Genomic DNA, 72,089 nt, shown 5'->3' on the forward strand with positions numbered 1-72,089 from the left:
CATATTTGGACAGCGCAGCAGGAAGCCACGTCCTACCCCTCTCCCTCTCTCCCCCTCATATTCATTCGGCAAAGAAAGATGGAGACTACTTCAGAAACCCCAGCACAATAGGAACTACCAGACAGTGACATTAGTGTACGCTGAAATAAAGTCTTTCACTTCAGAAAAACTGACTTTCTTGTCCTGTCAGCCGTTATCCTGTGCTCGGAGCGCACACTCAATACACGCGTAAATGCGGAGGCGCCCGCGCTGTGTATTGCCTCACTGATCAAGGGCAAAAGAAACTACGAGCATGCAACGCCGTTACGTTGAAAATTACACGAAATAAAAGTAAAGCAGGTATGATTTTCATTATATTCAACAGGAGCAGTTTCCATGTTTCATTAACAGTACTTGTTAGTATTGTGTATTCACCATGGTAACTGTTGTTTCTATGTTAACCCCCAAATGCCTAATAATAAGCCCAAATAAGTGCACCTATTCATCAAAAAGAAAAGTGTAACAAGTGTACAAAAAAGTTTACAAAAAAGTAGGTAACAATGCTTGTATGCAAACGAATGACTAGATGATTTTGATATATCTGTCAAATTACAAACACTGCTAGGAGTAGACAAGAGGGAGATTGTGACATTGACACTTTGATGCATAATGTCCACTACAGTGTCAGAGTCAGGATGGTAGGCTACTTTAGCAAATAAGCCACTTCACTAGACATTAGTGAGTCATCTAATACACTGTGACTCACTGAAAAGTACATAAACATAGTTTTACATATGATACATTGTTATTATGAAGTTTGCCCTCAACGATAAACAGACAAGAAAATGATACAGCTATATTTTCATAGAATTGTATATTAAATAACTATGACAACATATCATTATTATATATTTTTTTATAGAATAGATAAGGATAGATAAATAAAACAAACAGTCAAGTAATAATAAACATAAAGAAAAACATCTCGTTACATGTCTAAAGAAGAAAATATTGAATGTCTAAATAACCACAACGTGAAACAAGGCAAAAACACCACATGATAGTAAACGTTTATCTCAATAACCGCTGTTAAGCTGATAAAAAAATTACACTACATCTCCGTTAATGTAATTCTACATTTAAATAAAAGGTAAACCTATGCGGGAGAAAATAGCAACAAATGTTTTAGCTCGTTACTGATGTTAATGTACGTCCCAGTCAAAATTATTGTCTTTACCATTCAGAGACATCTTGATGTAGACGACAAGACGTCCATCCAACAACTCAACATCTTCACTTTCTAGCTCTGGTTCGGAGTCCGGCTCAAACATGTACGGTTGAATCCCATAGGTCGCGGCAGGGTCTGGTTCATTGACAACTTGCGCCATGATGTCAGTTTGTAATGATATGCTAAAGAGTTACCTGCGCTGTCAACCCCCCTCCTTCCTGCAACCAATCAACGCGCCCCTCATTTGCATTATTATAATGACCGTCCACGACAGCCAAAACATCGCATCAGATCTCGCGAGACATTAATGCCTTTAGAAATAAGGGTCTGAGGAGCTCTGTGTTTATTTTTTTTCCACTTTTTTTTTTTAGAAGTGCCTGAAAGACTATAATAGAGCATTGGGTATCCAAGGTAACACGAGGTCATGACTCCTTTAAGTGTTATAAACTCAGAATTTCAATTTATTTAAATTATTCGCTACGTCTCTGTTTAAAAATGATTGGTCGCGCTTGAAATTCTGCCTTGACAACAGCGCCAATATATATTATACAATATAACACAAGGCGGGAATTTTTTGTCGAATTTGCTGAAAACGCAGCACTGACAGCAGGGCAGGCCAGTCACTTGCAGAACCACCTGAAAGAAGAAATTATAAAGTTTAAAGTTAAATAGGTAAGTAAAGATTTAAACGCAACGCATATGTATACACACATTTTTTAATTTCCTCATATGTTTTATTGTAATGTTATTTGCATGGTGAAAACACTTTACTATTTTACTCTGGCAGCGGGCCAGCGGCACAAGCAGACAGGCGGTAAAGCAGGCGGGAAAAGAGTCGTCGTGAAAGACTCTGAGTACGCTGGTAGGTTGAATAATAGTAAAATATATATTTAAATTGTGCTTAGTTGTCTTCGAGTATTTTCGAGTTATAAACACGTTTGTGTTACTAACTTTCTGTAAGAACATCTGAATTTCTCGTTTTCCTCCCGCAGCGACAGTAGCAGACAGGCAGTTATAAAGCAGACGAGGAGGGGGAAGAGTCGTAAGGCCACAGGAGTACGCTGGTAAGTTAATTTATTACGCGCCTGTAAATTTTGCTTTATTGTCTGTTAAATGTTTTATCTTTTATACAGATGGACAAGGTATAAATAAGTTTAAGTTAAAATCAAGTTTCTGTGAGAACATAGGAGCAGTCACCCAACTTCCAAACCTAGCCAATGTTTTACAGACTAGCGCTGTTAGTTTACAATAGGCCTAAGCGTGATATCACTGCTCAAACTTCGAGAAGAATCTATTTCCAGGCACACTGAAATGTCTCCATGTGTAATTTGTGAAATTACATTTCTTTTTTTATTTGGTGTAAAATTGGGCTTCCGCGTGAATACTGACTTAGGCCTAACTTAATCATTTTAAAGGAGAACTCCGGTCAATTTTAACATTGAGCTCATTTTTTTGTAAATTTGGAGTGCTGTCAGTACAGAGAACAATGGCAAAAATCGGTGTTGCCTACACCGTGTTATCCTCTTTTTAAAATTTGCACCCTGTTGACTTCAATGGGGCAAGTTTTAAACCTGCTTTTAGCCTCTTAACATCCTTGATGTGTCATTACAAGTGCACAGCCAATGTGAGTGATTCCTTCCGAGTGAACACAGTGAATCTGACTGCAGTAGATGTGAAAAGTATGTATAAAAATTAAGTTAATTCGGCCAGCGCTCATACCTGTATTTACATCCTGTTTTCGGTTGAAGTCCACAGTAGTCGATTGTGAACTCAGTCAGTCAGATTCACCGTGTTCACTCTGAAGAAATCACTCACATGACCAGGGCAAAGGATAGACAAAAACAAGGCAAGGATAGACAACTACTTGATTTGTATTAATGTAATGTTTCTTGTACCGTTTATATCATTTGCATATGATTATTCATCCACGTGATAACGTTTAAGTTATCACGTGGATGAATAATCATATGCAAATGATATGTAGATGAGGATCTGCATAGTAAAACTAGGCGTTGTAAGCTCCATATATGGTAATTTCGGGTGGAGACGCATGTACGCACAATCTTCCGCTGACTGGGATTTATAAAGTGGATTCTGCGCAGGTTCTGGCGTACGCACGGTTTTATAAGTCTGAATATTTTTTTGCATACGCCATTTTTGGCTTTCGGCCGCACGTACACTTTTATTAAGGTTCCTACGCACATTTTTATAAATGAGGCCCCTGGGCCACAAGCAGGCCATAGCAATGCCACATGTCAGCCAAGAGCAAAGAAATAAACCAGAACTGGACCTTATCTGAGCCACAAAGTCTGTGTATATTAAATATGAAGTCATCTCAGCCTTTATAAGCCTGTTAACAAGCAGAATCACTGAAGGAAAGAAGAGAACAGAAAAAGAGATGAGCAGAAACACAAGAACTACAACTGACTTCAGCCACAGTCTAAGATGAAATCAACTGAAGAGAAAAGAAGACATTCAATCTTTGAAGATCTCAGCAGAGGAGGATTAAACTAGTGGTCGACTGATATATCGCCAAGGCCGATATATCGGCCGATATTTGGCATTTTTGAAATATCGGCATCGGCCGATAAATTTTTCTGATTGGCTGATGTGTTGAAAGCGGGACTTTTATTTTGACGGTCGGCGCTGAGAACACCAGCACCAGAAGAGAACGGCAATGGCTGCTCCTCAGATCAAACAGCGCTCACTCACATTCTCTTTGCTTCTTTAATTTACGATCTCTGTCAGTCATATCTAATACTTTGTAGACAGAACTGGTAAACAAAGCAAGTAAATGGTAACTTATGCAAAGTAAGTAAAGTAAAGCGTTTGCTTTTATATTATTTTTAACAGAAAAGGCAAACAATCAGGCTAAAATACTTTCTCATTTGCCGTCAACATTCAGCAAATGCGCATCTACGTCATTTAAACAAATCTCTGAATATCTAATAAACATTTAATTTCACAAACCTTGCAGATTTAATTGAATCCAGCTGTGATATCTTGTGAAGTGTGCATTACTGTCTGCGAGTGACGGTCGGTCCGTGCGAAGTGAGTGAATGCAAACAGAAGATCACCTTCACGAGACGCGATCGAAAAACTTTAAATCCTTCATTTTAAAATATGCTGATATATAACCAGTTGCTAACTGTGTCATATTCATATCGTTTTTACTGTGTTGTATGTAAAATTGGCATTACCTTGTCTTTATTTGAAAGTGCACGAAATTACCGGATTACTGAGTGCCCCGTTACAAGTGTTTAATTTCTTTTTATTCACATATTCATATTTCTAAACAATTACTTTGTGAAAAATACTGTAATAGGATTGCAAATTTAAGAAGTTGCCATCTAAACTATAAAAGCATGTTTATTTAAAAAAAAAAATTATAATTTATAATTTATTAAATATTGATTAAAATAAATATATATAAAAATATCGGCTTTATATCGGCCGTCGGCCACCCTGCTCTCCAAGATATCGGCATCGGCCATCAAAAAACCAATATCGGTCGACCACTAGAATAAACAACTCCACAAACAGCATTACCAGCTTCACTTATTACTAACCAGACTGACTTTATTTCTGTCAGATGTCTACAGAAGATTTTATTGAGAATTAACAGAGGTTTAACTCTAATGCGTTTCATTTGAAATCACCATAAGAGTGATTAGTGTTTCATTAGTTGGGCTCTTAACTCTTTTTTATATCTTTTGTCTTTTTTTGGCCGCTGTGACAGTGTATTTGTCAAACACATTTACAGCAGCAAAGAAAGCTAAAGTGAAATGAGATCAGGTGATGATGGTTACCTGTTGATGGTTTTATAATCATCATGAAACAACCTGTTTCACTGAGGTAATTTGAATCTAACAATTGACCTTTCGTCGGCCCCTCCCCCAAAACGGCCATTGTCCAATCACACATCATAGCAACCGTTACTATGTGAGCAGGTCTGACAAACAATTGACTCTAAGCTACATGGTGAAGCGGTGCGCACACGGCGTTTGTAAATCGGATAGTAGATACCCCGAGAGATTGTCTGGAGGAGTTGTGTTTTTTCCATTTCCAAAGCCGAAAACGCAACGTGAGCGGTGCCTACAATGGATCAAACAGTGTGGACGGCCCCACTCCCAGTTAAATGTGTCGAACATTACAAAGCATAAATACGTCTGCTCAAAGGTAAGACTAACAGCTAACTTAACTAGTTACCGTATTGTCTAACGTTAGATCTACTAACTAGAGGCAAGAACACAAATTGGGCAAAAGTTATGATTACCATGGATATCATTGCCAGAATGTTAACTTATACTCTCTAAGCTAAGTTTAACGAGCCCTTTAGCTTTAGCCAACATTAGTTAACATGTTAACTAACGCTAAGTTAGCTACATTAGCTGCTGTTGTGTTGGGTCTTTGAGCTCCCCAACTTTATTTTTCATCAGTTTACAACAAAGTCGAACATAGCGACATTCCCATTTTGCAACATCAAAGTGTATTCTCTCTAGGTGGTAGTCTTCTTCACATTTAACAAAGAAATCACACCAGGACATACCTGAGAGACCAAGCTGCCCTATTATTTGATAATGATGGGCATGACACTCTTTTAATTTATAGCTGCCATCAACCTGCTTGCAAAGGTAGGGACACTCTGTGAAGCTATTCTTGGAAGGACACTTAATCTCTAAAAGCCCGTAGTTTGAGCTTTCACTCCCTCTCTCTATCACCTAACGGTCAGGTGACGTACCAAGGTGTGGGGCATTGGGATTTACGACAAAACCACATGTATACACTAGATGACCTGTGAGCTTGGTGTAATGTATCGCTGCTATAGGCTCTTGTTCTATGCGTCTTTTCATGGCCTTAGTTTGAACTGATCCTGTGCTCTTTAAACTTTTAGCTAGTTTTTCATGATCAGCTCTCCTAGAGCAGATTCTTTTAAAAGAAGTTGATGTGATTCGGCCAGACCTTGCGTTAAACCATAAGTTGTTTGTGCTCTGTTCTCTGGTCTCCTGTTCCAGAGCTATAGAATCAGGCAAAGAAATGCTCAGTTCTGTGTAACGATGCATGGCACTTTCATTCAGCCCTGTGCAGAAGCCGGTAGGTTGGGATGGCAGGGGAAAGTTGGGCAGGTCATCTGGTTGTCTAACTGTAGCTGCTCCAGGGTCAACACAAGGCTCTCCAATTTGACTAACCAGTGGCAGCTGTAAAAGGTGAGAACAATAAATTATAATCATTAATGTGCAAACATATTTTTCTTTACAGAGAGTCCTGAGCACCCCCCACTTCCTGGATGCCAGCTGGAAAGGGAGCCTGAGGAGGAGCAGTCCTGTCAGAGCACTGAAAAGGAGAAGGAATTGGAAGCAGAAAACAACAACATTAAATTGCAATTGTCTTTACAAGAAACTGAATTAAAAAGCCTTAAAGCACAAATTGGCACATTTAAAAAGAAAACTCTAACACCTGAACTTCTTCAAAACAGTGAAATCCACAAGATGTTGGAATACAGTACAGGGTTTACATATGAACGATTCAATCAACTGTGCACAATATTTGACATTCCAAATGATCCACACACCACTAAAACAAATGTACCCCTAAACTACAAGCACAATGATTGGCAAATAACAGAGATGCCCCCCCGTACTCAGTTGCTGTTTGTTTTAATGAAACTCCGCAACAACGAAGACTTAAAAAGCCTTGCCTTCAGATTTAATATAAACATGCAAGCAGCAAGTAATATTTTCAATTCTTGGATTCATTATATGTTTGATGTATTAGGTGAATTACCAATTTGGCCTCACAGAGACGTCATAACACAAAACATGCCAGAAACTTACAAAGTAGACTACCCGAAGACATATGCAATATTAGACTGCACAGAGCTAAAAATGGAAAGGCCAACATCACTGGTGTTGCAAAGCCAGAGCTATTCAAACTACAAAAGTACAAACACACTAAAATCACTAGTTGCCTGTGACCCCCGTGGTGCTGTGATTTTTTCATCTGCCCTGTTTACAGGAGCAATGTCAGACAAGGAGCTAGTCAGGCAGTGTGGTATCCTCTCGCTACTAGAGAAACTTATAGACAGTGGCTATTTGCAAAGAGGGGATGGCATTATGGCTGATAAGGGCTTTTTAATCGAGGAAGAGGCAAGGCAAGGCAAGGCAAGTTTATTTATATAGCACATTTCATACACAATGGCAATTCAAAGTGCTTTACATAGAAGAAATTAAAATAATAAAAAGAAAAAAGAATAATTAAAACAGTTTAGAAAAATAAAAAATAAAATACAGTACAGATAGTCGGACAAACATTGGCACAGTGCTCATTCAGTAAATGCACAGCTAAACAGATGTGTTTTGAGTCTGGATTTGAATGTGACTACAGTAGGAGCACATCTGATCTCCTCTGGAAGCTGGTTCCAGCTGCGGCTGGCATAATAGCTAAAAGCAGACTCACCATGCTTAGAGTGAACCCTTGGTATTTCTAGTTTATATGATCCTAGTGATCTGAGTGATCTGTTGGGTTTATATTCAGTGAGCATATCTGCAATGTATCGAGGTCCAAGGCCATTGAATGATTTATATACCAGTAATAATACTTTAAAATCAAACCTAAATTTAACTGGGAGCCAGTGTAAAGACCTGAGGACTGGTGTGATATGTTCATATTTTCTGGTTCTGCTCAGAATCCTGGCGGCAGCGTTCTGTATGAGCTGCAACTGTCTTATGGTCTTTTTGGGAAGGCCAGTGAGGAGTCTGTTACAATAATCCACCCTGCTGGTGATGAAAGCATGCACAAGTTTCTCTAAGTCTTGTCTGGAAACAAAGCATCTACACAGCAAAAACTCCAGTGTTAAATTAACACTCCTGGGAGTGTATATGAGTCCACACTCAAGAGTGTAAAGTGTTAAAATATGAGTGTTAAATTAACACTCAAGAGTGTTAAAGTTAATGAGATAATTAAGTGATAAATTTAGTGATGATTGAACATTATTGAAGACACCTGATGTTAACAAGCAGAATCACTGAAGGAGAAAATCACAAATTGTAAGTTACCATTAAGGTGATGGGTGTTTGCTTTAGTTGGGCTCTAGACCATTATATGTTTACTTTAAATTTTGTTTGGCTGTTATATCTGAATTATAATTGCCAGATGAACAAAGAAAAAACGTGATCTGATGGTGTTGGTTATATTATGACAATCATCATTTGAACTTGATCACTGAACTCATTAAGATTCTTATTTCTGACTTAGATTTATGTTGTTGGTTACAGAATAACTGTGATTCTGCATAAATATCCAGCATTTTTGATATAATACAAAGGATTTCTTAACAGTTGTTTTGAAAAAAAAAGTCTTTCTTTTAGGCACACACAGACGTCAAGATTCAGTCTATGCATCTCAACAATGGTGATGAGCAGAATATTCAATTAGGAAAAGTACATTTTTAGACAATAGACAATTCAGATCATAATTTATTCATACCGCAATGCATGATGGGAGCCATTAATGAGTTGTGATTGGTGCCAGCCACTGCAACATGCTTTATTATTGTCACCATTGTTGAGATTCACAGGCTGATTATTGATGTCTGTGTTTCTAAATAAATTCATTTGAAAGTCTTTTGATCAGAACAACGGTTATGAATTATTTTTGGATTATATGAAAAATACTGATAATCATGTGCTGTAGAATCACAGAGTTGCTGTAATTAACAAGTTAAGCCATCTCAATAAGTTTTGTTTTACGGATCACAACATGATTATGTCAAAAAATAACCAACACCATCAGATCACATTGTCTCTTTGTTCATCTTACTGTTATAAATCAATAACAGCAGACAAGCAAAATTTAAAGTAAACATATAATGGTCTAGAGCCCAACTAAAGCAAACACTGATCGCCAAAACGGTGGCTTACAATTTGTGATTTTCTCCTTCAGTGATTCTGCTAGTTAACATCAGGTGTCTTCAATAATGTTCAATCATCACTAAATTAATCACTTAATTATCTCATTAACTTTAACACTCTTGAGTGTTAATTTAACACTCATATTTTAACACTTTACACTTTTGAGTGTGGACTCATATACACTCCCAGGAGTGTTAATTTAACACTGGAGTTTTTGCTGTGTAATTCTTGCAATATTTTTCAGATGATAGTATGCTGATTTAGTTATTGCTTTGACATGACTACTGAAACTAAGGTCTGACTCTAGTGTCACACCAAGATTCCTGACTTGATTTTTAGTTGTTTGACCTTTAGAGTGAAGGTATGCGTTCACCTTGAGAACTTCATCTTTGTTTCCAAACGCAATGACTTCAGTTTTGTCTTTGTTTAATTGAAGAAAGTTTTGACACATCCAACTATTGACTTCATCAGTGCATTGGCACAGGGAGTCAATGGGGCTGTAATCGTTAGGCGATAGGGCTAAGTAGATCTGTGTGTCGTCTACATAGCTGTGGTAAGCAATTTGGTTCTTTATCATTATTTGGCTCATTGGGAGCATATACAGGTTGAACAGGAGTGGTGCAAGAATTGAGCCTTGAGGGACTCCGCATGTCATGGATGTCCACTCAGACTTATGGTCTCCTATACTCACAAAATAACCTCTCCCATCTAAGTATGACCTGAACCATTTTAGGACTATCCCAGAAAGCCCCACCCAGTTTTCCAGCCTGTCAAGAAGTATGTTATGATCGACAGTGTCAAATGCAGCACTGAGGTCGAGTATTACCAGCACTGATAATTTGCCTGAATCAGTATTTAAGCGAATATCGTTTATTATCTTTATGAGTGCTGTCTCTGTGCTGTGGTGCGGTCGGAAACCAGATTGAAAATTGTCAAAGTGTCCATTCGAGCATAGGAATTTGTTCAGCTGATTGAAGACAACTTTTTCAATGATCTTGCCTATGAAAGGAAGATTTGAGATCGGTCTATAGTTGCTTAATATGGTCTTATCCAGATTGTTCTTTTTCAGGAGGGGCTTGACAACTACAGTTTTCAGGGAGTTTGGAAAACTCCCAGAGAGAATTGAGGCATTTACCACTTCTAGGAGATCTGCTTCTAAACTGTTTAACACACTTTTGAAAAAATATGTGGGAAGTGTGTCAAGAGCGCAGGTTGATGTTTTAAGGTGCTGTACGGTTTCTTCCAAAATTTTGCCATCAATTTCTTTGAAGTCAGACATAGTAACTACTTTCTCAGGTGGTTTGATGGTCTGTCTAACCCCAGGGCAACTCAAGGATGTGCTGATCACCTTTCTGATATTATTGATTTTCTCAGAGAAGAAAGAAGCAAACTCACTGCACTTGTTGTCTGAGAGCATTTCACTGGGAATCTTTCTTGGGGGGTTTGTCAGTCTCTCTACAGTAGCAAAAAGAGTGCGCGTGTTGTTTAAATTACTGTTTATAATATTTGAGAAGAAAGTCTGTCTAGCTTTGCCTAGTTCCATATTGAAAGCATGAAGGCTGTCTTTGTAGATGTTATAATGGACTACAAGTTTTGTCTTCCGCCACATGCGCTCTGGTTTTCTGCATTGTCTTTTCATAATTTGCACTGCTGTTGAGTTTCTCCAAGGTGCCTTTTTGTCTGCCACTCTTCTTCCTGACTTTAACAGGAGCAATATCATCAATTACACTTTTAACTTTTGAGTTAAAAGAATCAAGGAGAAAATCAACAGAGTCTGCAGATATGCTTGGTGTTAAAGATATAGCCTTCATAAATAGTACACTAGTGTTCTCATTTAAGCATCTCTTCTTGACAGACACAGATCTAGCTTCAGTGGCAGGAGAGTGGCAGGAGAGATCAATATATCAAAGAAAATACAGAAATGATCAGACAGCGCTACATCCTTAATAACAATCGATGAAATGTTTAGACCCTTACTGATGAGTAAATCTAGAGTGTGTCCACGATTGTGTGTGAGTCCATGTACATGCTGAGTCAGATCAAAAGTTTTTAAAACACTTTTGATTTCTTTAGCCATGTTGTTTTCTGCACTATCGATGTGGATGTTAAAATCTCCAGCAATGGCAAAACAGTCAAACTCTGATGTAATTGCTGATAACAGTTCTGTAAAGTCCTCAGCAAAGGCTGGAGAGTATTTTGGAGGCCTGTAAATAATGATAAGTAAAATCCGTGGAGCACCTTTTAACACAATACCCAGATATTCGAAAGACAAGTAATTCCCAAATGATATTTGCTTACATTGATAGATATCTTTAAAAAGAGCATCTAGACCCCCACCTCTCTTAACAGCTCTGCAGACACTCATAAAAGTAAAGTTAGGAGGGGCTGTCAAAATTACATCAAGAAATAGGTCAAAAATGAAAGTCAAATTGACGTCAAAGTGTTGATGTCAATTTGATGTCAAGATTTGACCTCTGCTGATGTCATTTTGCCAAACAAAAAGGTGAAATGCATGACCATACACTTATTACCAGCTTCACTTAAAACTAACCAGATTTACTTTATTTAATTTCCGGTTTAAATAAATATAATATTTAAATAGTTTAAAATATATTAAACATATTTTGATGACACCATGATGGTGGTTAGCGTTTGCTTTAGTTGTGCCCTTGACCCTTGACTCTTTAAAATAAAGTTTCTCTGGCTGCTGTAATTGTGTGTTTATAAAGCGCAACTGTTGTAGCTAAAAAAGCCATGAAAAAATGAAATCAGGAGATGTTGGCGGTTTATTGAAAATTATGATATTATCATCATGTAATTGCTTGAATCTCTGATCTTATTCAGTGTCTGATGTTTGATTATATAGGACTTGTGATTTTAATGTTGTATTATAATAGAAGCCATTTAATTTTACAGCATAATAATAATTTTTTTAATTAATAAAGGATTTTAAAAACATTTAATGCATTAAACTCAACATTATTACTTAGCTATCAAGAATCAGTGTATGACTCTCAACAATGGTGACAATCAGTGAAATGCTTCATGCTGCAGTGCATGCTGGGAACCACCAATCAAAACTCACCCATATCTCCCAGCATGCATTGCGGCTTTAATAAATTATGCACCTGGAGTTGATCTGATTATCTGGATATTTTGCTTGATTGTCACCATTGTTGAGATTCATATGCTGTTTCTTGATGTCTGTGTGCGTCTCAGTAATGCCATAGATGAAACGTTTTTGTGCACTAAATAGTTATTAAAAACCAAGTATATTATTTGATAACATTGCAAGACATGCTGTAGAATCAAATAAATTTTATCATGAATAAAATCACTTTTATACCACAAGTCCTATATAGTCAAAGCATTAGACACTGAATAAGCTCAGGGATTCAGGCAGTTACATGATGACATCATTAATAATCAGCCAACATCTCCTGATCTCAGTTTCTGATGGCTTTTTTTAGCTACAATAATTGTGCTTTATAAACACAGTTAAAGCAGCCAGAGAAATTTTTATATTAAAGAGTCAAGGGTCAAGAGCACAACTAAAGCAAACGCTAACCACCATCATGGTGACTTTAAAATACAAAATATGATTTCATTAAACTGGAAATTAAAGAAAGTAAATCTGGTTAGTTTTAAGTGAAGCTGGTAATGTGTATGGCCATGCATTTCACCTTTTTGTTTGGCAAAATGACATCAGCAGAGGTCAAATCTTGACATCAAATTGACATCAACACTTTGACGTCAATTTGACTTTCATTTTTGACCTATTTCTTGACGTAATTTTGACATCAATTTGATGTCATATTGATGTTAAATTGACATCAAATGCCCACTATGTGATAAACGTCTGTTGTTACATGCTTAGTTCAATTGAACTAAGCATGTAACAACAGACGTTTATCACATATTTACTTAACGTTTAAACTTAATATTTTAGATTAAGTTGGTAAACTACCATATTGGTAAATGCATACAGACAGTTTGATGATTTGACACTAAGAATGGAATCTGAACACTGGAGAAGCCTTGTTTACCCGTGACCAGCAGAGGGCGCTGTGTCATACAGTGAATGTGTGTGTGTGTGTGTGTGCACATGTGTGAAGTGTTAAAGGGATAGTTCACCCAAAAATGAAAATGAGCCCATGATTTACTCACCGTTTACTCACCTAGGTGTGTATGACATTCTTCTTTCAGACGAATACGATCTGAGTTAAATAAAAAATGGCTCTTCCAAGCTTTATAATGGCAGTTTCTGTTTTGAAGTCCATCAAAGTGCACCTATCCATCATAAAAGATGCATTGAAAGATGGATAGATGCACTTTGATGGACTTCAAAACAGAAACTTTATAAAGCTTGGAAGAGCCAGGACATTTTTCGTAGATCATATTCGTCTGAAAGAAGAATGTTATATACACCTAGGATGGAAATCATGGGCTAATTTTCATTTTTGGGTGAACTATCCCTTTGAGGGTTTGCAAGCGAGTTTGTGTTTACCTGGGTACGAAAAAAATGTTGTCCACAAATTGAATTGTAATTTATGGTTTGGAAATGGAGGTGTTTGTTGCTTGAACAGAATGTAATTTAGCTGCTCCCTCTATCTCGAGAAAAAAAAAAAAAGTGTGAATATGCAAACTAAATGAGAGATGAAAATGGTCTAAACTGAAATTTTGTCAAACAAAAATGGAAATAAAAGTACTAACACCAGAAAAATGTGGCAGTTTTTCTTTAGCATGGAATGATTTGTATATTTATATTACTTGTATTTAACTCGCACATATCAACAGATCTCTTTAAACATGTTTGCGTTCTGGTAATACAAGCAATGATCAGATGCAGAAGTGCATAACAGTGAATCCCGTATTTTGTCTCATTATCTCGAAACGGGAAACTCACGAATATATGCATGCTTGTTACCAGGGCAACCAAATATCTCAGACACCAAATAGTGCAACGCTGACCAAAATGCGACCAAAAAGGCGGATATATGACATTTCCCTACTTCTGTAAACTAACCAATCACTGTCAGTGAAACCCATAGTAAAACCCTTGCAGTTTCACTTCAGTGTGTCGACAAGTGAAAAGGAGATTGATCTGAACACAGGTGAGAATTTGAGTCTCCATTCATAATGTTCATAATGGTCATAATCTGTAGGCTATATGATGCTTGGCGATTTGTTCAGTTTTGTTTATTATGTTGATAAGTTTTATGTTGGTGATTAATGATTATAAGCCTGGACATTACACACATTTTAGCCAAACACGCATTGGACGTTATTTAAATGTGAATAATAGGCAAAGTTATAAATAGTAAAAATGCTACAGTAAAAAAAAAAAAAAAATTTTTTTTTTGCTTTTTTTAACATTTTTAAAAATAATTTATGAAGTCCACTTTATTGTTACAAAGGCTATTATATATAAATATTACAATGCCATTATATTTTTTTGCAGGAAACTAGCTTATTTTGTTGTAAATAAAAAAGCCTGACAATGTCACTGCTAAATACAGTGCGTGCAGAATTATTAGGCACGTTGATTTTCTGATCATATTTTTTTTTTCAGGCACATTTGAACAATTTCCAAACCACATTAATCATAATAACTACTATTGATTTTGTATTTAAGCATTTATAAGTGATATATAATTGTTCATGAAGGCTGGAAAGGAAAAACGCGCTTATTTTCAGGTGTGCAGAATTATTAGGCAAGTTTTCTTTTACAGATAAAATAAGCCAAAAAAGAGATTTAACTCAGACTCTTTGTTACAAACCGTCAGTCATATTCATTGTTGTCTGACACGAAACCATACAGCTCAATATCAGTTTATATTATGGCGTCCAAACAATCATTAAAGTTGTGTGCTTTTCCCTGCCCTCATGATCTCACGGATGGGGATACACACGAACTTTGTGTGATGTGTTTCTGGGAGCGGAGCATGCTCTGTCAGCCTTCGAGGGGGCCAGCCGAGAAACAAGGCACTCGTCCCAAAAGTTCATTAGACGAGCCCTTATTAACCTCAAGCACAGTACCTCCACCGAGGGGTATTCCATTCTTTCCCGACCTCCACAAAACTATATTCTGCAAGAGTATTTAGCCCCCAGGTCCACGTCTACTCTGATATAAGGGGGCTAAAAGAACATGGTTATGGGGCGATGCCCAAAGTAGAACAGGCGCTTGCCAGTTATCTGTCCCCAGCCTCGGCATCGTCCCTGAAGTCCCCAATGCTGCCGACTAAGCCACTAAAAACATATCAGGCACTCGTTATAAGGTATTAGCATGCCTTCATACTATGGCTATATTACAGGTACACCAGGATGACCTTCTGAGGGACCTGGAGACTAGTGAGGAGGCGGGGCCTAACGTGGTTCGAGAACTGTGTTGAGCCACCGATTTATCCCTCCGACCTACTAAAGAGACCGCTCGTGCTATTGGGCGGTCGATGGCAGCGAATGTGGCATCGGAGAGACACCTTTGGTTCAATTGATCTGAAATCAAAGACAAGGATAAATATCTCCTGGCCTCTTCGGTGATGCGGCACCATAGTCGAGAGGATTCAGGAGACTAAAAAGTAAGTGGAGGCCCTCAAACGTTACCTCCTTCGCCCTCAACAGGCCTCTGGGGCTCAGCCGTCGAGCTCCTCATACCGAGCACAGGAGAGTGTCGCTTCTCACGCACACCCCCCAGGGCCTGTGGAGGTGTCATCATCTTTCATAGCACATAAACTGCCTGGAGATGATGGCAGTCTTCAAAGCGTTGAGACACTTCCTTCCAGACCTAAGGGGCCATCACGTGCTTGTTCGCACAGACAACACGTTGGTGTTCTCCTATATAAATCATCAAGGGGGTCTGCGTTCACGTCCACTATGCAAACTGGCGCACCAGATTATCTTGTGGTCTCTAGGGAAATTTCTCTCCCTGACATCAGTTTATATTCCGGGACATCAGAGCAAAGTGAAGGAGAGTTTTTACTACTTGGTGTAATCTACGACAATTGGGATTCAGTTGGTTCAATAGAAGAGTTCCTTCAAGATTGTTTCTCATCAGGTTTATCTCCTTCCACACTTAAAGTATATGTTGCGGCCATAGCAGCCTACCATGTCCCCCTGGGGGGTTTATCTATTGGGAGAGATCCTCTGATAATAAGTTTCCTTCGTGGCACCCTGAGGCTGAGACCTGCAAGTTCATACCAGAGTTCCAGCTTGGGATCTGGCACTTGTTCTAGAAGGTTTATCTGCTACTCCTTTCGAGCTCCTTGATTCTGTTCAGAAAAGTTTCTGACCCTCAAAACTGTGTTCCTTTCAAGCCATTTCCTCACTAAAAAGAGTAGGAGATGTCCAGGCCCTGTTGGTATCTCCTTCGTGCCTTGAGTTTGCACCCGGGATGGTCAAAGCATTCCTCTATCCAAAACCAGGATATGTACCAAAGGTTCCAACCAATATACAGCGACCTATCATACTGCAGGCATTCTGTCCTCCTCCCTTTGAAGATCAAGACCAGTAGAAATTGAACCTCATCTGTCCAGTAAGAGCACTGGACACTTAGGTCCACAAAGCTGCCATGTGGAGAAAGTCTGATCAGCTGCTGGTATGCTTTGGGCCCCCTAAAAAAGGCTTTCCTGCATCCAAACAGACTGTCAACAAATGGATAGTCGAGGCTATCTCTCTTGAGGTTGTTGGCCAGCCTTCACCTCTGGCCACCAGAGCCCATTCTAATAGGGCCTCCAAGGCCCTAATTTCTGGGCTGTCCCTTCAGGAAGTTTGTTATGCAGCGGGCTGGTCTTCGCCGCTCTTGTTTGTCAGATTTGGATACCCCTGGGTCTAGAATTCTCAAGTCGTAACAGTTTTAACATTACAGGTTCTTGGCCGTACATCGTTCGGGCATTCTCGTTCCCAAAATGGTTTTGTCGCAGCGTGAGGTTCCCTCGAAAGGGAACGTCTCAGGTAACCATAGTTCCATGAGTAGCAGCAGCGGCCACATACAGCAAGCCACAACTCACACTTAAACCAACTTGCTGTGTTTGGCCCTGATACGGCCCATATGACCTTTGAGCAAGCCAGAACTGAGCCCTTTGTGCCATAGTTTTCTGGGTTTTGTCTGTCTCAGTTTTTCTGTTTCTTTTTTCGCAGATTAAGTAATAGAGAGAGAGAGAGAGAAAGAGAGAGAGAAAATTAATTATATCACAGAAAGATGCAGAGGAACATCATGGAAGAACCTTCTATTGTGAATATTATGCTGTTGGGCTCGACTGGATCAGGAAAGAGCGCTTCAGGAAACACCATCATAGGTGTTAGACAAACATTTAAAGAAGATTTGTCTCCTGAGTCTGTGACCACAACCTGTAAATCATCACAAACAGAGCTGGATGGACAAACAATCACAGTGATCGACACTGTAGGACTCTCTGATACATCAGTGAAGATTAAAAAGCAGCAATAGTGATAGGAACAGCAGCAGGAGCAACAGTCGGAGCAGCAGTCGGAGCAACAGAAGCAGTGGCAGGAGCAAAAGCAGGAGCAGCTTCAGTGGGAGCAGCTGCATTAACTGTTGGGAAAGCAACAATAATGGGAGCAGCAGGAGGAGCAGCTCTGGCAGCAGCAACAGCAGTTAGTGCTGGAGTATATCTGTGGTATGCTAAATAATTCTTATTATAATTATTGACAGTTTCTTATTACTTAGATTCCCCTTAGATTGCTTATCCCCCACCCCCACCCACCATTAACAGATTAATTGTGATAATAACATGTTTTAAGTTAATCTTTTTGACGCAATTTATTTAATTCATGTATTTGAACCAATAAATAATGCATTTAACACTTGTTGAGATTGTTATAATAATGCATTGACTTTATATGTGCGTAACACAAACGAGAACTAGTTCTTGTGGTCATTGTGTCTGTCTTAACAATCTGACAAATGGCAGTTTTAAGAGTTGAGTGAACACATGTAATTTCTATTTTTCTTGTCTTTTATGAATGTCTGCTGTAGTTTCTCTTCTGCTAACATGATTTGTTCTTATTTTTCTATCTAAATGGCATGTTGCTTTCATGTTTATTCTGTTATAAATAATGGTATTTAGCAATTTATGATGTTTTCCCGTTATCTTCTACAATTTATTGTCATGTGTGACGGCCCCAGGGCCTCGGACAGAGTGTTTGTGTGTGTGTGTGTGTGTCTCTGTCTGTCTTTTCTTACAGGGTGAACTTCCGGGTGGAGTTGAGGCCATCAGGCAGATTAGGGGCAGCTGGCCACTGTCTCTAGATGGAATAAATCCCGCCCCTTTCTGATTGTTGGCGGGCTTGGCTGTTTGCTTCCTCCTGGTCCCCAGCATGATGGCGGTGTCCTTTGCTGTGTTTTGTTTGTTCGTTTAGTTAATTTGGTATTATGTTTTGCTGGTTACGTTTGTTAAGTGTTAAAAGATATGAGTTGCTGTATTTTTATTCAATTAATTCACTTTTGTGAATAAACACCCTTTCCTGGTTATTTCTTGAGCATGGTTTCCTCTATTTGTTGTGGCTTTCGAGCCGGGCCATAACAAATTGGGGGCTCGTCAAAAACTTGAAAATTATGCTGCTATTGGAGGTTGATTTATGTTTTTTTTCCGTCGAAATTGTGAGTGAGAGCGCTGCGGTAAATTTTGTGCCTTCATTGGATGTTGGCAGGAGGGTGACGTAGTGAATTGGGTTTTTCCGGATGGTAACGTCAAGTCTGGGATTCCTTTAGTTCGTTTTGGTGGAAACCTACGTAAGGGATTTAACCAGGTGCAAGTTGATTTCTGTCTAGTCACGGGACAAGGAAGGTAAGTGTTGACTTCTTTTTTTTTTTTGCGCAAATATATATATTGAGCTAATTCCCCTGTAGGCATAGCGCGTTTTCCTCTTTAGGATTCGTGTGCATTTGAAATGTAGTGCGGGGTGAAAGTGGTTAGAGCGGTTGCCTCGGGAGCACGTCCGTGGTTGTGGCGAAGTTGCCAGCTTGCTGGTCGCTTAACCAAACTACTGGGTTTTGGTGCATAAATACCCGCCGCAAGTAACTCCTGAAGACTAGGGTTGAGTTAGGTAGATCGGGTTAGGCAGTTTAGAGGGGATGCTCAATTTATGAGATTACCTTGTGGTCTGTGTTGCGCGTTAGTTAGGTCAATACTATACTTTTTGTATTGTTGTCGCTGTTGTGCATTGGTCAGGTGGTGTTGATCATGGCAGGAGTGGATGATTTCATTGCTATTCCTTCAGAGGAATTTTTGGATCAGTGTACTAGGGATCAGTTGTTAAAGATAGCTGATCATTATAAAATCAGCGTGGGTGACAGGAGGTTAAAGGAAAATGTTAGATCTATTATAAGGGCACATTTGTATGAAATGGGTGTTTTGACATCTGTACAAAAATTACATAGTCCTACTAGTGTCGCTTTAGATGGGTTTTCTCAGGATATGTCTCCTGGTGTAGCTTTAAATTTTGAACAGCAAAAGGAAATGTTGATATTGCGGATGAAGTTAGAAAAGGAGTTGGAGCATATGCGGCAGCAAGCAGAAGTTGATAAAGTGTTGGCAGTAGAAAAAATGAGGCAGCAAACAGAAATGGCAAAATTAGATTTAGAAAGTGAAAGACTGAGGTTAGTTAAAGAGGGCAAATTATATGACTTGTCAAGGAATGAAGAGTTGGCTCGGGGCAGCGATAATTCACGTGATATTTTCAATAGTTTGCGCTTGGTGCCTAAATTTAGTGAGAAGGACGTTGATGTATTCTTCACTTTGTTTGAGCGTATTGCAGACGCGAGGGGCTGGGTTGATTCAGACCGTATAGTTTTGCTACAGTGTGTGTTAACGGGGCGTGCTCAGGAGGTTTTTTCCTCGTTGTCTTCGGAAGACAGCGGTGATTATGACAAGGTTAAAACGGCTGTACTGAAAGCATACGAGTTAGTCCCTGAAGCATACCGTCAGCGTTTTAGGAGTTGGAAAAAAGGAGATAAATCATATCTTGAATTTGCACGTGATTTGGGGATTCACTTTAATCGTGGTGCTCGGCTTCAGAAGTGAAAGATTTTGATGACTTATGTAACTTGATGGTCCTTGAACAGTTTAAAAATTCAGTCCCAGAGCGAATTGCTATGTATATAAGTGAACAAAAGGTGAGGACAGCGGGGGAGGCTGCTGCCCTTGCGGATGATTATTTTTTGACCCACAAAAGTAGCGTGGCTGGGGGAAATGTTGCGCCTAATGGAGGGATGTTTTTCTCTAGGGGGTCAGGTGGAGGTTTTCCTCGGGAACAGAGAGTGGATCAAGGAGTCCGTGACTCTGAGTGTCATTTCTGTCATAAATATGGTCACTGGAAGAGAGAATGCATGGCGTTTAAGTCGCGGAATAGGCAAGATGTGATTCATGTAAAGCCGGTGGCTTTAGCGGCGCGGGTTTCCAATGTGCTTTCAGACCAGTTGAGTGTTGAATTACCAATTGCGGTGTCAAAGCCGGACTTAAACTCATACTTGCCGTTTATTTCAAAAGGACAAGTGTCTTTGGTGGGAAATAACGAGAGGGTACCAGTGACTATCTTACGGGATACGGGAGCATTTGATTCGTTTGTTTTAGGGTCTGCTTTGCCGTTTTCTGAGGAAACGGATACTGGATCTTTTGTACCTGTTGTGGGCATGGGTATGTCTATTTTTCATGTTCCTGTACATAAACTTGTGCTCTATTCACAGTTATTTGAGGGAGAAGTTAAAATGGGAGTGCGTCCTGCTTTGCCCATAGACGGTGTTACCGTGATTCTGGGAAATGATATAGCAGGAGCACGTGTTTGGGGAAGTGGATCCATACATCCAGTGGTGGTCCCAGTACCGCTGGGGAGTAATGGCCCTGATGAGAATGAAAAGCAGTTTCCTGAAGTGTTCACAGCTTGCGCTGTGACACGCGCTATGAAACGGGCCACTGACGATGCAAACTCGGTGGAGGTGGAAAACGTAGAGGGTGAGGCATCTGAGTTGTTTGTGATGACTTTGTCTAACACTCCCTTGTCTGTCTCCCATAGTGAATTGGCACGTGAGCAAAGAGCAGATGTAACGCTAAAGGAGCTGTTTCAGTCTGTTTTGCGGGTGGATGAGGTGAAAGATCGGGCACAGGGTTACTTCATACAAAATGAGGTACTGGTTCAGAAGTGGGTGCCACATTATGAGGGTTTTGATGGAGATCCTGTGTATCAGATTGTCGTGCCCTCCAAATTTCGTAATTTAGTTTTGCGTAGTGCTCATGATGAGTCGGGACACATGGGGGTTGGTAAAACGTATGATTGTGTCCTTAGACATTTTTTTTGGCCGCGGGTTAAGAAAAGTGTGGCAAGATACATCAAAACGTGCCACACTTGCCAATTAACTGGTAAGCCAAATAGGAAAATTAAGTTTTGGGCCCTTGCACGGTAGTGAAGAAGTTGTCAGAGCTAAACTACCTGATTGCCACTCCAGAACGTCAGAAAAACCACCAACTTTGTCAGGTCAATCTGTTGAAAGCATATCATGCCCGGGTATCTCAGGATTTGAGTGCACCGGCAGATGATGCTCATCCACTGTGTGTTTGTAACACAGTTTTGTCTGGTAGTGAAGCTGGTTGTGACGATGATTTGCTAGATCATGACTCTGCATTGTTAACTGGTCGGTTTAAAAACTCTGAGATACTGTCAGATTTAAACAGTGTATTATCTCACTTGTCTGGGCTTCAGCTCACAGAATTAATGGAGGTTATACAGGAGTACCTCCATACGCTTTCTCCAGTCATACAACTTGGACATGCATCATATAAAGGGCAGAGATAACGTTGTTGCAGATGCTTTGTCCAGAGCCCCATGTCAGTGATTGTTCTATGGTTCTTCATTGTGGTGTCTCTATCTCACTCTTAAATCGCTTCCAGGTACCAGTTGCAGAGATGAGTTGTGAGGCTACGGGATGAAGGAGGAATGAACAAGTACTGTTCGGGTGACTTTGTATTAAGTGCAGTAACAGTTGTGTAAGTATAACTTTGAGAAATAATTTAAGACCTGTACAGTTTGAAAAGTTAAAGTGTTATGAGTTTATAGGGGTGGTTGGTCAGGGTTCCGGTGGGGACCCTGTCTTTATGGGGGGGGGGTGTGACGGCCCCAGGGCCTCGGACAGAGTGTTTGTGTGTGTGTGTGTGTGTCTCTGTCTGTCTTTTCTTACAGGGTGAACTTCCGGGTGGAGTTGAGGCCATCAGGCAGATTAGGGGCAGCTGGCCACTGTCTCTAGATGGAATAAATCCCGCCCCTTTCTGATTGTTGGCGGGCTTGGCTGTTTGCTTCCTCCTGGTCCCCAGCATGATGGCGGTGTCCTTTGCTGTGTTTTGTTTGTTCGTTTAGTTAATTTGGTATTATGTTTTGCTGGTTACGTTTGTTAAGTGTTAAAAGATATGAGTTGCTGTATTTTTATTCAATTAATTCACTTTTGTGAATAAACACCCTTTCCTGGTTATTTCTTGAGCATGGTTTCCTCTATTTGTTGTGGCTTTCGAGCCGGGCCATAACAATGTCGTACACTGGTATTAATTACAGGTAGGCCTATATTGTTACGGTTTTCACATTGTATACTGTTACCATGTGTTTTATATGAGTAATACCAGTTTGGCTGTATGGCAGCAGATTTGAGTGTCGCTGCTGTGGTCTTTTATGAATGTCTGCACTGGTTTCTCTTCAGCCAAAATGATGTGTACTTGTTCTATCTAAAATGATAAAACAGAGTTGAAAGAATCAACGTGTGAGTGTGTCATTCCACATCTGTTACACAGTCATGATTTTCTTATTCTGTGATTTTCATGATTTTCTTATTCTGTGATTTTCATGATTTTCTTTGTTTTCATGAAAAATGCAGCATGTTTGTTACAAATATTTTGGGTTCTTTAATTAAGCGTTACTGTTTCAAATTAATGTTATATTATTGTTGCTGTAGATGGATGTGTATGATTGGTTATACGTGCATGTACACTTCTTTTTTGTGTTATTGCGTACATTTGTAGAGGGAGTTCTCGAGATACGCTTCATTCTCTAGCCTATAAAGTGAAGAAGCATCACTTGAAAGTGTGTTCATTTAATATCATCTTTACAGGTATAAAAATGTACAAATGCACACCATCATTGTTCTGCTCGAGTTGAAAGAAAGACTGTTCACTATATTGTTTTCCGATGTTTATGTGAGTCTTATGTCTGTAAACTTTGTTTTTAGCGTTAATGATCGGTGCTGTGCACATACATGGTTAGCATAAATGTGTCGCAATTAGCATGCGCCGGAGATGATTGAAGTACAGACCCAGATAGCACACCAACACTGAATCAACATTGAATCAATGTTAACGCATCAACCACATTATTGAATAATTGTTGAAACTTAACTAATTTTTTATCAGGTCTGCACCCTGAAATAATGTTATTGCAAAGATGAAAAATAGATTAAGATAAAATAAATATTTATTCAACTAAATCACATATTTAACATTGAATAGAAATAAAATCAAACTTTTTTTTTTTGTAAATGCAATTACAAAATTATCATAAGACTCTAATTGCTTTAGAAATATATATTAACATTCATTTACTTTAAACACTGACAATATTTTCCTCATTCCAAACATGTAACTTTGAGAAATCATTTGCAAAACAAATTGAACCAAGTTTCTAATTTAGGTTTAGAAACTCTATAAAAGTTTTACTTTTATAATCAAAATGTGCAGCATCAGATATAATAACACATTTAATCATTTTTAGAATTGTTTTCAACATACCCAAGGTGATGGATAAATCTTCATGATCTGATTCTGAACAATTTATAAGGCAAGAATGATTCAAATTAGAATGGCATTATAATGTTTGCTAGTTACAGACAGGACTGACGCTGGTTATAATCAGGCTATCAGCTTGTGAATGTGAGGCACAATTTAACATGGACAAACATAAAACATAATAATACTCACCGTTTCACACCAAATAAACAAACCTATGTTTAATAGATTCATCTGTTAATCTCAAAAAAAAAAAAAAAATCAGATTTGGTTTGCAAATGTACATCGCTGAACTTACAAGGCACGTGACAGTTTTACACATTTATACACAGTGAATGTCACATAGTTTGCTATATATGGAAGGCTATGATTGTAATAAGGAATAGCCTAGTTTATACAAAAAAAGAAATTGATGTAATAATTTACTCCCTAATGTTGTTCAAAACCTGTATGACTTTATTTTTTCTTCTGTGAAACAAAAGCCATTTTGAATGTTCAATCTGCTTTTATATAATGTTATTTAACACAGGGGGAATCTTAAATTGTGACATAAGATAACCCTGGACATTATCGGGGTTGTTTAGCCAATATTATACACTGTAAAACATTGTTAAATAAAGCAACATTCAGCATATTCTTTATGGCGTGTCCCAGTCAGGTTCGTCACTTATTGGGGTCCCCTGGAAACATTTCAGTTGTGGTCTGTGTTATTTGCAGTGTGTTTCTGTATTTGCTTGTGTTGTGAATATTTGGAGCACACATGTGTTATAAATTCTATGAAAATGTTTTCTAAAGTTGCAGGGCATCCAGCTCTCTTGGGTAACGTAGTCATGAGCTCAACTAAATTAAACTCTGATCACCATAATGGTGAATTAATGTTGTGATTTTATTTATTTATTATTATTATTTTATTATTCTGCTTGTTAACATCAGGTGTCTTCAATAATGCTCAATCATCACTCAATTAATCACTTAATTGTCTCATTAACTTTAACACTGCTTCAGTGTTTATTTAACACTCATATTTTTACATTTTAACACTTGAGTGTGGAGCCAAATAAGTTTTTGCTGTGCAGGTGTTTTTTACTTTATTTTTGCTTTATTAAATGTATCTTATTACATTTTTATATATTTCTCTGAAGTCTTATAATTATTTTTTTTTTTTGCTTAAGTAAATATATCTTCATATTTATATCCTGAAAAATAATTATACTACAATTTGGTAAAACTTTACAACAAGGTGTCAGTGTAGGATGTGTAAGTTGGGGAATGGAGGGCGGTTAGGTAAAGCTGTTGGTATACTGTAAAAAGTGCAGTTGACTTAACTTAAAAAAAAAAGCTCTCTCTCTCAGAGCACTTTGTTCTTCGTTCAATTCGTTTTTGTCATTTTTGCAGATTCATGTGAACTTGGATAACATTCAAGCAGGACCCAAGTGACAGCCCATCAAAAACCCACATGGACTTGTTGGTTGTGATGAGAGCAAAACTGATGTTGTTGTTGTTTTTGGCCCTCAGCTCTTCGCCTCTTATCTCTATTACATACTTGTTGATTGAATGTTTGAATTCATGTAGGTTCCCACAAGTGAGAGAATACAGTGCTATGCATAAGTTTAGACACCCATGCTAAAGTTGACTAAAAAGAGGAATAAAAAATCATCTTTTGGAAATTGAACTTAATGCCTTAATTTAAAAAATTAGGAAAAATCCAACCTTTAAGGACACCAATTTTCTTTGTGAATGAATAATGTATCGTAAATAAATAAATGTTCTTCCTTAAAATACAGGGTGCATAAGTCTGGACACCCCTATGTTAAATTCCCATAGAGGCAGGCAGATTTTTATTTTTAAGTTTTTAAAAAAAAAAATTTTTTTAGGATACTGTGGGGATCACATAGCCTTCACCATACCTAGAGATTGGCATGGTTTTATTTCAGTTAGCCTAATAGCTAGTTTGATTTGCATTGAGAGATGATCTTATGGAAAGTACCCCATACCAATCTCTAGGTATGGTGAAGGCTATGTGATGATGTGGGGCTATTTTAATTCCAAAGGCCAAGGGGACTTTATCAGGATGCATAGTATCCTAAAAAGTTTTTTTTTTTTTAAATACTTAAAAATAAAAATCTGCCTGCCTCTATGGGAATTTAACATAGGGGTGTCCAGACTTATGCACCCTGTATTTTAAGGAAGAACATTTATTTATTTACGATACATTATTCATTCACAAAGAAAATTGGTGTTAAAGTGATCCTAAAGTGAGTGAAGGATTGCCGTGAAACAGTATCTCGGGTCATTCATGTATATGACGTCATTGACACTTTAAAATACTTTTTAAAGCAAATAAATGACTCTAAAAAATCTAACACCCAGCAATGTGTAATTTCTTTGCGTCTCCTTTCAAATACAACATTCAAATTACTAGACAAAAAATTATATCCTGAGAAAAGTGGATTTTTATTGGTATAGCGCCGTAGCGCCTCCATTCATTCTGCACTCGTCCTGTGAGCGCCCTCATATGGAATCAGAGAGGAACTGCAACCAGTTCAGAAGCCGGAAGTGTACTGAGAGTGAAACTTCTCGCCATATTAGACATTCTCTGCGAATATCCTAAAACTCGAACCAACGCGCCCGATCCCGACAAAGGCAAGTGGAAGGAGGATACACTAAATGTCCTTCGCTCCTACTCCCGAAATAACCAGTCATTGTCAGAGGTAACCATTCATTTGAACAAATCAGACTTTCAGTTTCACTTTAGTGCGTCACGACTCATGATCAAGCTTGTTAACTTCAGGAAGTGAAGAGAAACTTGGCGCTCATCTTGATTCTTCACACATGTGAGTAGATGTTAGATGGACTATATCTCCAGTCATTAGTATTCATAATGGTCATAGCCTATAGTTTTATTTGACACTCCAAAATTTGTTCAGTTTTTAGTATGTTGTTGACATTGGTGTTGTGTTGGTGATCGGATCGCCCTACGCACATCACACCAAGTGTGCCTAAACACACATACTGTCAAAATTGGTCACAAATGGCACATCTATGACACAAATTGTGTGATTTATGACACATTAGTGTGTTAAATATTTTAACACACTCACTGTGTTAAGAACAATAACACACTGGTTGAGTTAAAAGTAACACAAAATGTGTTGTCCTTAACTAGACACACAGGTGTGTTAAGATATAACACAGGTTGTGTTGTTTTTAACACATCCGTTTTAAGAGTGTAGCAATGGAAGTTATCTAAATGAGATTAACATCACATCATGAAAAATTGCTATGGTAAAATAATCTTATGAAATGCAAGTGACTGTACTGTGATCTGCTGTAACGTGTTTTGCATTGTTGAGAATGTGTTAGTGTACGCGTTAGGAGCTCTAAAACGAAGTAGGCTAGTAAAAACTATTTCTACTTTTACAAATGCAAATAATGAAATATAGGCCTGTTTTGATCCGACAAGCCAGTGAAAGTAATGGAGTTCGTCGTTGTTATTTTGATGGCTGCAGGTACATGGTGCCATATTGGCGCTCGTGCTTCAGTTTTTGACGCAGAGGAGTGAGGACAGGTTGTCCTTTATGGAGAGAGAATTGTGTCTTTATTACAATCAAGAAAATAAATTATCTTAGAGAGAAAAAAATGTTGAAGTTATCACACTGATAGCAAAAAAGCATTTTATGAGAGAAAAAAAAATATTTTAGAGAAAAAGTTTTCATACCAATAGCAAAAAATAATAATATTTGAGACTAAAAAAAGTTTTGAAAGGATTTTCTTAGAACAAAAAATATATAAATTTGATTTTTTTTTATTATTATTTCTGAGAAAAAAATCTCTCTCAAAATACTTTGAAAAAAACTCTTATATATATTTTTTTTTGCTATCAGTGTGAAAACATTTTTTCTTTAAAAAATAAGTGTTTCTCTCAAAACGCTTTTCTTTGCTCTCCATGCAATTTCTTGCTCTCGTGTCAGGATTCTGCTTTGACTGTGAGAATTGTGTCATGGGTGGGGCCACGTTCCTATTGGCCAGTCGGGTGAGCATCGTCTTGTCTTGGAAGTCGAACTGAATCATTATACCATTGTTCGGTTCACCGGCATAGATGCCGTCTCTGCCTTAGTTGAGCACGGACACTCCAATGTTTGGGTAAGATGATTCACGGTGATCATACGCCTGGTTCAGATTACAAGAATTTTGTGTCTGTTACGATAGTCACGGTGTCAGATTACACGATTTTGACTCCTAAAAATCTTGTCATGTCGTGGATGGACAAGAAATATGTCAGACTACACGTTGCTTTCCGACCAGTCACCGCGAGCCGTCTCATGCACACACACGCACTCACTCAAATACACACAGACACTCACTGTGCTCGCTCGCTCACTCACTCTCGCGCACACACACACACACACACACACACACACACATACTGTAGCTCGCTCACTCACGCATGCACACACACTTACACACACTCACTCACTGTCGCTCACACACATACACACACACACACTCGCTGTTGCACTCATTCTGACTCACATAGTCACTCTTGGCGTAACCCGTCGCCCGGAACCGAGCAAGGACCGTTATGCCGGGGTTTCGCCTGGAAGGCTCTATAGAAATTTGGCACTCTGTTGAACGAAGTTAAACTGAGAGAGCGTCACGTTCACAGACACCAGAATGAACGAGCTTACAATAACGTTCATCAGGCAGTAATACAGTATGCTACTTTCAGTTCACGTTCACCCAAAATATGAACGAGTTCATGAACTATCGTTCAATGAAGTGTTCAGGCCAAGCGGCAACATTCTAATCTGAAAAATGAAGCCTACCCGGAAGTGCGAAAAACTGCAATACATCGAAAATCCGCTAGGGGCAGGTCCCAAAAGGGAGCAAATGTCCATAGCCTCCATGTTAGAATGTCCGTTTTCACAGCATAAATTCATGTTTTTACAGGTTGGTCCCATGGACTTTTATTGTATTTTTCGATAGGTTCCGAGTGCCTGACAACCATGAGGAGAGTGAATTTTTTTCTAACTCGTTAGTTTAGATCGTATTTAGATATAAAATGTATGCCAAATAAGGGCGTGGTTAACTTTGATTGACAGCTTGATTGACAGCTTAGGCAGCGCCAAGGAGAATGACAACATAAGAAGCGCCATTTTTTAATACAGTTGACATATAATACTACTGTTTCTGTATCATGAAATGTAGTTTTAAGTGTTTTTCAGGCGAGAATGTAGTTGTTTAAAGCTCAAATCTGTGGTTTATTTATAAAGATTTATGAAAATTGTATCCAGGTTGTGAGATCCCGCGATGACTGGGCGCTCTGCGCTCATGTACCCCGCCTGGAACAGCCTTCATACCTGCAAACTTGTCGCTTTTCGGCGACAATTGCCGTTTTCTTCGTCAATTGGGTCATTAACGTGAATCGCGTAGAACCGGAGAGTTTTTGTTTGGGGGGGGGGGGGGGGTATTTTGACATTTCAAAATACATTTGAAATTTCGTTATTTCAAATGTAGGCGCGCTCATAATCCGCCGGCGCGACCACAACATTGTCCAACATCAAATGGCAAACATAATGCAAGCGGAACGAAACCAAAGACGAAACTGCTCGTTATTGTGTGGTTGACGGACCGTTTATCAGTTTGGACCAAAGCAGCGCGAGCCGGACTTGATCAAGCGACACTGTTAGCCTACTACACAGCGCTAATAAGATATCCAGTAAAGAAAGCGTTTGAATTCGCCACAGAAGTAATGACATAGCTGCGACTCCAGCGAGATCTAGTGAGAAACGTTCAGATTTCTCCGTTATTAACGGATCAAACAGCACTGACGTGGAAACCAGGAATAAACATTGTGGCATGAATGAACTATCCAGCGTCCACAGATCAGCTACATTCACCATGGATTTTCCGTAGTAACACTCACTGCAACCATGTAAGTTTGGCAGGAATAGTAGGCTATAATGCCTTCAAGTAACATTACGTCGTTTTTATTTTGATAATGTTATGAATACAATTGCTGCCCTCAAATGTTAATCATTCTGAACTAAAATAAACCTTTGTTTATAACTACTACAATATTTTTTCCAAGGAGCTGTTTTGTTTTATATGCTCCTAAGAAGAGTCAATTATAGCTCCAGAATTGCTCAAAGAAAAAAAAAAGTCATACTTTATGATGTTAGTTTTAATTTAAAAAAAGAGTAAAAAAAAATTAATTGGGGGGCGCCAAAATTGTTGCTGCATACCCCTCTGACACTGGGTAGTTGCGCCCCTGTGTGTACACCCCCCCCCCCCCCCCCCCAGAGCTGTAAAACCTTGTTTATACTCGACGCGTCCGCATGAGCGCGAAGGTAATAAAAAAACTAATATCCGTCTGCTCGGGCAGATTCAGCAAGTCGTGCATCTCCGGATGCGGAGGCGCGCGTGCGCGGCAAAAAAGACGTCATTGTACAGCGCGCGCGCCTCCGCATCCGAAGATGCACGACTTTGAGCCGAATCTGCCCGAGCAGACGGATATTAGTACATCTCATCACACCGGCACCCAGTTTGCGCGTCTAAATCAGTTGTATGGTCTGGTGTTCAGTCTAAAACAAAACAGTTGCGTCAAGTATAAATGCCTCGTCTGTTTGGGGAGGTGCGCGCGCAGTCAGCGGAGGCTCGCGCTCCGGTGCCAGGCGAAAGTATAAACAAGGTTTAAGTCAGCGGTTGTTTTACAGACATTAATATAAGGCACCAGATCCATATATAAGGCGCTCCGTATTATAAGGCGCACTGTCGTTTTTTTGAAAAAATTAAAGGCTTTTAAGTGCGCCTTATAGTGCGGAAAATATGGTATATATTTTTGTTATAAATAATCAAACGTTATGTGCAGTGAATATAATCAATACGCTTTGCCTGAACCACATTTGTGTGGCTATAATGTTTAAGATTTTTTTAAATGAAAACGAAAAGAGTTAGTATGGTGTTTTATAACATATTTCGTTGCCTAAAATATACAAAGAGATAACCGGAGTAGCGGAGCGAGCTGAGTGACGCGCGCTGCGTCCTTTACCCATATATGGATTGGCCAGAAGGTGGGCGGGGTTAGGATTTCCCAAGATTTTCCAAGATGGCGCCGCCCATACCCCCCATAAACGGCTTCAAAACCGTTCTTCAGAAAGTCTATGGGTGACGTCACAGACGCTTTGTCCATATTTTTTTACAGTCTATGGTTCAGGCACAACAATAGTGCTCAATAGCATCTGAGATACAGATCGTCGCTGTCTGATGAAAACCGCGTATGTCCATTTTGCCGATTTTGAGATTTTTCGACGGATAGAATGTCCAGGTTCATTTCCGTATACAGTATGCTTCACATATCTAAATGACCAATGAAAAGTTGTGAAATCGTGTCATCTGATTTTCACGTATATCCATTTGGTGTCAAAGCTGTCAATCACGCCGCGTATCTCCCGCCCTGTGGAGGCATCTCGCGGTCTAAGCGTCTCTGGAAGCTCAGCATTGGATAGCCGAATAACTCTGTGAGGTAAAGTATCAGCAAACGTTTGTTTTTGACAACTGTTCAAGTTTATTATATATTCGCAATATATTCACAACTGTTATTTACCGGTAAATGGTCTAGACGAAGTAATTGTCACTGTTTATTGTGGAGATGTTAACGCACGGGTCTGTTAACTTAAGCAATACTTTTAAGGTAGTCTAATATTTTTCTGACTAATAAATTACTGACACAGTAAAGGGTAGATTTAAATAAAGAATAACGAATTTTAAATAAAGAAAAACAAAATTTAAATAAAGAAAAAAACTAAATTTTAAAAAAGAAAAATTAAATTTAAATAAAGAAAAAACTAAATTTAAATAAAGAAAAATGACATTTAAATAAAGAAAAAAACGAAAATTAAATAAAGAAAAAAACGAAATTTAAATAAAGAACAACGAAATTTAAATAAAGAAAAACGAAATTAAGTTAAATTAAAAACGAGATTAATTTAGATTGATAACGTGTAAAAAGGCTAATAGCCTACATGTTGGGTCCGTGTACTTTTTCGTCCATTCATTATTCTATTTTGGAATGAAAGATGAAATGTAAAAAAAAAAAGGTGCAGCTTGTTTTTTGTTTTTTTTTGTTTAAAAGAAAAAAACAGAAATGGCTGTATTTTTTTGTACATAGCATAGCCTACTTTGTTATGATTTTAGTATCATAATGATTAATAAATGCACGCACAATTATCCGTGAACTTGATTTGAAGCCTTTCAACTTGTGTGTGCAAAATTCAGAATTAAATGAATGTGCAGCAATTTGTACAAATAGAGTCTGTAGGTCTACTATGCTGTTGAAAGTATGAAAAGTGAACAGCACGAGTAATAGGATGCACAATTTGAGACGGGTCAGACATGATTTTGACCACTTCATTAAGTTTTGTTTTGTAGAAAACCTTTCTTTAAAGTGAATTTCGTTTTGTATAAATTGTATCTTAATTTTAATCAATTTTTCATCAACCAATTGCCTGGAGTGGATTTAATAAATAAGAAGCAAATACCGGTATTTAGCAGACAATATAATCATGGAGGCGCCCGCGCGTTCACTTGCATTGCACGTTAACTGGAGCGCATCTCATCCTAACTTAACGAAACTCAGTGTATACCTCACACAGACATGAGAAAGACATCAAATACACAAAGCTTGAAAAGTCTTTAAACGAAATAATTCAAAACGAAAAGAAAAAGGCAACTCTCTGATTATGTATGATTATATGATCATATAGCCTAGCCTATTTTGTGAATTGTTCATTCCCGGTTGGCACACATTTTGCTGCCCTTACAAAAGTTTTTTGCCTAGTTTTGCCTAATTGCCTAGTTCGCCTATATGGACGCGCCGGCCGTGGGGTCAGCAATGAGTGTATTGATTCATTGTCCCTTCATAGTTTGCAAGAGACATTTAATAAACTGAGCGTATTTAATAAACTGAGACGTAGGCTATTTAATAAACTGAGCGTATTCATCTGTCAATATGAAACGCGACTTGGCCATTCTAATTAATGATCGGAAGAACGCGTATCGACCACCGTTACTGTAAAATATGCACGTATGTCCATTTAAACTCGATTTTGGTCAAATGTGGATTATATCATTACACTGGCAAGAATATGGCTACATTTAAAGATGCTGTACCAAGTATGACAACGCTACGTTCAACTGCTTTTAAATTACGGTGTTTTTTTCACTTCCTGAAAAGTAACCGTTTTGGACATACGTGATTTTCATCGGGCAGCGACGAGATGCTAAACACATGAATAAAAATCATTTTAGGTTATAGTTAAGTTATAGGTTCAAACAGGAGATGTATCATATTGACCTTAAAACAAAATAGTTTATTCTGAGTCCGAGTAAAACTGTACAGGAGGTTGTATATGATGAACTAGGGCTGGGCCTGGGCGATATATATCGAATTACATTGTTATGCGCATCTCGTCAGTAAAGCCGGTTCCTTGATTAGTAGTAAATCACCATCACCTGCTTTCAGATGGAGCGGCATTTACTACAAAGAGCCGTAGTTAACTGACAAGCTGAGCCATATCGCATCAATATCGCAGACAATACGTCCCTGATCTAAGATCACCATGAATCATCTTACCCAAACATTGGTGTCCGTGCTCAACTACTAAGGCAGAGGCGGCATCTATGCCGGTGAACCGAACAATGGTATAATGATTCAGTTCGACTCCCAAGACAAGACGATGCTCACCCGACTGGCCAATAGGAACGTGGCCCCGCCCATGACACAATTCTCACAGTCAAAGCAGAATCCTGACACGAGAGCAAGAAATTGCATCGAGAGCAAAGAAAAGCGTTTTGAGAGAGAAATGTTTTCACACTGATAGCAAAAAATATATATATTTGAGAGTTTTTTTTCAAAGTATTTTGAGAGAGATTTTTTTTCTCAGAAATAATTTAAAAAAATTCAAATTTATATATTTTTTTGTTCTGAGAAAATACTCTCTCTGAAAACTTTTTTTTAGTCTCAAATATTATTATTTTTTGCTATTGGTATGAAAACTTTTTCTCTCAAATATTTTTTTTCTCTCATAAAATGCTTTTTTGCTATCAGTGTGATAACTTTTTCTTTCAAACTTTTTTTCTCTCTCAGATCATTTATTTTCTTGCATGTAATAAAGACACAATTCTCTCTCCATAGTCCTTCTGCTTAATTTCTTTCTAAACAATTAAAGATGAACTAGTTTAAAGATTAACTAGTAAAATGCACATGAACGCACCACACAAAGTCATATTACCACTGCTAACTGGGGATTTTAATCAATTTTGATGAACTTGCTTGCTTTTATTTTAAAAATTCAATCCTTTATTTATTTTTCCCCAAAATATGGGAAAATATATTTGGGGTGTAACAGTACACAAACATGACGGTTCGGTAGGGGGGAGAAAACTAAACTAATAAACTGGGTTTTTTGTTGTTGTTTACAAACGTGTTTAAATTAATTATATTAAAAACTTTGTTATATTATTATATTATATATATTATTACATATATATAATATTATTATTTAAAAAATATATATATTTTTTTTATATATATAAATTAAGCTGTGTAAGCTGTGTAAAGAAGCAGCAGGTTTAATTCATTTAATTAACAAAATATGTTTCCTCGTTATAGAGAGAGAGGACAAAATCTACTCCACTGAGAGACAAGATGCGGAGGAACAGCAAGGATGAACCTCCTGATATGAGTATTATGCTGTTGGGCTCGACTGGATCAGGAAAGAGCGCTTCAGGAAACACCATCATAGGAATTAGAGAAACATTTAAAGAAGATTTGTCTCCTGAGGCTGTGACCAGAACCTGTGAGTCAGCACAAACAGAGCTGGATGGACAAACAATCAGAGTGATCGACACTGTAGGATTCTCTGATACATCGGTGAAGATCACAGACGCTCAGACTCAAATAGAGCAGATGCTTACTCTTCATAGTGTTGATGTGTTTCTGCTGGTCATCAGACTGAGTGAGCCTTTCACAGTGGAGAGCAGTAAAGTTGTGAAATGGATCCAGGATCATTTTGGATCAAAGTTCTCAAATCACACAATAGTGCTCTTTACTCACGGAGATCTGTTACATGGTCCAATAGAGAGATATCTGAGTAAACGTGAAACAGTGCGGTCAGTAGTTGATCAGTGTTCAGGAGGTTTCCATGTTTTTAACAACAAAAATGAAGATCGATCTCAGGTAACTGAGCTCCTGAAAAAGATTGAGTCACTGAGGATGATGAATGTATACAAGAGATACACAGAACAGGACTATAAGCAGACTCAGAAAGATCTTCTTCAGACTCAGAAAACTCTTCCACTCAAGAAATATGCACTAGGAGGAGCAGTTATAGGGGGAGTAGTGGGAGCAGTGGGAGCTAATCTAGCAGCTACTGTTGGGCAAGCAGCATTAATAGGAGCAGGAGGTGCAGCTCTGGCAATAGCAGTGTGTGCTGGAGTCTATTTATTGGCAAGAAAATATAGCTCTAAGGAAAATATAAAAGTAATTAAAAGACCGTACAAGTATCATTATAAGATGTAAATAACACGAGTAAAACAGACTCATTTTAAATGAACACATTTACTTCTATATTGAACACAGTAATGGTGTAATGTAAATTTTTTTATCATTTTCAAGATTTTAGTGTTATCTATCAACTTACTATGTGTGCGTGGCTCTCCTGATGTCCTTTATTAATTATTGAATGCTTACTTCAACTTGCGGTTCATTTTCTTAGGATTCATGTCATGTTTGAAAGTTATGTTCCTTGTTGTGTCTAATATAGCATATAATCACACAGCCTAACACAGATCCTTGCGGCACTCCATAGTTTACTGGAGTTATGATCGATTTTTCTCCATTTAAATAGACAAAATGGTATCAGTCATATAGGTATGATCTGAACCAGCTTAATGCTTGTCCTTGAACACCGGTATAATTTTGTAGTCGATCTAAGAGTATTGTGTGATCTATAGTATCGAACACAGCTAAAACTAATATTGAGATACAGCCTTGGTCAGAAGCTAAGAGTAAATCATTTGTGATTTTAACGAGCGCAGTTTCAGTGCTATGATGCGGTCTGAATCCTGACTGAAACTTTTCATAGATATCATTTTCTTGTAAGAAATAGCCTAGTTGGGCAGACACAACTTTTTCTAGTATTTTGGACATAAAAGGAAGATTTGAAATGGGTCTATAATTTGCTAGATTATTTGGGTCTAATTATGGTTTCTTAATGAGTAGTTTTATAACTGCCAGTTTAAATGTTCTTGGAACATGACCTAAAGATAAAGATGAGTTAATAATATTGAGGAGAGGCTCTTCCACTACAGGTAACACTTCTTTCAGTAGTTTAGTTGGTATGGGATCTAATAAACATGTTGTTGTTTTAGAGGAAGTGATAAGTTTATTTAACTCTATTTGTTCAATAGTTGTAAAGCACTTTAATTGTTCTTGCGGGGTGATAATCGAGGCTGAGTTATAAGGCGCGATTGAGGATTGAATGTTTACAATTGTGGTTCTGATGTTTTCTATTTTCTCAGTGAAAAAATTCATGAAATCATTACTACTAAACTGTAACGGAATATTTTGTTCAGGTCACGCTTGTTTATTTGTTAGTCTAGCCACGGTGTTAAATAAAAACCTAGGATTGTTTTGGTTATTTTCTATTAGTTTGCGGAGATGCTCAGCCCTGGCTACTTTTAGGGCCTTTTTATAACGTGACGTACTGTCTTTCCAAGCGATTCTAAAAACCTCTAAATTAGTTTGTTTCCATTTACGCTCTAAATTACGGGTTTCTCTCTTTAGAACATGCGTAGTATTATTGTACCATGGTGCTTTAATTTTCTCTCTGACCTTTTGTAGTCTGATAGGTGCAACAATATCCAATTTTCCAGAGAGAATGGTGCTCATAGTGCTGGTTAGTTCCTCTAGTTCATCTGTTTGTTTAGGTTCAGGCAGCAGCTGAGACAGATCCGATAAGCAATTTGAAAAATGATCTATGGTGGATGGAAGGATTGTTCTGCCTAATCGATAACGCGGCGCAGCATGATATATTACAGGGGTACGTAATATGCAAGTTACCATGTAATGGTCAGTTACATCATCACTTTGTGGAATGATATCTATATCGGTCAGATCGGTTCCATATGATATAATTAAATCGAGTGTATGATTAAAACGATGAGTTGGTCCGGTAACGTTTTGCTTAACCCCAAAGGAGTTTAATAAATCTATAAACGCAGCCCCTAACGTATCATTTTGATTATCTACGTGTATGTTAAAATCTCCAACAATTAATGCTTTATCGACATTGACCAATAGGTCTGAGAGAAAATCTGCAAATTCTTTTAGGAAATCAGCGTAAGGCCCTGGCGGTCTATATACGGTAGCCAAGGCTAGAGATAATAGGGATGTTTTTTAGCATCTAAGAGCGTAACATTTAGTACAAGTACTTCAAATGAAATAAACTTATAACCCGTTTTCTGAGTAACACTAAGAAAATCTCTATAGATTGTTGCAATACCGCCGCCACGACCAATCAGACGAGGCTCATGCTTATAGGAGTATCCTGATGGAGTAGACTCATTTAGACCGAAATAATCATTTGGTTTAAGCCAAGTTTCAGTAAGGCAAAGTACATCGATGCTATTATCTGTGACTATTTCATTTACAATAACTGCCTTAGGTGTGAGTGATCTAATGTTTAAAAGACCTAGCTTTAGAAATTGTTTTTGTTTACTAATAGCAACATTTTCTGTTTTAATAACAATGAGATTTTTCCTAGATCCTGCAGTAGATTTATTATTTGATCGCACTAAACGAGGAATAGACACAATTTCTATGCAATGTTCTACACTAGTATTTATATCAGTTAATTTGGTGCAGCAGAGACTATGATTTGGACTTTTGGTTACTAGCCAAAAGGTATTTAACATTTTGGAGATGTTATCCGACAGAAGATCCGCTCCGAATCTGCTTGGGTGTAAGCCATCAGCACGGTAAAGCCTAGGACACTCCCAAAACAGATTCCAATTATTTACAAAGAGCAGTTTCTGCTCATTGCACCATGACATTAACCATTCATTTAGCGCGAATAATCTACTAAACTTGTCATGTCCTAGACGGTACGTGGGAAGCAGTCCTGGTCTACAATGATCGTTATATCAGGCGATGTGCTGCGTACCGTATCGATCAGATTCCTGAAGTCTTTCTTCAGAACTTCCGTCTGGCGCAGCCTGATGTCGTTCACTCCCGCGTGCAAGATCACAGTTCCGACGCACTCGTTATCATTCAGAATCTCGGGAACGTGAGCAGCGATTTCAGAAACACGAGCACCAGGAAAGCAGTGACTGTGCACCTTACTTTTACCTAATGTAGCGTGGATGTGCCGAACGATGGAATCGCCGATGATCACAGCATCGCGTTCTGTTTCGCGAAGAGGGAGAAGCGGTTTTGTTGTGGATAACTCGAAAACCGGGAGGGTCGGAGAGGGTCTTGGTCTGGGCCTGACTCGCGTCTTCCGCTGCGGAAATATCCAGGCATCGTGGTGGCGTGTTGGAGCCGGAGTGAACGAGACCATGGCTGATCGCGACCTCGACGTTCGGGACCGATGTTGAGGAACGCACGGAGTAGACGAGGTCAGAGTCAGCGGGTTAGTAACGTTAATCTCTGATTTGTGAGCATCGGCGCGTGATGTTTCAAGAGCCAAACGCCGGTCTATCAGCTCGGCTTTTCTCACTAAAAGGTCGTGGATCTGTTTCTCAACAGCTTCCAGCTCAGACTGCACCGCGTGCAGCTCAAATGTATCTTCACCTGCAGCAAAAGGTAGACTACTTACATCTGATATATTCGCCATTTTAACAGATGGACAGTAAGTTAGCAACGACGCTACCAGTGATGCTATCAATATTAATACAAATTTCTGACTGAAGTCTTAGATATAATCCGTCTTTTTAGTGGTACGGGTGTAGAGTAGACGCACGATAGGCGAAAAAAAGTTTGTAAGTGAGTGTTGAGAAGATGCGTTCAGCCGTGATCCACGGGAGTAACCTATAGGAGTATCCAACGTTGGATCACTAATAGGCTTGAGACGCGTCTGCTCAACAGTCCGCGTTGTAACTATGAGGTTTGAGCAGTAGTGCTTCTCAGTGAGGAAAAGTAGAAAATGTTTGTTGTAAGTTTAAAGAGTAAAATCAAGAATTATTTTATCCAATTATTTATAATTATAAGAATTATTAAGAATGATTTTATCCCATGTCATCCAAGATGTTCATGTCTTTCTTTCTTCAGTCGAAAAGAAATAAAGGTTTTTTAAGAAAACATTCCAGGATTTTTCTCCATATAGTGACTTCAATGGGGTCACATCTGCTTTTCTGTACACAGTATACTTTATTATTATGATGTTTACTGAGTTTGGTCTTTTACATAGAACAGAAAACCATGTGCAGACGTTGCAATCTCTGTGCTGTTAACTTTCAGAACCTGTACAAATGATATCAACTGCTTTTTAATGTAAGTGCTGGTGATTCTGTGCTCTTAGTTTGAGGATTTTTTTTTTTTTTTTTAAGGTTGTAAACCTGACACCTGTTTCCTTTTGTTGTGTTGAAAAATTGTGTTAAAACTGTGTTTTTCACATTATTTGCCTTTTTTATATTATAAATGAAAAATAATACTGTTTATAACAAAGTTAAATAAATGTTTTAATATTTATGTATTTTGTATGTTCCTTTTACATTTATTTATAGAAATTTGTCATACTGTCACACAGAAACTCCCAGTGTTAAATGAACAGTAGCACTGTTTGAGTTACAGACAGGACTGACGCTGGTTATAATCAGGCTATCAGCTTGTGAATGTGAGGCACAATTTAACATGGACAAACATAAAACATAATAATACTCACCGTTTCACACCAAATTAACCTATTTTTAACAGCTCGATTAATCTGTTAATCACCCAAAAAATCAGATCAGGTTTGCAAATGTGCATCGCTGTACTTAACATCATGTGACAGTTTTACACATTTATACTGAACTGAATGTTCAATCTGCTTTTATATAATGTAATTTAACACTGGGGAAATCTTCTTAAACTGTGACATAAGATGAGACTGGACTCAGGGTGGTTTGAGGTATACACTGTAAAACATTGTTAAGTTGTTAAATTAAGCAACATGCAGCAAATCATCAATGTTTAGATCTCCTGGACTGAAGCACAGGCTCTACACTTCTGCACAATGGTGACCCGCAAAACTCTGACAACATTTACACTTTATATCCCAACAGAACATTAAAGGACAAGTTCGGTATTTTACACTTAAAGCCCTGTTTACAGATCGTTTCTGATGAAATAGAACGGTTAAGATTAAAATTTTGACACAATGCGTTTTTGGAAGGATATGTTCGAGTGCACCTATGCAGCCATTCTGTAGGTGGGGGGGAAAGCGAAATATATGGCGGCAATTTAATGCCAATAATAAACGAGCGCACAACTGATGCTGGCGCGCGCGGTAAATGACTTCCGCGAGAGGATAACAGATCTACACGCGAGGAAACGGGAACTCGCGAGCTCATTCAAACCCTGCGCGCGCGCATGACATCTCCTCTGCACGCAATACAAGCCCTCGCGCGCGCGCATGATCATTCCCCACGCTCTCGCGCTTGATCTCCTCTCGCCTGCTGATTTTGCTCGCTTGAACACTTTTATTTTTGGCAGTAGAGGGGTGGGACTTACTGTTTTAATAACGGCAAATGTCATTGGTTACAATGTCATTGGACGCCTGTCATTGACTTTAGACATGAGACATCACTTAATTTGTTTTATTTATTTATATTAATGTGTGATGTGATTTAATGCATTGTTAATATAGAATATATTCTTACCAGATACTTTATTAACAGGAAGTCTTACAAGTGATTGCATTGTGTTGTCAAGAGATATTTACAGACTGTAATGATACATTTCCATTGTTATTAGCATTGTAAATCTACCAAAATTATTATACATTTTTACGTAATATAAATGGTTCATTAGCCTATTTTTTCTATTAAATGTAAAGGGGGTTCTGGCTTCTCAAGTAAAGATACAGAACACAGCATTAATAGCTTACAAATGCCTTTTCAGAATGTGCTACAGAATACAGAGGAACACAATTAAACCCAGCAAACTATTAAACCCATCTTAAACCCAGCAAAGTAGATATTACAACATTATATAGTGATATTAATCATCTAACTGTATGTAAGCGAATAATCAAATAAGAGAAAGTATGAGGTCATTGGTTACTTCCCCTTTTCCGGAAGTCAGTTGCGATTGGACGCCTGTCCAATGACCCGTAATTCACTTGACTTCAGCATGAGATTTGTTTTATTTATTTATATTAATGTTTAATGTGATTTAATGCATTGGCAATATAGAATAGATTCTTATCAGATACTTTATTAACAAAAAGTCATTCTAGTGATTGCATTGTGTTGTTTAGAGATATTTACAGACTGTAATGACACATTTCTATTAGCATTGTAAATCTACCAAAATTCTTATACATTTTTACATGTTATGGGAATGCAAAGTAATTTGCAGTAGTTCACCACTACATTACCACTATACCCCCATTAACCACTATTAACGTTTACCCAACCAAAATTAAATTGGATCTGAGAACCTCAGAAATGTAAAAAGTGTCCATTAAATAGTTGTAAATATAACAAGGGCTTTGGATGAAAGATACATTATTTGTTTATATCAATAAGCAAGAGTTTTTGTGTAAGCTTTTTGTTATCATCCTGTGTATTACTATTATGTCAGTTTTGAGTGGTTCATTATATTTTCTATTAAATGTAAAAGGGGTTCTGGCAGCATGAATTTATTTTTATTTATTTTTGTAGATATGTTATGTTCAGATGGGGTGTAATCATTAATGCTGTGTACTGTACTTGCCTCATACTTTCTCTTATTTGGTTATTCGCTTACAAAAAGTTAGATGATTAATATCACTATATAATGTTGTAATATCTACTTTGCTGGGTTTAAGCTGGGCTTAATAATTTGCTGGGTTTAATTGTGTTCCTCTGTATTCTGTAGCACATTCTGAAAAGGCATTTGTAAGCTATTAATGCTGTGTACTGTATCTTTACTTGAGAAGCCAGAACCCCCTTTACATTTAATAGAAAAAATAGGCTAATGAACCATTTATATTACGTAAAAATGTATAATAATTTTGGTAGATTTACAATGCTAATAACAATGGAAATGTATCATTACAGTCTGTAAATATCTCTTAACAACACAATGCAATTACTTGTAAGACTTCCTGTTAATAAAGTATCTGGTAAGAATATATTCTATATTAACAATGCATTAAATCACATCACACATTAATATAAATAAATAAAACAAATTAAGTGATGTCTCATGTCTAAAGTCAATGACAGGCGTCCAATGACATTGTAACCAATGACATTTGACGTTATTAAAACAGTAAGTCCCACCCCTCTACTGCCAAAAAATAAAAGTGTTCGAGCGAGCAAAATCAGCAGGCGAGAGGAGATCAAGCGCGAGAGCGTGGGGAATGATCATCCGCGCGCGCGAGGGCTTGTATTGCGTGCAGAGATGTCATGCGCGCGCGCAGGGTTTGAATGAGCTCGCGAGTTCCCGTTTCCTCGCGTGTAGATCTGTTATCCTCTCGCGGAAGTCATTTACCGCGCGCGCCAGCATCAGTTGTGCGCTCGTTTATTATTGGCATTAAATTTCCGCCATAGAAATAAACCTAAAATTCTCGGGACAGCAGATTTTAATCTTAACCGTTCTATTTCATCAGAAACGATCTGTAAACAGGGCTTTAAGTGTAAAATACCGAACTTGTCCTTTAAACACTATCATTATTTGCAAAAGTGAAAAACAATATGTAATGAAAGTATGAGATCAGACTGACTAGCAGTGCAAAGGTGATCGGTTTAATGTTTTGTTCTTAGAGTTTTGAAAATGTTCTGCTTGTGAAAACAAAGCAAACTGAGGTAAGTGTTTGCAGAAGAGGCGTGTCTTCAGCTGTGTTTTAAAAGAACAACCAGGCATTTCTCATTCAATGACTGTAACTGGCAGGAGAAACAAACAAGAGAAATACAATCATAATGGCATCAACGTATGAAGGTCAGTCAACTTAATATACTCACAACTATGCATAGTGTCAGTTTTACATCATGATCTGAGATTGGCTTTATTGTTTATACAATGGCTTTTGTTTAGTTAGCTTTTTTGCATTTTTATAAGTTCAAAGTTAATTGACAGTTAGCTAATTTGTTGTAGGAAAAAAAATATACTATGGAAGTCAATGGGACCCAAAAACTGTCTGGTTGCTGATACTCTTCTAAATATCTTCTTTTCTGTTCAGCAGAAGAAAGAAATTCATACAGGTTTGAAACAACATGAGGATGAGTATATGATGACAGAATTTTCATTTCAAAAGTGAACTTCTCCTTTAAGCAAACTTTGTTGTCGCTTTGACATTTTTTGTGAAACGAGGCTAACAGCAATCTCAACCAGCACAACAAGCGCGCATGGCATGTGTCACTTGAAGTGCCTCCCCTCTCTCCGTCCCTCTGTCTTACCTTGAAAATTCACCTCAAAACGCATCGGAAATGCAAATCCTATGAAACTTCAATGGGGAATAAAGACTAACAAGTCTGATAACAACATTGAATACTACACAAACAGTCATTTTATTATTTTTTTCATTTGAGAAATTAATTTTCCATAGTGACACAGGAGGTGCCAGATCCAATAAAAAAGGTCCCGGATCCAACGTCGGAGGTGCCGGAACATGTTCCGGCTCAAATTAAGCCATGGTTAGACTTGACTAGGCAGTTAGACTCACGACAGGAATCATCAGACAGGCAGGGTGACAACAGCATACGACGATGTGCAACAACGATCTGGCCCAGGACAGCAAACACAAGGGGAATAAATAGGACAGCAAACAAGGCAGGTAATGAGGGAGGACAGGTGGGGAAACGGAACCAATAATCACGAACACAGAATAAGATAACATGAACGCATTGAGCCAGTGAGAAACAAAAGTGCGACGCAGCACAAAACAGAAACACAACAGAAAAGCACGCAGCCATGGAAACACGCACCACGTGAGGAGCAGAACACAACAAGACAAAGACAGGAGAATACGGGAGTGTCAGGGCTCGTCTTAAAACCAAGAAACACACTAGACTGAGGTGACAGAACCCTGACAGTCTGAGCAATACTAATGATAAAAACATTTTCAATAAAACATCAACATCTAAACCTCTGTTGATTTTCAAGAAGAGCTTTATACAATACAAACTTTATAAGAATGTTAGGGGATAATGTTCTAACAAGTGTTATCCTTAGGGAAGTGTTCTGGGAACAAAAATGGAACTTGCTACTAAAAAAAAAAGAAAAGAAAAAAAGGTTGGTAACTGAGAATTTAAAGCAGGAGTGTTTAGAAACATTTATAAATAATAATAATAAAAAAAGCTCCAGCTAATGACATGAACTGTTTGACAGGAGGTGCACTTGATCTGAGGATTGTGTTATTGGGAGTCTCTGGAGCTGGAAAGAGTTCAACTGGAAATGCAATACTGGGTCGAGAGGCGTTTAAAGAGGGCAGAACCAGAGAGAGTGAGATACAGAGAGGAAGAGTAGAAGACAGAAACATCTCCATCATCGACACTCCAGGATTCTTCAACACTCAACTGACTGATGAAGAGATGAAGAAGCAGATGATGAAGAGTCTGGATCTCTCTGATCCCGGTCCTCACGTATTTCTGCTCGTCGTAAACCTGGAGAACTTTAAAGAGGACAAGAGGAACATTGTGGAGCAAATTCAGGAGAACTTTGGAGAAGAAACTTTCTTGTTTACCATGGTTCTGTTTATTGGAAGAGAAAAGGTCTCCAGAAGAGAATTTAATCAAATCATCGAGGATGATGAAACAAAACATAGCCTACTGAATTATTTTGAGGGAAGATTTGATGTGATAAACAGCAAAAGTGAATGTGATCCCAACCAAATTGAAAAGCTTCTAAAGAGTATTGATGAAATGGTGAAGAAGAACAACAGAGAACAAATCTATAGCAATGAGATCTACCTGAAGACTCAGAGAAAACACAGAGAAAATAAAGACAGCATGAAGGAAGAAGTGAAGGAAATGCAGAAAGAAAGAGACACACAAGAGCAGAAAAGAGAGATAAATCCAAAGGTGGATATTAAAACCAAAAGCATGGAAGACAGAATGAAGGAAGACAATGAGAGGAAGCAAGAGGCTGCAAGTAAGGAGAAAGTCTGCAAAACCATTTATGGTGTATTTGTATAATTTTCATGCAATGTCCATGTTAAAAAAATTTGAAAGCAGTCTAGAAATGTTATATTTACAGTGAAACTGAAGAAATTGGAAGGCGTAATGTTTGTGTTAGTTGATCTGTAGAAGAGCTTTCCTTAATGAATGAAGTTGCACCAAAGTACAGTATTTACATTTCATAATAGGAGAATTTCATTATAATTGATATATATTTCCATTTCCAATGTTTAAACAACAACATATATTCCCTCTTCCAGCAGATCTGAAGATTGTTCTTCTGGGTAATACTGGATCAGGAAAGAGTTCAACTGGAAATACCATCCTAGGCAGAAATGCATTTAGAGTGAGTTTTGTATCATCCAGTCAAACCTGTAAGAAACAAGAAGTGTTGGTGTCTGGAAGATCCATCTCAATCACTGACACTCCAGGACTGTTAGATGTCAGGTGGTACAAGCACTTTCAGCATGGACTCAAGCGTGATATTGAGGAATGTCTAGAAATGTCTGCTCCTGGTCCTCATGTGTTTCTGCTGGTCATCAGACCGAATGGCAGATACACAGATGAAGAGAGAAACACAATGAGATGGATTCAGGAGAACTTTGGAGAAGAAGCTGTACGTCACACTTTTGTTCTGTTCACTCATGTGGATTTGCTAATGGGTGAATCACTGGATCAGTACATCAGGAAAAGCCCTGATCTACAGTTAGTGATTGACAGCTGTGGAGGCAGATTTCACTCATTCAACAATAAAGACAGAAGCAATCAAAATCAGGTCACTGAACTGCTGGAGAAGATTGATAAGTGCTTGGAAGCTCAAATCAAACTCAAAGAGCAGAGGGAAAAGCAACAACATACAAGACCTTATTTTCCTGTGTCCACATCTCCTCAAGAGAAGCGAGAGCAGGAAGGAAGAATAAATCAAGACAGGGAAATGCAAAGCAAAGAAGAGAGAAACAACGGAGACAATGAGAGAAATCAAGAGCCCACAAAGACAGAGAAAGACATACATGAACTCCGTAAAGAAACAGATCAGCTCTTCAGACTCGTGATGGACCATGAGATGGGTTACACAGATCTGAGATGGTCGCTAAATAGAGTAATGAAACACAACAATCTGTCAGGACAAAACCCCTTTCGCAATTTGCATACAATCCATCCTAAATAGTTTGTGAGATTAAAATAAGTGTGTCCCAAAGCATAGAATGTTGAAAAGAGCTCAGTAAATTCCCCGGTGTTAAATTAACACCGCTCTGTGTTCATATGGGAACCACCAGCAGGGTGTTAAAAGTAACACTGAAGCAGTGTTAGAGTTAATTAGATAATTAAGTAATTAATTGACTGATGATGGTTGGATTATTGAAGACACCTGATGATAACAAGCAGAATCACTGAAGAAAAGAGAAACACAAGAACTACAACTGACTTCCGGACACAGCCTTAGATGAAGTCAACTGAAAAGACATGAAATCTCTCTTATTACAAACCAGTTTGACCTTATTTCTGTCAATCATCTACAGAAGATCTTTCGAGAATTAAAAGAGTTTTAGATGTTGTTTTATTGAAAATATTGGTCATCATTATGGTGATCCGTGTTTCATTTAGTTGGACAGTTTGATTTTTTTATGTAAGTTGTCTTTGAAACAGTGTTTACCAAAACACATAATTTATTGCAATGGAAACCATAAACAAAGATGATCTGGTTATAAATCACCTGATCATCTTTGTTTCTGACTTCCTATGTAACAAATTACGTGGTATGGTAAACTCTGTTACAAAGACCTCAAACTTGCATAAAAACACCAAGAGTCAAACTGACCAACTAAAGGAAACACTAAATGTGACTTTATAAAACCTATTATTTCCAATAAACCATTAACATCTACACCTCTATTAATTGTAATTGGTAATAAGTGAAGCTGGTAATGCTGTTTGTGGAGTTGTTTAATCCTCCTCTGGTGAGATCTTCACAGATTTAATGTTGTCAGTTGTAGTTCTTGTGTTTCTCTTTCCTTCAGTGATTCTGCTTGTTATCATCAGGTGTCTTCAATGCTCAATCATCGCTCAATTAATCACTTAATTATCTCATTAACTCTAACACTGCATCAGTGTTACTTTTAACACCCTGCTGGTGGTTCCCATATAAACACTGAGCGGAGTTAAATTTAACACCAGGGATTTTTCTGTGAGTATGCCAGAAGTCCCCGGATGGTCTACTATTTCGGTAGGTTTTCGAAGTTTGGATTTGTGCACAATCGCTGTCAGGTCACTGAGCTGCTGGAGAAGATTGATGAAATAGTGCAGAGAAATGGAGGAGAACAGTATAACAGTCCCTGTGGTGAAAACTCTTTGTAGTATTTCTTCATGTGGCATGTCTGTTGACTGGATGTGGGTGTTATTATACTTAGACTTTGTGGATGTGATAATTATGAGGTTAGGTATATAATTTAGGGGAAGTAAATAAGGCAGAATCATATCTGACTCTGCTGATCTGCTGGTACATTGAGCAGCAGACAGTCTATGATTTTAACGATATTTTATATCAGAGAGGAGTATAGAGCCAGCAGTATATGAACCACCAGCTCTGGGATAGCAAAAAGAGTAAATATAAATGAATATTACAGTCTGGCAAGGAGTATTGAGGTTGTCTGATAACCAAACAATAAAAAATAACATTAATAACTTAATAAAACAGAATAAAGGTTCATCTACAGTATAAAAAGTTAAGCTAAAAAATTAAGTGCGTCTAAAAAAATATGTAAAGAACTGTATATACGCAGATTTAATAATACTATAAGCACAATAGAAATTCATCTAGTGACATCAGCATTCAAATTCATTGTATGAAAATAGAAAAACAATCGTCAACATTTTTTTCATTATTTTATCATAACTCAGCATTTAATTGTGAACTGTAAAGATTTAAAAAGCATAACTCTACTCTCGCTGGTCTTAATACACAGTAAATTCCCCAGTGTTAAATTAACACTGCTCACCCCCAATTTCCACCGGCTGCGTTACGGCTCCGGCACGGTGGCGGAGTCAATAGGTTTCCATTAAAGTCAATGAGTGTATTTCCACTGAATGCGGTACAGCTGCGTTCCGACTCCGGCGATCCGCAGCCCTCCGGAGCAGATACGCAGAGCTTCTATTTTTGCCGGATGCCGGAGAGCTCCGCAGCACTACAGGGCAGAGTGCGCAGGACAGGAAGTCGATCAAAAAAACAGAACAAACCAAAACAAAATAAAAGATCCGGTTAATTTTCTAAATAAAATACACCGTGATCATGGCGGATCATATTTCCCTACACTACACCTTGAAAACGTCATAATATACCATTCCTCATAACGTTCTGTTTATAGAAACTATATATCGCGCGATCATACGTGAATTAGCGAGATCTCGTGGGTCCTCGTGACGTCAGCTGTCAGTCATGACCGCAGCCGTTCCGCAACAAATCCGGACCTGGTGGGTATTGACGGACGACGGAACACGGAGCTGTCACGCAGCGGAGCCGTTCCGCAACCGTTACGCATCTGGTGGAAATTGGGGGTCAGAGCACATATGGTCCCACTCTACATGGTGTTAAAGTAACACTGAAGCAGTGTTAAAGTTAATGAGATAATTAAGTGATCAATTTAGTGATTATTGAGCATTATTGAAGACACCTGATGTTAACAAGCAGAATCACTGAAGGAGAAAATCACAAATTGTAAGCCACCGTTATGGTGATCAGTGTTTGCTTTAGTTGGGCTCTAGACCCTTACTGTATATTATTAACTTTAGACTTTGTTTGTCTGCTGTTCTTGATTTATAACAGTTAAATGAACAAAGAAAAAGTGTGATCTGATAGTGTTGGTTATGTTTTGACATAATCATGCTGTGATCCAAAAAACGAAACTTATTGATATTAATTACAGCACCTCTGTGATTCTACAACATATGATTTTCAGTATTTTTCATATAATCCAAAAATATTTCATAAACATTGTTCTGATCAAAACACTTTCAAATTAATTTATTTAGAAACACAGACATCAATAATCAGCCTGTGAATCTCAACAATGGTGACAATAATAAAGCATGTTGCAGTGGCTGCCACCAATCACAACTCATTAATGGCTCCCATCATGCATTGCGGTATGAATAAATTATGATCTGAATTGTCTATGTAATTTACTTTTCCCAATTGTCACCATTGTTGAGATGCATAGACTGAATCTTTATGTCTGTGTGTGCCTAAAAGAAAGATTTAAAAAAAAAAAAAAACCTTTTAAGAAATCCTTTATATCTAAAATTCTGGATATTTATGCAGAATCACAGTTATGCTGAGTTATGATAAAATAATGAAAAAAAATGTTGAAAACTGGGGAATTTACTGTGTACTTAAGCATCATCTAATGCATCTATGTACTGTAGAGACTGAATACCAGGTCAACAAATATCCTATGTATAAAGAATATTTGGGTCCCAGTTTACTTTATTTTGCTCTCCTAACTTAAATAAACTATTGTCCTGCACGCACTAGTAAAAAAAAAAAATCTGATATCTGATGTCTGAATAATTTTTGGTTTTGATTGTGTGTGTGTGTGTGTGTGTGTGTGTGTGTATGCATGTATAAACATCATTAACTCTTTCACCGCCAGCATTTTTTTTTACTACATCCAGATCAGATTCAGAACGATGATCAAAACACAGATGCAGTAGGTCAAGTCCATCAACAGCCCTAAAGCTCTTCCTGGGTCCACATTTCATTCAGTAACATTAGGCAGTTTTGATTTATATGCTGTTTAATGATGATGATCGCATTATTTTACATTTTCATCTGCTTGCATATGAGATCGCATGTTTCTGCTGCTTCTCCTGTGTTTTGATCAGGAGATTGTCTTTCAGAAGATGTGTAATAGCGCCCCCTCTACCGTATAACAGTGAGAACACGGACATTTCAATGGTGAGGAAAGAGTTAAAATGTAAAACAATTACACGTCTACAAGTAAATATAACCAACACTGTCCAATAACTATCAGTTATCAAAAATATCCTATGATTGACCAATCAGAGGCTCCGGTACTCAGTGATGAAGCTGGACAGGAAGTGTGTGAGTATGTTGTCTCACACACACACACCCACACACACACCCACCCACAACCACCCACACCCACACGTTTAGCATCATTTCATTATCATAAACAGGTACATGCCCTCATCCTTCCCTCGTTGGTCAAAATGACCTGAAGCCCTAAAATTATACTTTTTATTTATTTATTTATTTATTTATTGTTTGTTTGTTTGTTTGTTTGTCCAGAAAGCTCATTATATTTCATTTTGATAATATTTTTTTCTATTTTTTTTTTTATGGAGATTTTTTCTTATTTTATGTTACCTTTAAATTACTAGATTAAATCAATATAAATAAAAAGTAATTTAAGCACATTCCTCACATTCTTTCAACTTAAATTCAAAATAACTCACAATTTCATGCCTAAACGTTTTAATTCAGCTCAAAATATCTTCCATTGGGTGTCTTTGCTGACCTCTTGTGGAATAATAATAAAATAACATGATACTTCATGACTCTTGCCACTAAATGGCCTTATAGCTCTATATGGAGCGAATGAACTTTGGGTCCTACAATCACTTCAGTATTCATTCAGATACAATATTGTAGACATTATAATAAAAAAATGTTGGTAAAGTTGTAGCATTTTTTGTTTGAATTTTGAGCATTTTTAGGTTTTTCTATGTGTACTGAAGCATTCCTCGCATCCCATTCATTCCTAAGAGGTCAAATTTACCTGCGAGGGAAGTACTACATTTCAACAACACAAAACTCCTCGAATCCATTATATTTATTTCTGTATTCGTGGTTCATGTGTGACAAGAGTCATGGGGGCTTGGACCTCTCTGATGAACACTCAATAAAAATTCCATGTCAAAATGCTAATCTGAATCCAATGCAGTTCACAGTGGATTCAAGCGTTTATGTTTATGTTTATGTTTATGTGTCTGTGAATAAAACCAGCCCCTGATCGACTTTATACTCTTCAGGCACTTATTTTGGGGTAAATCTCAATTCTACAGTATGAATTGCATGCACTGTTAGACCTTACCAGGTTTTTTTTTTACAGTAAAATACTGGCAACACTGTTGCCAGTAATTTACTGTTAATTGTACAGTTCTTTACTGTAATCTACAGTATGTTACTGTAAAAATACCATGCACTAAATTAAAACTCAAGTTAACTAATTTCACTTGCAGAAACCAACCACTTTAAATTGACCAACTGTCGTTTAAATGTATCAACTAAAATTTATAATGCACTAATATTGTGAGCAAAGTATTAATGTGAACTTCTTTCATTTGAGACATCTAAAAAACTTTTGTAAATAAAGAGATTTCCACTGGACCAGCAACTACACAGTAACCGCCTGTTAAATAAAGCAACATGCAGCAAATCATCAATGTTTGTAGATCTTCTCCTGGACTGAAGCACAGGCTCTACTCTTCTGCACAATGGTGACCCAAAAAACTAAAATTTACAGTAAACTACTGGCAACAGTGTAAAATAGAAAATAGAGAAACACAAGAAATACACCTGACTTCCAGCCATTACACATTATTACACTTATTATTGACCAGTATGCCTTTATTTACATACATACATCTTATGTAGCAGACTTCAAGTGGTAACCACAGGACACCATGGAAACACGACCACACAACGACTGAAGTGATGATACTCTGGGATATTTATTCACCTTAAACAGAGTAGTGAGGCACAATTAGGGACATTCGAGAAGGCCTACTCTCTCATTCCTCCGCTTCCCCGTCTGCATACACCATGCGTCTCAGCGCGAACGCTTAAACAAAAGCATTATATAGCATTTAACATGCATGGTGCTGAATTACCCCACATAACAGGACAGCACTCAAAGGAAAAATAAATGGAAATTAAATAACAGATTTGAGAAAGTTAACATACAAACATGTTATAAATTCACTTAAATGCACATATGAATGTACTTTAAACTGATTGTTGACCTACTGTGTGTATAATAAGGTTCCTTTTTTACACAAACAGTCTCATTGCATGAAGATATACACAAGGCATTTTAGTATGAAATTAGCCCTAGTATATACTGGAGGTAACGTTACACAACTATCAAGTTTAACTCACTTTACATAGTAAACAGTCAAATGAAAGATCACAAATTGGAAAAACATACCTTAAACAGAGTAGTGAGGCACAATTAGGGACATTCGAGAAGGCCTACTCTCTCATTCCTGCATTGAAAGACGCACGTGAAAATGAGGCTCTAACTTTAACACGGTTAAAAGAGCAACTTACAAAGAAAATAATCGAATCACACTGATACACATTATGACATAACCTCTTAACAGTGTTTTGACATCATAAATAAAGTGATTTCATTACCGAAAATCAGTCAATACAAGACAAATAGAAGAGAGAAAAAACTACCTCCGCTTCCCCGTCTGCATACACCATGCGTCTGAGCGCGAACGCTTAAAGGAGAAGCGATATAGTTTCCGTAGGTGTCCCACTAATTAAGACCCCACATACAACAATTGATAGGAACTCTCGATCGGAACCATTGAAAATAGTACACTGAAAACAAGTTTTGCTGAAGTTAACAGTATATACTACATTTCTTATTACACATAAAAAAAATAAAAAAAAAATAAACTCAAATGCCTAAATTGACCGGCTACACTTACATACATACATTACATACATCTACAGAAGTTGTTATTGAGATGTTTCATTTGCTTTAGTTGGGATGCTGATCCTTGGCTTTTTCTAACAATAGTATTTTTTTGCAAGCCACACTTGTGGATGGTTTGTGAATGCAGTTTGTTGTGTTGATTATGATAAAAAAAGTCACTATATAGCTTGTACATTCACTAACATTATTCAGAGTTTAATTCTGTATAAAAGTGTTAACTTACTACCACTTTGAAACTACATGAATTATTTTGAATTACAATTTGTTTAACACATCATGCACAACCAAAGAAACAGAGCGACACTGGTTTGATGAAACACAGAGATATCAAAAATCAGCACGTCTCTCAACAATGGTGGCAATATTTTTTGTATTCACACTGCAGTGCATGCTGGGAGTTTTCTACTATCCTGGAACCCAGCATGCATTGTGACATGAAACTTTTGATTGTCACCATTGTTGAGATTCATGTGCTGATTGTTGATGTCTGTGTGTGTCTGAGTTAAAGAGGTGTTTGAAGTGTTTTAATGCACTATTTGATTTCAATGTTCTTCAGATTAAATGTTTAGATAAACATTGCTGGATCTCATGTTGTAAATTTACAGGTATATGATTAAAAAAATTAAGCACCCATAAATTCAAAGCTTATACACAGAAAGAGATCAGAGAATCAGACATGTCCAGAATGATTATGGCATCATCACAACAGACAAAAACACCTGATCATCTTCCTCTTGGCGTTTTCTTGCCATAACAAATGTGTTCCATAAACTCACTGTTACAGCAGTCAGAGAGAAACTTATAGTAGTCATAGAAAGTCAAAAGCCCTAAAGCAAACACTGATCTCCATCATGGTGACAACAAACTTTATTATTTTCAATAAAACATCAACAACTAAATATCTATTAATTCTCAAAAATAAATTTTGTACATGTATAAAATAAATAACATTACACTGGTTTGTAAACTGGTTTCACACTCAGTGTGGCTAGAAGTCAGTTGTAGTTTTTGTGTTTCTCTTTTTTTCTGTTCTTGTTTCTCCATCCTTCAGTGATTCTGCTTATCAGGTGTTCATCAGTGTCTCAATTCACTTCTTTTCATTCACTCTGTCAAGTGGACTATATTAGTGAACTAATGTAGGGAATAGTGAATGAGGGTATAGGGTGTGATTGGGAAAACAGCCTCTGAGTGTCGACTTTGAGCGCTCTTAATTTACAGTATATTCCTGTAGGCTAGTTTTATTTTCTACGGTATATTACTGTTTTAATGGAAAATGGTATGATATTGTCAGAATTTGGCCTTTTTTTACAGCAAGGGTTAACAGTGTGTTTTAAGGATAATCAGTAACAGATATTTGATATATTCCCATCATGCACTGCTCCCTCACCTGTCCGACAGTGACGAGAGCTCCTCTGCTGGACGCCATAGTGGCTCCTGAGAACAGCTTCCTGGTTCCCTCTGAGAGAAGAGCGTGTTTAGAGAGAGACATTCACACATGTACAGAGGTTAATGACAGTCAGAGATCCAGAAGTGTGCTTTACCTTCCCGCCAGACCCTGAAGAGTCCGTCCAGCGCGTGTTTATAGCTGCGACACACACACACAGATGATTCAGGTAAATCACATCATGACTGTCTGGAGTGTAAAGATGTTTTTAGATGGAGACACACTCACTTTCTCCTCTGCTCTGCAGGAAGCTTCATATCGTTCTGCATCCTGAAGACATAAACACCATGAAGTAATCACCAGAAGACACACAGATGAGCTAAAAAACACACACATCAGTAACACAAACCACTCAATACACACCGAACGTTCACCATGTCCGCTGGAGTCCCGATGAAGCCGCCGGTGAATCCTGCAGAGAAACACAGACTGTGAGAGGATATCACAATATAGTTTGATTTATATATGCAATGAGGTTATTATCGTTACCTAAAAATAAACATTTACATTGCTTAAAATAAAATTTTCTAGATAATAAAGGATATTAAAAACTTTAAAGTTTATCTTTAGTTTATATATATATATATATATATATATATATATATATATATATATATATATATAAACTAATAAAAATGACAAAAAAACAAGACAAAATTACAGCAAAAACTTTTCCCATAAATTTGTAAAACTGCAATTGTTAGGCCGAAGAAAAACAGCCTTGATTGTTCTGTGCTCAGGAACTACAAACCAATCTCTAATCAACCATGTCTTGGCAAAACAAATATAAAGAGAGTGTCCATACAGATTAATAACTCTCAACACCAATAAACTTAGAGAGATATTTCAGTCTGGCTTTCGGGCGAAGCACAGAAACTTGATTAGGGTTTTAAATGATCTGAACGTTATTTGGGACTCAGGAAACTTGGTAATCCATAATCTTTTAGATCTCAGTGCTGCTTTTGACACCGATGACAACTTGATTGCCAAGTTTCCTGAATAACACTTCAGATGTATTAAAACAGGTTTAACGTGTGCTGAAGGGTGGAGCACATAAACAAACAAAAGAATATTCAGCATTTTTGTGTCACAGATCAATATGTTTGTGAAGTGAATGAAATGAAATATCTCATATGTGTTTGGCATAAAAAATAATAATAAATAAAAACAGCAAGAGAAAAGCTAATGTTAAAAAGCCAATTCAAACTGCCTAACACAAGCAAATAGGGCTGGGCGATTTAAATCGCGATATTGTTATGCGCATCTCGTCAGTAAAGCCGGTTCCTTGATTAGTAGTAAATCACCATCACCTGCTTTCAGATGAAGCGGCATTTAGGGCTGATGAGATAATTAAGTGATTAATTTAGTGATGCTTGATCATTATTGAAGACACCTGATGTTAACAAGCAGAATCACTGAAGGAGAAAATCACAAATTGTAAGTTACCATTAAGGTGATGGGTGTTTGCTTTAGTTGGGCTCTTGCCCATTATATGTTTACTTTAATATTTACTGTTGTTTGTCTGCTGTTATTGATTTATAACAGTTAAATGAACAAAGAAAAATGTTATCTTATAGTGTTGGTTATGTTTTGACATAATCATGCTGTGATCTGAAAAAGGAAACTTATTGAGATAGTTTGATTTAACTTGTTAGCAGCAGTTTTGTGATTCTTCAGCCTACGATTATCAGTACTTTAATTCAAAATATTTAATAAACATTGTTCTGATCAAAAGATATCCGGATAAATTCATTTAAAACACAGACATCAACAATCAGCCTGTGAATCTCAACAATGGTGACAATAATAAAGCATGTTGCAGTGGCTGCCACCAATCACAACTCATTAATGGCTCCCATCATGCATTGCGGTATGAATAAATTATGATCTGAATTGTCTATGTAATTTACTTTTCCTAATTGAATATTCTGCTCCTCACCATTGTTGAGATGCATAGACTGAATCTTGACATCTGTGTGTGCCTAAAAGAATGATTTTTTTTTTAAACAACTTTTAAGAAATCCTTTATATTATATCAAAAAATTCTGGGCATTTATGCAGATTCACAGTTATGCTGTAACCAACAACATAAATCGAAGTCAGAAAGAAGGATCTTAATGAGTTCAGTGATCAAGTTCAAATGATGATTGTCATAACATAACCAACACCATCAGATCACTTTTTTTCTTTGTTCAACTGGCGATTATAAGCCAGATACAACAGCCAAACAAAATCTAAAGTTAATAATATATGGGTCAAGAGTCCAACTAAAGCAACCATTGATCGTCACAATGGTAACTTACAATTTGAGATTTTCTCCTTCAGTGATTCTGCTTGTTAACATCAGGTGTCTTCAATAATGTTCAATCATCACTGGCGATACGTCCGCGATATTGATGTGATTTGGCTCAGCTTGTCAGTTAATTACGGCTCTTTGTAGTAAATGCCGCTCCATCTGAAAGCAGGTGATGGTGATTTACTACTAATCAAGGAACCGGCTTTACTGACGAGATGCGCATAACAATATCGCGATTTAAATCGCCCAGCCCTACAAGCAAACACTAATCACAATACTGGTTAATAAACTTATTTTCAGTAAAATATCAAACATCTAAACCTAATGTAGATTTCCTGTCCCCTAAAGCAGCATTACTCAGCACATCGAGAGCTGATCCTAAAATACCACTGGCCTTTAATATAAAAGTACAGCATTTACAGCCTTTCATTCCCACTGTCCATGTGAAATACTTCAATACAGTTCTGGAAAACAATTAACACACACATCCAACTCTATTAATTTAACCTTAAATTGAAATATGTACAAAATAAAAATTTTATAAAAAAAGTCATACAAACACTTATTTTACACAAAATTAGATTAAAAATGTATATCATAATTTGACAAGGTTGTTTTGGTTTAGATTTGGGAAAGACACAAGTATTTCAAGGATTATTATGTTGATATTGTTAAAATGGTCAAATATTAACCGATTTATCAGATGTAACATCTTCACAAGGTCTCGATAGAATTTGCAATAAATAAGCATTTATATGTTGATAGTGTTAAAATGGCCAAAGATTATCCAAATGATCAGGGGCCTGTTTCAGAAAGGAGGTTAAGTGAAAACTCTGAGTATGCTAACCCTGAAATGAGGGAAACTCTGAGTTTTCTGTTTCAGAATGGGAGGTATGTTAAACCTGAGAAAGCAGAGTAAGTTAAGCCCGTTTCTGAAAGAGAGGTAACTTATACTCAGAGTCAGTTACCATGGTAACTTACTCTGTGAACCTAACCTGGTCGGGAGCAGGTTTTCTTCGGTAAACCCAGAGTTTCTTTCGGTCTCCTCCCCTTTTTTAAAGGGGAAGCGGTGTTTAAACACCTCATTCATTCTTTCAGTAAATTTGTATTAATAAAATATTAAATAAATAAATAAATAAATAAATAAATAAATAAATAAAATATTGCTATTTTTACTGCAGTTTTTTCTATTTTTTTTTTTTTTTATAAGATGAAGTCTATTTAACTCCTTAACTGGCAACTGAAAATACAGTAGTAGATTAGAGTTACATAATGTAGTTCTAAACAAATTCTACAGAATTAAACTGTGGCATTTACTGGAAATCACTGAAATGTGTTCATCTGTGCAACAGAAGTTGATGGACCGTCCTCCTGCTGTTCTTCCACACTCTGGGGGCAGGGGGGGAGATAAGAATACCCTTTTATACTTAGATTTAAACTTAGATTATCCACATAAAAATGTGAAAAAATCTGAATGGGTAGATTGTTTGATGTGTAGACACATAATATTAACATTACCTCTGTAGGCCTCTCTGTGGCAGCAGAAACTATTTATCCTCATCGTCCTGTGAAGATGAGCATTTGGTCGAGTGCACTTTATAACACTATTTAACTTCTGGTGTATTGAGTAGGCGACTTAAAACTGCCTGGGGTTCTGTTGGGACAGGAGGCTCCAAAAGACAGATATTACCATCAGAATCTGTTAGGACCAACAAAAAACCCAACCTCAAAGTAAAATAAATGGAAATATCAAAAATAGCCTATCTAAAAAATAACACATGTAAACCTCTTACATTTTATGAAGGCCCTTGAATCTTTGGGAGTGACTGGCTCTGAAGTCCCTCCAGGAATTCCCTCAGCCAAAAATGCTGCTGCACTGCTAGACACTGGATGCTATTTAGTTATTTATGTCAAATGTTTGTAAAGTCAGGTAGCCTTCACCCATGCTATGCTCAAGCCTTACCTGATTGAATTATGTTTTTATATTTATTTTTCAGCTGCTGCCATGTTCTTTTAATACCTGCACACTGTTAAAAAAAACCTGTGAAATTTACGGTAAAAAACCGGCAGCTGTGGTTGCCAGTATTTTACCGTAAAAAATATGGTGGCAACCGTTTATGTTTTTACGGGATTTAAATTTACGGGCAAAAAAAACACAATGTAAAAAAAACTGTGAAATTTACGGTAAAAAACGTCAGCTTGGTTGGCAGTATTTTACCGTAAAAAATATGGTAGCAACCTTACTTTGAAAAAAATAAAATAATAAATCCTTCAGCAGGATTTAAATGTGTGGTAAAAAAAAAAAATATCAGCTGTGGTTCCCAGTACTTTACCATAAAAAATACAGTAAGAACCTTTTAGTTTTCACGGGACATTATGGGACATTATATTACTTTCACAGGACATTATATTACATAATTTATTATTTTCACGGGACATTATATTACATAAACCAATAAATGTTATAATTAAATTTCACTGAAGTATTAAAGTCTGCTTTATGTCTTTGTAATATACTGATAACCATCATAATAACACAAGTGATTAAAAAAAAAACACACGATGATTTAAGTATACCATTAGTTTTCCACAAACTGAGGCACGTGTTAATATTGAGAAGGTGCACAGTGTCATACACACAAACACAAAACACCATCATGGTGACACACACACATGACTCCAAATAATGCCATAAACATTCATTAAACAATATATGATGTAATATAAACCCCAAATGTATAAAACTGATAACAAAAAACAAGAAGAAACATAATTATTTAAATGAAATAGCATCAAATGTGAAGTGTCACACAGGGAATTATGGGAATGTCCATTTAGAGAAACAACAGGAACAGAAAAAAGAGACGAGCAGAAACACAAGAACTACAACTGACTTCAGCCACAGCCTTAGATGAAATCAACTGAAGATAAAAAACATTAAATCTGTGAAGATCTCAGCAGAGGAGGATTAAACAACTCCACAAACAGCATTACCAGCTTCACTTATTACTAACCAGACTGACTTTATTTCTGTCAGACGTCTACAGTTCTGTTTGAGAATTAACAATTTTTAGATGTTGATGATTTATTGTTTCATTTGAAGTCACCATGATGGAGATCAGTGACTGCTTTAGTTGGGCTCTTGACCCTTGACTTTCTGACATTAGTTTTTCTCTGCTTGCTGTAACTCTGTGTTTATAAGACATGTTGATTATGGCTAGGAAATCAGAGAGAAAATGAATCATGTGATGGCAGTTGTGTATCAGTGATGGCAATCACCATGTTTGATTCACTGAACTCTTATCTTTATTTATATGTGTTATTAATTTTTACATTATTCATTTCAGTAGCCCTATGATTCTATAGCATGTGATCTATCATTGCTGTGATAATCAGAATAATTTTTAAAACATTGTGTACAATAACGGTTTGAACAGCTGGATCTTTTAGACACACACAGGCATCAAGAGTCAGCGTATGAATCTCAACAATGGTGATGATAAAAGTGCAGTGCACTTGATGGAGCCTCCAATCAAAACTCATCAGTATCTCCCAGCATGCATTGCAGCAGGAATACATTATGCTGAATTGCCTTAGTATTTTCTTTTATTATTATATCTGCTTTTATTTTTGATGTTGTTTTGTTGCAGCTTTTTAGTAGCTTGTTTTGTGATGTTCAGAGTTTTATCTGATTATTGTGTTGAATGTAGGGCTGGGCAATTTAAATCGCGATATTGTTATGCGCATCTCGTCAGTAAAGCCGGTTCCTTGATTAGTAGTAAATCACCATCACCTGCTTTCAGATGGAGCGGCATTTAGGGCTGAGGAGATAATTAAGTGATTAATTTAGTGATGATTGAGCATTATTGAAGACACCTGATGTTAACAAGCAGAATCACTGAAGAAGAAAATCACAAATTGTAAGTTACCATTAAGGTGATGGGTGTTTGCTTTAGTTGGGCTCTAGACCATTATCTGTTTACTTTAATATTTACTGTTGTTTGTCTACTGTTATTGATTTATAACAGTTAAATGAACAAAGTAAAGTATGATCTGATAGTGTTGGTTATGTTTTGACATAATCATGCTGTGATCTGAAAAAAGAAACTTATTGAGATAGTTTGGTTTAACTTGTTAGCAGCAGTTTAGTGATTTTTCAGCCTATGATTATCAGTACTTTACTTATAATTCTAAATATTTAATAAACATTGTTCTGATCAAAAGACATTCAGATAAATTCATTTAAAACACAGACATCAATAATCAGCCTGTGAATCTCAACAATGGTGACAATAATAAAGCATGTTGCAGTGGCTGCCACCAATCACAACTCATTAATGGCTCCCATCATGCATTGCGGTATGAATAAATTATGATCTGAATTGTCTATGTAATTTACTTTTCCTAATTGAATATTCTGCTCCTCACCATTGTTGAGATGCATTGACTGAATCTTGACATCTGTGTGTGCCTAAAAGAATGATTTTTTTTTTAAACAACTTTTAAGAAATCCTTTATATTATATCAAAAATTCTGGGCATTTATGCAGATTCACAGTTATGCTGTAACCAACAACATAAATCGAAGTCAGAAAGAAGGATTTTAATGAGTTCAGTGATCAAGTTCAAATGATGATTGTCATAACATAACCAACACCATCAGATCACTTTTTTCTTTGTTCAACTGGTGATTTTAATTCAGAAACAACAGACAAACAAAATCTAAAGTTAATAATATATGGGTCAAGAGTCCAACTAAAGCAACCATTGATCGTCATAACGGTGGCTTACAATTTGTGATTTTCTCCTTCAGTGATTCTGCTTGTTAACATCAGGTGTCTTCAATAATGCTCTATCATCACTCAATTAATCACTTAATTATCTCATTAACTTAAACACTCTTGAGTGTGGACTCATACACTCCCAGGAGTGTTAATTTAACACTGGAGTTTTTGCTGTGTACAAAGAGCCGTAGTTAACTGACAAGCTGAGCCATATCGCATTAATTATCGCTGGCGATACGTCCGAGATATTGATGCGATATGGCTCAGCTTGTCAGTTAACTACGGTTCTTTGTAGTAAATGCCGCTCCATCTGAAAGCAGGTGATGGCGATTTACTACTAATCAAGGAACCGGCTTTAAATTTAAATCGCCCAGCCCTAGTTGATTGTCACCGTTGTTGAGATTCATACGCTGAATCTTGATGTCTGTGCTGGTTTAAATCAAGCAGTAGTTCAAAACCTTTTTTCTACACCATGTATTTTTAAAGTTCTTCAGATTATCTGTTGCTCACTTACAGATATATTATACTCAATAATATTAAATATTTATTTTTAATATTATAATTAATATTATCACTTGCTCAAAGTGAGAGATAAGACTCTTTATGAGATCAGTGAATCTGGCCACAATATGACGAGTATCTCATCATCACCTGATCACATTTTCTCTCTGATTTTCATGCCATAACGTTTGTGTTATGTAACCACACAGTTAAGGCAGTCAGAGTAAATCTAAAGTTAAAAAGTCAGAGAGCCCAACTAAAGAAAACACTCATCTCCATAATGGTAACTTCAAACTTTATTATTTTCAATAAAACATCAACGTCTAAACCTCTGGTAATTCTCAATAATTAGATTACAGGAAACCACAGCTGGCAGGTTTTTATTTTTTATTTTTTATATAAAAGTTCAGTTCAATGTTCAATGCCATAAAACCTAAAATATTACTACCGTATTTTTTACGGTAAAGCACTTGCAAGCTGCTAGTTTTTTACCGTAAACTTTAGTTCAGTGCGATTAAAGCAAAAAAAAATTCTACCGTATTTTTTACGGTAAAGTACTGGCAACCACAGCTGCCAGTTTTTTTCCGTAATATTTACATCACTGCCGTAAAACCTAAAATATTACTACCGTATTTTTTACGGTAAATCGCTTTCAACCAGCTGCCAGTTTTTTACCGTAAACTTTAGTTCAATGCCGTAAAACATAAATATTTATACCGTATTTTTTACGGTAAAGTACTGTCAACCAGCTGGCAGTTTTTCACTGTAATTTTTAGTTCGATGATGTAAAACTTTGTAAAATTAGTAAACATTTGCTACCGTATTTTTTACAGTAAGGTATGGTAAATGCAACGGTAAGTTTTTTTTTTACAGTGTACTTCCAAAATCCGTACATTTAACAGTATATTAATGTAAAATTACATGAAATGTCCCGTGAGAGCTATTACAGTTTTTCACTGTATATAGTAAGGGTACATACCGTTAAGGAATTAACATTTTTTTTCCGTTGCTTTTTTACAGTTTTTTACTGTTAAAATTACGAACATTTTTTACAGTGCAGGATTGCTCCATATGAAAATTAAAATTAGGTTGAATAACATACTGTTCTTCCAGTTTCACCTCTGATATTATAACAGTTGGGTAAGTTACTCTAAAATAGTTATCAATGTTATCTTCAACAGTGTAATTAGATTAATGTAATAATTACTATCTTTAGAAAGTATTGGTCTACTTATTACTAATTACTAAATCCCATATCAACCTCAACCACTTGAACAATACAAGGAGAGACAAGAAACTGCACTTTTAATGCTTTCAAATAAACAATATACAATTGCATGAACTATTCTTGAATTGACCAAAGTGTGTAGAGGGAGAAGGTTACATAAAAAATATACCTTTTAAAAATGTATGTTAAATCCACTATTGTTTTATACAGAATTGTTCTCTATAGTCTATGCAGTAGCCTATTTAATGTAATTACATCAGATTTTATTTTAAATTACAGAAGAATTAAGAGTAATCCCTTTACAATATTTAGATTACTTGGTAATTAATTACACCCAACACTGTATAACAGTAATTCCTCTTTTTGTTTGGCGCTGTTGCCATGGTGACTCGTAATATCTGAGCTCCATTGATAATGGCTTTTTATAGTTGTGGTGCACGCGCTTAACTCAGAGCAGGTCAACTCAGAGTTGGTTGAACTAACTCATTTCAGCTGTTCTGTAACCGAAAACTCAGAGTTTCCCATCTCAGGGTAAGTCAGCTCAGAGTTCAAGTTTTAACTCAGAGTTGGTTGAACCTCCTTATTGAAACAGGCCCCAGATATACGCTTAACAAACATTCATTGCAATTTGACAAGTGTGTGTCGGTAGATCCTGGAACACAAACCTATTTACAATGAGCAAATATTGTCTGACGATAAACATTCAGTAAAATTTGACAATGTGCGGTAAAGTAGATTTTATGGACATTCGTTAGACATTCGATCTTTTCTTCAGCATTAATTGATATGTGATGGCTTAATAGCATGGATGATGCTGTATCTCGTTACAAGGGTTGGTGAATAAATTACAGGTGGTGTGACATCATCAGGTCACATGACCAGGAAGTTATATAGATTTGTATTTTTCAAAAATGCATTAAAAATCATAGACAGTGAAAGAAATGGACACAGACTTCAACACCATAGACTTCAACGGAGAAAAGTGAAGTCAATTAGAAGCACTCACTTCCTGATGGCTGAGCTACTGCGCAGACTCAAACTGAGCTCGACGACGTAGATGTGACGTGAGCAGCCCGTCTGTCTTCTAGTAGCTGTGCCAAGAGAAATCTGAATCATTCCCTTCAGAAACTTGCAGAGACGGAGAGTGTGAGTAGGAGGTGTCCATGATCTAGGAGCAGGAGAAACTTTTGCTAAGTTTTCTGATTAATTATTTAGTCATTTTGCCTCCACGTCCCCCCGATTGCCCTTGAGCTTCTCCTCCTGTCCATACGGTAATCTCTCTACTGTGCTACAGAGAGTCGCCTGGTTATGACGCAATCGTTAGCCTATTTTTACAAAAAGTGCTTCTACAGGGCCATAACGTAAAATACAAGGTAATGGAGCCTTTTATACATATTCGTGTTTCTTTAGAAATAAATAATGGACAAATAAGTTCTTTAAACGCCTCAAATGTAAAGTTATTCGCTGTGACACCAAAATGAATGGGAGTCAATGGGATGCTAACAGCAGGTGGGGGTCTGCTAATCAATGGCGGTGCCCGGGGAAGCTTCAGTTTTTTCTGAAAGATTACCCCCTTGTTAAAAATAGACGAAATAACATTTTCAAAATCCAAGTTGTGTATGTGTTACAAGGGTTAGTGAATAAATTACAGGTGGTGTGACATCATCAGGTCACATGACCAGGAAGTTATATAGATTGGTATTTTCACTGGTGAATCAATGTTGAAATGCCGGCTGGGCTGCTTAACATCAGGAAGTGAAGTGAACCTTGGTGGAGCTCATATTGATTCTTCACACACGTGAGTAGATGTTAAATCTATAGGGTCTCCAGTCATGTATTAGTGTTCATAATGGTCATAGTTTTATATGACACTTTTATAATTTTTCAGTTGTGTTTAGTATGTTGACATTGGTGTTGTGTTGGTGATCGGATTGATTAAATGCCCATACACACGCCATACCAAGTGTGCCTAAACACACACACTGTCAAAACTAGCACTGGAAGTTATTTAAATGTGATCATTTAATTATGAAAAATTGCTACGGTAAAATAATCTTATGAAATGCAAGTGACTGTATTTTGATCTGCCTGTATTGTTGAGAAGTGGGTTAGTGAAGACGTTAGGAGCTCAAAAATGACAGAATGCTAGTAAACAAAATTGCTTATTTATTTTATTTTTAATAAACTGTGTGTAACAAATGTGTTCATGTGTTCAAATAAATTCTATTATTTTTATTTATTTTTTTTAACTATAGGGAGCCCTTAAAGGTTCTCTAAGCGATGCCGGGAGTCATAACTTCTTGTTGACATTCAAATTGTTCTCAAACAAAACGGAGGCTAGCTAGACCCTCCCTCCTCCTCACCCCGTCTCCTCCCTTCCGGCATAAAGGAAAGTCACTAGTAGTCACTACAAACAAAGTTAAGTTTTACTGATACTTCATTCAATGTGTAATGTCGCCAAGTTAGAAAAATGCTTTTATATATTGCAGAACAGAATGCAGAAAAAGACAAACATTATCTTAAAATCGTTTCGCCACCTGAGGTTATAATTATAGCTCCCATACAAGGACGCAATAATAGCAAGATAACATTAGCTTCGCGTTTCCCAGTGAGCATAAACAACGGCGGCGGCGTAAACAAATTTAGTCAAAGTTGTCAACAGCCTATAAATGAACATTCAAATTCATAACAAACAGTGAAAACAATCAGTTCACACAAATTGTGGCCCTACTGTGAATTTGCTTGATCATTTACAATAGAGATTGATCGCTAGCTGCTAGAAACATATGTTGTATTCACCAAAGTTAACGCTAACTGCATAGAGTAGTTCTAGCTAATTACATTCTTGTGTTGGTTTGACGAACATGAACGTCAGATTAGAAAGAAATATGGATTTACCTGTCCAGCAAAAACAGAGCAACTGAATGTCGGATTGGAAGCCCTTCTGCTGGCAGAGTTCTCGCCACCTTTCGAAGGTTTTTCCGATGTAAATTCGGTACTTCGTGCGTTCCTTATCCTTGTCCCTCTTCTTTGCAATTTGTTCATTGGAATGTCGTCTCTTTGGTCGTGTTTCGTCCATAATTCAAACTTCCCTCTTCATGCTTCTCTCTCCTCCACACTCACTTCATGTGTACGCGCACTAACCCCCCAAACCCCGCCCTCAAATACTTCTTTCCAGTGATTGGCTGGAGCACTGTTTGTTGTGTTTCGTGGTGCGGGTGAGCCCAGTTTGTTTTTGTTGCCGTTTGTGGAGCCTGTGGTGTCTAGAGAGACCGCGTTTTTTTTACAGTGTGTTCAGGTGACAGGCAGCGAGCGGATAGTGAGGAGATGTTTGCTGTATGTGACAAAAAATGTTTTGGCCTAAAAAACGCGTGGCATCGCTTAGAGCACCTTTAATTAAACATTACCATAATATTAAAGGTACCAATTAACAACAGAGCTCAAATTATTGAATTCAGCTGGTATTTATTTTAAGATATAATAATCAACACTAAAAAAAAACATGTAAATTGCACATAAGGCATTTTTTATATCTGGTACTAAAAGTTGTTCTGGTATAGTCCTTCATGACAACTGTGAGGGGGGTGAATTTGTTTATCTCATCCGTTTAAATTATATTAAGCCTTAAAGTTCTGCATAATTAGGGGCGTGGCCACTTGAGTGACAGGTGGATTGCTGTCACTCAATCTGCATAATTAGGGGCATAATTAGGGGCGTGGCCACTTGAGTGACAGGTGGATTTGTGCTGATGTCACTACTAGCCGTTTGTCTGCTGTCTGTTAGCCGTTACGTCACCTCAGCTAAACTACCTCTGCCCATTTTCGGTTACCCGGGAGTGATGGCGACGACCGGCTCCGCCCACATTGGGTTTCAAAAATGCTTTTCAGAAACCTACAGGTGACGTCACGGACACTATGTCCATATTTCTTTACAGTCTATACATCCGTATGAAAGGTGCGTTTCTTTTTGGCAAGCTTTATCTGTGCGCTTGAGCGCGGAATACACACACATTCCTCCATGCACCCAGTATATATTTAAGCAGCCTAATTAAAGTAATATTAACATGCGATTAGTCGGCTAATTGCTTAAATGAATGACTACTAGTCGACTAGAAAAATCTTCAGTCTTGGCAGCCTTAATCAATACATTTACTTAGTTGACATTATTTAATAAGTAATTAGTTTTTTCCAGCTCTTATACATTAAATTAGTTGAGTTAACATAATTAGTTGATAAACTAATAAAATGCAGATTAAATTGCTTGTTCCTGTCACCACCACACAAAGCACAGTTTTTATGGTGACAGTCCGTTATAAATATGAAGATTGTTTTGTATCTTGAATATTTTATTGTATCTTCTACTATAAAGATGGAGATTGACATTTTGTTTATTAAAAAATAAGCACTTTAATGTTATAAAAAATGATTTATGTTCTGATAGATGTGTTTTGACTACTTTTTGTATAATTATGTCTAGGTAACAAAGATATATTAACAAAAAATATTTCAGAAGGGCCTTATTAATTAATTGTGCCTGGGGCTCGACCTTACAGTTTTTCTCGATTGCTTAAACACATTTCTTGAAACTATGCCTCGTATTCTCAAAACTATAAACACAAATCCATAACGTCTCACCCAATTCCCCAAACATCCTATTTTCAGGTCAAAATGAAGCTCTACCCATACACAAAAGAAATATATTTGAAATATATTTTCAGAATATATTTTGGAATATATGCAAATATTTGAAATTGGCCCAATAAATATATTTCACACTTAACATCATATATTTTTGTTATATTTCAGAATATATTTCAATGTATTTGGAATTTATGCCACATATATTTTGACACTTTTGGGGACCCATAAAGAAAAACATACATTGAAATATATTCTGAAATATAACAAAAATATATGATGTTAAGTGTGAAATATATTTATTGGGCCAATTTCAAATATTTGCATATATTCCAAAATATATTCTCAAAATATATTTCAAATATATTTCTTTTGTGTATGGGTAGACTCAAAACCATTCACTCTTGCTGAAAAACCAAACTTTGCCCTCAGACAGGACACACAAGCCATCAGAATCACACACACTACAACATAGTCTAACACACTGGTGCAATAAATTCAAAACAACATTTCCAAAACTGGTAAGTTATGTTGCTTGTGGTTCCCCCCTCACAAACCTTTTCACATGATGAACACAAAAGACACAACCAGTGGATACATTGGCACATTTTTATTCATACACAGAAAACACACACACACACACACAAAAAAAAAAAATCCTGTTTTTTTTTTTACTCTTTTCTTTTTTTTACTCTCTCCTCTATTTTTTTTTTATATTTACTTACAGTATGATGTATGTGACCAACATATGACAGTAAAAGAGCACAAACAAATCATATTCTAATATGGAATTCGAATTGTACTGGAATGGTAAAGAGTGTTGGGACGTGACAGGAGGGCCTCCACTCAAGGATACAATATGATGGATACGTCTAAGAATGTTCCACATATGGTATACCATCATTAATATCATTCTGGGAGTCGAGACTATAAAGGAGAAAGGATGCCCTCCCTTCACTGTCACACTCTGTGTCACTCTGTGTGACTGTACGACTGGTGGCCTTTTCTTGCAAGAAAATAAACCTAATCAAAGACTATTGGAAATGTTTGTCTCTTATTCAGTGATAGAATTTTGTTTGCCTCCACTCCTCCCTGAAGGTTCTCGAAGCGACGGTAAAACGACTCAAATTTGGCCTTACTCGTAGCCCAGCCTCCCTCATAGTCATACCATTGACAAAGACATGGGCAACTAGAGTGGCTTGAATTTCATCTGAGACTGCTTGTCTTCTTTTCCTTGCCCTTCCTCCTCCTCATTCTTATCCCTCTTCCTTCATGTCTTTCTGGATCCATTGTTCCAAAACGCAATAAACTGATTTGGGCCCTTTTATATCTATTGAAGGTTCTGATTGATGTGTGTTAAATTTTGACTCTTAGTGTTTCCACCTGGGTAATTGTGTGCTAACTGAGCTGAAGCTGTGCTGACTTGAGTGAACAATTTTGAATGCTAGTGCTTTATACATGACAACATGGTCTAAGCCATGAGAAATGAAGGGATTTGTGTGTAGAGTTTTGCAGTGACAGTTCAACAAATCTGACTCATGTGTCAAAACAGGGAATAGTGTTTATAGTTTAGTGAAATGGGTGTGCTTTTTGATAAATGGCGTTATGTTTTTGAAATTTTAGTTCAAAAGCCTGGTTATAGTGTTTAAGCAAATGAGAAAAACTGTAATGTAGGTTCACCTCTGCATGTATATATAAGCTGTGTAAAAGGCAGCAGGTTTAATTCATTTAATTAACAAAATATGTTTCCTTGTAATATATAGAGAGATGGAAAAATCTACTCCACTGACAGACTAGATGCAGAGGAACATCATGGAAGAACCTTCTATTGTGAATATTATGCTGTTGGGCTTGACTGGATCAGGAAAGAGCGCTTCAGGAAACACTATCATAGGAATTAGAAAAACATTTAAAGAAGATTTTTCTGTGACCAGATTCTGTCAGTCAGCACAAACAGAGCTGGATGGACAAACAATCACAGTGATCGACACTGTAGGACTCTCTGATACATCAGTGAAGATCACAGACGCTCAGACTCAAATAGAGCAGATGCTTGCTCTTCATAGTGTTGATGTGTTTCTGCTGGTCACCAAACTGAGTGAGATATCCACAGCGGAGTATCTTAAAGTTGTAAAATGGATCAAGGATAATTTTGGAGCAACATTCTTAAATCACTTAATAGTGCTCTTAACTCACGGAGATCTGTTAGACAGTCAAATGGAAGATTATCGTTTTCATGTTTTTAACAACAAAAATGAAGATCGATCTCAGGTCACTGAGCTCCTGAAAAAGATTGAGTCACTGAGGATAAAGAATGCAAACAAGAGATACACAGAACAGGACTATAAGGAGACGCAGAAAGCTCTTCTACTCAAGAAACGTACAGCAGGAGTAGTATTTGCATTAGCAATAGCAGTGGGAGCAGTGGGAGGATATGCAGTAGGTGAAGAAGTAACAGCACTAGCAGCAGCAGCAGGAGTATCTATGGGGGAAACTGAATTCAGTGAAATACAAGTATCAATAATAGGAGCAGCAGGAAGTACAGCAGCAAGAGTAACGGCATCTATGATGGGAACTGAATTCACTGCAGTACAAGGAGCAGTAATAGGAGCAGCAATAGGAGTAGCAGCAACAGGAGTAGCAGCAGCAGTGGTAGTTCTGGCATTAGTAGCAGTGGGATCTGGAGTCTATTTTTTGGCAAGAAATTATAGCTCTTAAAGGGGCATTCCACCCATAGGAACATTGTTTTTATTGAAAGTGGGTCATATATGTAGTCGAAATGTCAAATAAATTTTGAATTTGGTGCCTTCGTGACCGAGGAAAGACAAAAAATAACTTCAGGACGCATTTGTATGAAAGACAACAACTCCCACAATGCACCACATTGCACAGCTCCGCAAGCCACTCCCACTAATCCAGAACAGCACATATCTGCCTATAAGAGAAATCACTCTTCCGTCTACAAGGCTAGCTACCACCAGAGCTTGAAATTCATTTCACACAAAATGTCTAGTTAGTTATCGAACTCATTAGTGCATTACTCCTCGTTTGCATTTCTTTCGAAAAGGTGAATTATTGCATGGTACCTGGATGTTCAGTCAGAACATATGCGGTGCGAAACTAGGATAGTTCTCAACACAAACGTCCGTGTCCTCGTCTGATTCAGAGATTTCGTCTTTTGTGATTTTCGATTTTGTGTTCGTAGCGGTTCGTAGTTGCATAGTGAGATCACCGGCGCCACCAGTCCGCCCTAACTCGAGCCAGTCCGGGCTCCTCGTCCGCGGCAGGCAGGTCTTCTGCCTCGGCTGCTCTTCGCTATAATGCGGCTTGTAAAGGTAGCCACAAACACCTGATTCAAGCATCAGACTTCCGAAATCCTCTTCCTCTATATCATATTGAGCACTCTCCTCCGCTATTGTCATTACTTTACATCTGTCTCCACAGCGCCTGTTAGCTTAGCTTCAAACAAGATGGAGGATATTGCTTTCAGTTTCAGAGAGTAAAGTCCCACTCACTGATCTGTAATAGGTCTGTAGCGTGAGCGGGTCCCGCCCCTGGGAAAGATGAGGAACGAGTGTTGTAGTCTCAACAGAAATCCCCCCCTCTTACACTTCCTCCGACAATGACGCAAAATCACGATTTTTGCGTCATTGTAGGAGGAAGTGTAAGAGGTAAATAACGGATTTCTCCCGTCTCAGGGGAAAATGAGAGAGTGTTGCACAACCATTCAATAGTATGACTGGGTTTCTAACAATGCAAAGCTTAATGCTAATGGGTGGAGTGTCCCTTTAAGTAGGATCTGAACCAGTCTAAGACCGGACCTGATAGACCGACCCAGATCTGAAGTCGGTCGAGTAGAATCACGTGATCAACGGTGTAAAAAGCAGCACTCAGATCTAAAAGATTATGGATTACCAAGTTTCCCAAATAGAGTCCCAAATAACTTCAAGGCTGTTTCTGTGCTTCGCCTGGAAGCCAGACTGAAATATCTCTCTAAGTTTATTGGTGTTGAGATAAGTTATTAAACTGTATGGACACTATCTTTATAATTGTTTTGCCAAGACAAGGTTGATTAGAGAGATTATGGATATATATATAAAACTAAAACTAACCCCCTCCCATGATCTGTTCACTCTAAAGGCCTCATTATACTTCTGCGTCGAACTCACGCCGTAGCCTCTACGCTGTAGGCAAC

The 72,089-nt window shown here is 37.4% G+C and overlaps 2 protein-coding genes and 1 long non-coding RNA gene across 3 annotated transcripts; 2 read left to right on the top strand and 1 right to left on the bottom strand.

The window, feature by feature from the left end:
- Positions 1–26,377: 26,377 nt before the first annotated feature.
- LOC311077847 (GTPase IMAP family member 7-like) lies at positions 26,378–39,642 on the top strand. Its single transcript, XM_084106490.1, has 2 exons — positions 26,378–26,728; positions 34,567–39,642. The coding sequence occupies exon 2, from the start codon at positions 34,603–34,605 to the stop codon at positions 35,473–35,475; it is 873 nt and encodes a 290-aa protein (XP_083962616.1). The 5' UTR covers positions 26,378–26,728; positions 34,567–34,602; the 3' UTR covers positions 35,476–39,642.
- Positions 39,643–44,456: 4,814 nt separating this feature from the next.
- Positions 44,457–46,428, top strand: LOC311069576 (GTPase IMAP family member 8-like; the record flags this gene model as incomplete). The annotated part of the gene is made up of 2 exons (XM_084092822.1): positions 44,457–45,234; positions 45,521–46,428. The coding sequence occupies 2 exons, from the start codon at positions 44,457–44,459 to the stop codon at positions 46,426–46,428; spliced, it is 1,686 nt and encodes a 561-aa protein (XP_083948948.1).
- A 7,961-nt stretch (positions 46,429–54,389) lies between these two features.
- Positions 54,390–54,870, bottom strand: LOC311077864. The gene is made up of 4 exons (XR_014605016.1): positions 54,813–54,870; positions 54,678–54,719; positions 54,547–54,590; positions 54,390–54,463 (listed from the first exon to the last, which is right to left on the bottom strand). It is a non-coding gene; the product is annotated as an uncharacterized lncRNA (long non-coding RNA).
- Between the last annotated feature and the right edge of the window lie 17,219 nt (positions 54,871–72,089).

Source organism: Abramis brama (assembly GCF_963993115.1).
Source record: "Abramis brama genome assembly, chromosome: 2".
Classification (NCBI taxonomy): domain Eukaryota; kingdom Metazoa; phylum Chordata; class Actinopteri; order Cypriniformes; family Leuciscidae; genus Abramis; species Abramis brama.

Bases quoted from the DNA above. Each gene is read 5' to 3' on its own strand.
- LOC311077847 (XM_084106490.1), top strand. From the start codon at position 34,603: ATGCGGAGGAACAGCAAGGATGAACCTCCTGATATGAGTATTATGCTG.